The sequence below is a fragment of the Corvus brachyrhynchos genome, unplaced genomic scaffold (assembly GCF_000691975.1).
Source record: "Corvus brachyrhynchos isolate BGI_N302 unplaced genomic scaffold, ASM69197v1 scaffold249, whole genome shotgun sequence".
NCBI lineage: Eukaryota > Metazoa > Chordata > Aves > Passeriformes > Corvidae > Corvus > Corvus brachyrhynchos.
This window is the reverse complement of record NW_008240226.1, coordinates 126,456-192,366: the sequence shown is the minus strand read 5'-3', so window position 1 is coordinate 192,366 and position 65,911 is coordinate 126,456. Positions and strand designations below refer to the sequence as shown.

The 65,911-nt window shown below is 37.6% G+C and overlaps 1 protein-coding gene across 3 annotated transcripts; it reads right to left on the bottom strand.

Moving 5' to 3' along the window:
• Window positions 1-14,967: 14,967 nt before the first annotated feature.
• Window positions 14,968-64,755, bottom strand: GLRB (glycine receptor beta). Of its 3 annotated transcripts, none has more exons than XM_008641913.2 (9): window positions 64,583-64,755; window positions 53,072-53,178; window positions 50,452-50,519; window positions 43,709-43,938; window positions 40,136-40,218; window positions 37,358-37,498; window positions 33,937-34,089; window positions 29,528-29,820; window positions 19,271-19,946 (listed from the first exon to the last, which is right to left on the bottom strand). In XM_008641913.2, exons 1-9 carry the CDS (start codon window positions 64,702-64,704, stop codon window positions 19,650-19,652), a joined length of 1,494 nt encoding a protein of 497 aa, XP_008640135.1. In that variant the 5' UTR covers window positions 64,705-64,755; the 3' UTR covers window positions 19,271-19,649. The 3 variants fall into 3 exon arrangements, with proteins under 3 accessions (XP_017600621.1, XP_008640135.1, XP_017600622.1); XM_017745133.1 differs by lacking the exon at window positions 19,271-19,946 and adding an exon at window positions 26,873-27,008; XM_017745132.1 differs by lacking the exon at window positions 33,937-34,089 and having other exon boundaries at window positions 14,968-19,946.
• Between the last annotated feature and the right edge of the window lie 1,156 nt (window positions 64,756-65,911).

Genomic DNA, 65,911 nt, shown 5'->3' with positions numbered 1-65,911 from the left:
CCAGCACCGCGGACAGCGGCCTCACTTTTGGGAGATTATTTATTTATTTATTTATTTATTTATTTATTTATTTATTTATTTATTTATTTATTTCACCCGCCTCCCCCAGGACGGAGCCACCTCAGAAATACACCTGAAAAGCAAATTCCTATTTTTTTTGTTTTAGCTGCTGTACCCAAACCGTAGAAGTTAATGTGCAGGAAGAGTTAAAGCTATTCTGATATTTCATTTTCATGCATAATGGGGATTTTTTTTTTTCTTTCCAAGATGGGTTCCAGCTGTATTAGCTAGACATGCTATTTACTGCAAGCTAAATTTAACATTTCTCAGTTTGGCACAAAGTCTGTTGCTGTGCACCACACACACACACACACACACAATTTATAGAAGAAAAGGCAATGTGGCATTATATTTTTTTGGCATATTGTTTTATTAATTTATATTTAGTTAATGATGGGAAATATCCACATAGGAAAGGATACTGATCCTGCGTTGCATTTCCTTTTCCCCCTTTTTTATTTTTTTATTATTATTAAATTGTTTTCATTCTCCTTTCCCAGAGGAGGGGATTGAAGCTTCAGGTATTCAGACATCAATATGAGTACATATCCTACATAGGAAGTAGGCAATCTGAAGCCCTTTACTCATCACTAATTCATGATGAGTTTTGTTTCATTTGAGTCATTTCGCCAGGAAATTCTGTACAAGCTTCTGTCTGTACTTATCTCATCTTCTCTCTCTCACCCACAAAATGGGATGAGCCTGAAAAAGAGAGCAAGCTTTAACATCCTGAGCATAAAGCCCCTGTGGGCTTATCTGGGTGGAATGGCAGAGTTTCTACAGCCCTTCCTCACTCTCTCCCCCAGCCTGGTCTCTCCCAGAAGCCACGTTTTGCACTGCATGGTAAAACCTACTGCTGAATTCTGTGAGAGGGGCAGGCAGCGTCACTGTGACAATCAACAGATTAAGCTGTCAGGGGAAAGCTTGTGTTCAGGCAGTCCCCACTGCATCCTGGACAATGAGATATACAGACATTTACTTCTAATAAATATTTCAGTGTAAAACTGCCAATCTTTAAGAGAAGTGTAGATAAATTGTATGCTTCTTTTTTTCACCAAAATCTAAAGCATCCCCTTTATGTATAACAAATGAGACTAAAATGAAGCAAAGACCTCAGTTTGAAGATTACACTTTAATATGTTATAATAAAACAAAAAATCGTATTTGCCAATATACATTATAGCTGCATAATGAACTAACATATAAAAAGGATTTGGGTGATGTAAAGCATAAAAATAAAATCTAGAAGAATCCTACTTTTTGAATTAGCTGTATTTGCATTTATGGAAAGGATTTAAATCTTTAAACTGTTATTTGAGGCATTGGGGTTTTTATTTATTGGTTTGGGTGTTTGGGTTTTTTTGCGTTATAGAGAACAGTGCTATTCCACATAAGCATCAAGACCTTTGTTGGACACAGTAAAAATAATTCATGGTGATGCATGTTTTAGCTGCTTAGACAACAAAATATTATTTATTGTTTATACTAAAGCATGGGTAAATGCTATACTAAGTTTTGATCCCACTGTAGTGGGCACTGCAAAATGAGCAACCTTACCTGAGTCAAATAGTTTATAGATGAAGGTCCTGAGCCCAGTCTCTGTCATGAATTGGCCTTGCTATGTCTTCCAAGATAAAGACCTACAGAATATAGCATAGCAGGTAGGTAAAATAAAAATGATCTGAGTAAAGAAGTTAATTACCAATTACAGCTGGGGGTTCTGTACAGACTATTTGTGATGAGTTAGTAACAGCTGCCACGGCAATCCCAGCTGATACCGCCCTGGCTGTTGACTTTCTAATGCGTATTTTTCCATTTCAGAATTGTGAGCCTGTATGGGTATACGTCATGTTCAATGTGTGCATGTGTATGTATGTGCATGTACTACTCCAAATTTGTACTGTCATGTCAGAACATGTAGGAAAAAAAAGTCAAACTATGTGGTCATATTCCACTGTTGGTGTGCCAGGGACAAATAAAAGATTTCAACTCATACGAGTAAGTACAAAAGGACAGCATGGGCTAGCCAATCAGCAAGGAAACAGTTTAATCAGAATTTAGTAATAGTGAAAAATGTCAATAATTTTTTTTAAAGGGCTTCTTCTACTCTCTATTTTTTATAACCATCGAATAGAAAAGATGCAAGTGGGCAAAGGAGAAAAAAGGAATTTATAGGTGATAGTAATTTATGATCATGTACTAAAAATAGACATACTCATTAACACTGTGCGTGAGAAAATCAGACTGCATTGCTGGGAATCACATTCAATACTTTTTACTCCAGGGAAAAGAATCTTGCAAGAGGTAAGTAAGGATTGTATTCTCAAAAACAGAAGATTATATTCTTATATGCATTCTTCTAAATCCATTAAAGGAGATCATATAAAAATGCATTAGTTCAGAATGTGAACAAAGCATCAACAGGGAGACTGTTAATAATAAGCATCAATCACTTGTTGAAAGGAACATAGCAGTGCAATAATAATGAAAACAATGGCAGATGACAGAAGACCAGATATGGAATAAAAAGATGTCAGACTCCTGAAAACCCCAAGTGCCTAATCCTGATTCCATAGTACTCCAGGAGAGGTTTGCTACTTACTGCAAAGAATCATGACTATACTTGATTTAACAATTTAATATTGTCTAATGGATATTCTGAACGTAAGGCAGAAGTTGGTGAGGAAGTTAAAAAGAGCTGATATATGTGCTAATCAGAAGTAAAATTTATCAGGAATACATTTCCTCTGCAATTCATCCTGGCACAATCCTGGTTGAGACAGTGGCTGCAGTTCAACTAAATGTTCATATGTTTCACCAGCTGAATACGAGATGCAGAAAGAAACTTGGAAAAGACTGAAGAACTGGAAATTTTTGCCTCGTGCTCAGAAACATTTAGCGATCACTCCATATACTTATCAAAAACATAGTTCAGGAATGGCTTGATGACATGGAGCACATGCTACAGGAAACTAACTTAGACAATATAAAACATTTGAGGAGAAGGATGGAGTAAAAAACTCAGTTGTTGAATGCTGATAATCATCACATTCAGATTAGAAACTAAGTTTCTCTTTTGTTTTGTTGTTTTAGTAATGTGTCATTGACCATGCAGTCATATACTGAGCAGTGTAATGAATTCCTCAGCCCTGCAAAATGCTCAGTTAAAACCAGACTCTTTTCTACATATCCTAGTTGAAAAAAGTAAAATTCTGAGAAGGCCCTTGGCAAGAGCTCAGACTAAATGGTTATAGTGGGCCTTCTGGTCTTTTATTTTATCAATTCTTGGGATTTCTATTCAGAATTATTTTCAGTATCTTCTTCATTATAAAAAAACCTTAAAGTGTGCAGATTTAATAGGATGCAAAAATGCTGTACCAATGTATGAATCCTTTGCTTCCATGGCTGATCAAGAAATACTTCCCTTCAATAAAGATTATTGTCTTTGGATTTTTGTAATCTGCAGAACTTTTTCAAATACCAGTAAATGTAAATAAAGAGGAAATACAAATGAAGGTTCCAAGTTCCAAATCTTTTTTGAAGTGTGTAGTCCCATATGTTCACTCTGGATCTCAAGAGTCTTTTTAAAAATAAAAAGTACGTCCTGATCTTCCATGCTCATTCTGCTTCCTGTTCTGATTAGCAAACACGTACTGTTCCCATTAACAGCACACACACCCAGGGAGGACACGCTCTAAGGAACAGCTTTGGCTGCCTTCTATTTCGTGATTTTGGTGATGGAAAAAGCAACATCATGACCCTTCTGGTATAACTGATGTAAAATAATTAGTAATAATCATACAGCTTTTGCTTCCCTTTGCTGGGTAGTAGCTGTGACAGTGCAGTTTGTTACCAGCTTAGCTAACTGTTATGAGAAATTTATAGCAATTTGGGATTTACCATTTTTATTTGAGCTACTTGTGTTCTATTTGCAAGAAACTTTATATTTATTTTGCCAATAAAATCACTTAAGTATATGCTAAATAAACCATGTGTGTGGAAAATCTACTATGGATTACTTCAATTTTTTCTACTGAGATTATAGCAAATTACATTATTAAGCCCCTGGAAAAATATAAAAGAAACACTTTCAGATTAGACAGTGCATGCTAAATCCCTGATTCTTGTCTGGCAATATCTTTCTTTTTCTTTCAGTGGTATAAAAAACTTCCATTGCTTTGTCTCAGACCCAAGGGATACATTTCTTATTCCTGTTCTAATTCTTCCCCTGCCTACCTGCTACTTCTCTTCTTCTTTGCTTTCTCCTTTCTTGACTGATTTCCATCTGGTTTTCCAACGCGTTGCCATCAGAATCTCCTTTTCTATATGGTTATTTTGATTTCACCCTCATATTTTACTCCTCATTCCCTCTGTGGAGCACAGCTAATTCAAATGCGTTGGATTGTTGCTTTAGACTATAATAGCCAGCCTTGATCCTCTCTCTTTTCATTTACCACCTCTTCCATCTGTTCCATGAGCAATGCCAGCCTTGACTTCAGTGTCACTTTTTATTCTCATCATGTTCTTATTCCTTTTTTCATGCCAGTGTCTATATTTGAAGTATCAACTCTACACCCATTTTTCAGGTCAGTTCTTAATCACTGAAATTCCTCTCTAGCCTTGCACCTTTTCTGTCGCCTGTGAGAAATGTTTTACTCGTTATGCAGAATGAAAAGCCCTTTGGAGATGATGAAGACATCAGATTTCATATACTGGTGGACTGTTCCCTGCTGAGGTATGGTACTTGTCAAATCCCCAGTACTTGTCAAATCACCTCTCCACCTCACTTACCTGCATTCATAAACAACATGCTAAAATGTTAAAAGGCAAATACTAGCTAACAAGAATGTTATAGTCTGCTCTCTATTGACATATCTGGGGTACACTTTAAGTGTTACTCTCTAATTTCTACTCACTTATGACTCGGACCTTTTTTCTATTAAAAATAGGTGTTTTTCCCTCAGCAATCACAGCACCATGTGGTAATCCCACATGTTCAGAATCCCAAGCAATAATACTGAGAAGCAGCTCTGGATCTGCAAATCACAGACATTGAAACCCAAGGCTAACATGCACCAGTGATAGTAAAACCTCTGTATATGCTTGGTCAATTCCTCTACAGTTAAATTTATGAGTATTGTAGGAATTTGATTCTGTCATTGCAGTGAGTAGGCAGAAGTAGTATTTCAAACAAGGACACTGGACAAATACCAGCCCATGGGAAATGGACTGAGTAATCATCATTCTCAGCATGGAGAAGACACGTTCTCAGTTTAATATTTCATCCATACATAAAACTATTCCTAACATATATGCTTAATCCATTTACCTTAGAACCCTGGAGAAATCAGCTGATCTTTTTCAAATTTGAACCTGTTGCAAAGCTGATGAGCATCAGAGACTTGACTTCCTTTTATATCCCAACAGATAAAATCAGTTCATGAACACTGAACTCTAGCAGAGAATGGAAATTCTCACAGTGGTTTTCCATGCTAATCAACACTATAATTTGCTTTATGACCTCGCACAGGATTCAGGACAGTGTTCACATAAGCTTTGCAAAGATGCCTTCCACCACAGCAGAACTAACAGCTAAACTCCTTAATCCAGGGATGACAGCTTCTCGTAACATTCCACATTGCAAGACTGAATCTCTCCTTCTTGTCTGGAATAGTTTCTGTATGATCTCGTTCACATCCTTTGCACAAGGCTTCGAGGCCAAGAGCTTTTTGAACAAGCAGGAAAGCTGCAATGACAATGCCAGTGCTAATCCTGCTTTTGGGCTGGGGACCAAGGCGGTCAGGGCCAAAGCAGGGGAGGGGAAGAGGCAGTGTATTTCCTCCTTCCACCCCTTGGAGCTGGGGAGCCCCGTGCCAGGCTGCTCGGTGGAGCAATTTGGCCAGCTGTCAGCGTGGGGAGGTGGATGATGGCAACAGGCTGCTTTGCTGCTCCCTCCTCAGTAAAGCAGAACAAAAACCACTACAGTCACCAAGTAAATGAAAGTATGAAAGCTCCATCTTTCTTCTTCCATAGGGGTGCTTCCCTTTGGAGCCGTACAGCAGTATCAGAAGGCACACAGGCATCAGGTTCCACTTGTGCCAACACCACTGGTCACAGTCACTGCTGTACACTAAACTGGCAGTGTAACAGGTTTTAGTGTGTCCACACGTAACTGAGAATTAGGGCATAGGTTCATTTATAAGCACATTGTTCTAAGCTGCACAGTGTGAAGTTTTTATTCTTTTTTTTTAAAGTTTGCCTTTAAAAGTGAAAAAACCTTCTTAATCTTATCAAAAGAAAGACATTCATGATAGGGATTTAGTTTAAAAAATGGTTATGTTATTGCAGTGCATTTTATTTAGATCACTTTAATAGTTTTATAATTTTGTCAGGGCTTCTGTCACTGGGAAAATCAAGTAAAATTTAAGTTATAGTGAGTAAGAGTTTAAACGCCTATCAGTCAAACAGTCCTATTATATTTTTCATTTAAGAAAAATAAAAAGTATATAAATCACACAAAAAGCATCAAGCAAATGTTAAAATAATTTATTTTATGGCACAAATAAGTACGAGAAAAATTGTTGCAGAAATTATAGTATGGATTTCAAGCCCTTACCAACATTAAAAATAAATTAAGTTGTAGGAATAGATAGAATTGCATGAGACAAGATAATAATTCCTTTCTTCAAGTATCCAAAATGTAGAAAGTTTTTGTTTTGTCCAATTACCCATTGCAGACATTTTACACTGTACTTTTAAAAACCACATCAAAAATAGGACATAAGATTAAAAGGACTTCTATGATTTGAAACATCAGCTCTCCTACTCTTATTATTATGATCTTTCCATAACAGAAATCTTTTTGGGTTCACCATTTACCTGTTTGACATAAATAATTTTTATTTTAAAATTTTTTTCCGTCAAGAGACAGCTTGCTCGTTAGCATGGAAATGTACAGAGTTCTGCTCAACAGAAGTTTATTTTTAGTTCTGAAAAACCGCTTCAGTTGTTCAGTCCCAGAACTAGTTCACAGCACAGATATTTTTACTTTCACCTCTGCATTGGCATATCTTCCCAGAGATTAGTTGTGATAGTGTGCTGTTAATGGCAAGATTTTACAATGGGGAAAAAAAGCAAACCAGAAACGTAAGAGAAAACCAAAAAATTCTTATGAGACACTTAATTTCATACTTTGGACTAGCAATACATCTATTTCATAGTAAGTGGGCAGAAAATAGCATTCTTCTAACTGCACAATTGCATTAAATATCGGGTTTAATGGATGAGCTTATCAGAGAAAAGATTCTGCTTATAGAATTTGTGGCATTAAAGACAACTTAAATGATGCTTGCTTGTCTTTACCGAAACTTCATTTGTGTTGCTATAGATAATTATACATATTAACTGCTAGTCATTATTGTGGTCTGTGGAGCTGCCATTTAACCTAAGAGTGACCTTGGTCCTTGCTAATTGCATTGTATGCACGGAAGTGATGTGCACATGTAGCTGGGTTCTGAACAATTCTAAATTTCTGGCTTCCTTTCACTACAGGGACGCATACACAGCACAATGAATGAAGGAATGAATGCATGAAGGGCTCCAAAAGAAAGAGGTGAGTTGGTGGGACCTCAAGGGCAGTTCAAAAATGGCAGTTATCAATAAAAACCTAACCTTGACCTTGGAAACGTCACTGTCATAAGTCTAAAAAAGCTACAAAGGAAAACACGGACAGAGAGATGATTTACACCTAGAGACGATTTACAGCTAGGACTATATGGGGCAATGACAGGGATACATTCTCTCTCCCAAATTCTGGCTGCACCCAACCTGTCAGTACCAGCTGTAGCTGCTGTGAAAATAGCATTAATGCTTTTCTGTTAAATTAAGCAGATCTTCTGATGTGATCTAATGAATTCACTTTCTATAACTAAAACTATAAAAATGCCTTTGCTGATGGTATCTGACGTAAATAAGTGCACTGAAAGGCATTTTCTGCAGGAGAACCCTCAACAACATTTGCCTTAATTCTGCTGGGCTCCCTGTGGTTTTAGTGGAACTAACAAAATAGGACCTTAATTTTAGAGGTTGGTCAGCTGTAGCAAATAAACGTCAAAGGCAAGGAAATGAGCTTATACAAAAAACACAGGCTTTCTTTAGAAAAAGCTAGGGAAACATAAGGAGATCAGAAACTTCTCTCCTCAAATGTGTATCCAGAATCATCCAGTTCTTACTGATGTTTTCATACTATAAAGGCAGCAATAGTTCAGATTTTCTTCACAGCAAGAAGCGCTCAGTTATTTGAGGCAGTTAAGAAAAATCGCAGATCACACCAGCACTCCAAGCACTACTGCTGAACAAGAGAGCAGACCGTAATATTGCTTCTTTGCTTTCTTCTTGCAGCACTGCACATTAAAAAATCTGTAGAAATGTTATGCTTCAGAATGGAATTTTCTCCATTCATCATCTGATTATTTTATAATTTTATTAATTATAGCTCATCTCAATTCAGTGCCTCATTAGATGAACAGACAATTTGGTGTTATTGACAAACGATTGTGTGATACATATGAATAATCAATTACAGTAATATCCCATGAAATGACAGTGAAGTTAAATGAATTGAAAATACCACCCTCCACGGGCTCCTGCAATCTTTTCCTTTTGAATGTCAACTATGAAAGACAACCCAGCAGCAAGCAATCCATGAGTCAGACAGACGTGTGGCACACACTTTTATCTTCCTGTGTATAAACCAGTCCTCAGGTGATTCTATCTATACTGCCTTTGGATTACGTCCTTTAAATGACATAGTATTGCCTGACAGGAACTTCCCATCTCAAGGATTTAGCTAACAAACCCCGAGAAATAGATCCATATTTTACTGTATCCCTTTTATTAATTCATTTACTAGTAATTCACTTAACATACCTATTAATTACCCTTGATCATTACTAACATTGGTGAGCTAATAAAATACTGGATATCAACTAATCATTGTACATTCTATGTGACAACATTTGCTTTGAATTTGTAATTGAAGGAGCTACTCCAGTATGTGACTTCATACAGGTAAAATCCCAGAAAAGATTATTTTGGGAAGTATTGAAAAACAGCTGTAGTACAAGGCAGTCATTGGTCACAGCCAGAACAGCTTCATGATGGGGAAGTCTTGCTTGTCAAACCTGATTTCCTTCTACAACAGGGTAACCCACCTGATGGGTGGGAAGCCTTCCCTGATGAAGGGAAGCCTATTGATGTAATCTTTTTGGACTTCCACAAAGGTTTTGATACTGTCTCTCACAGGATCCTTCTGGACAAAATATCCAGTACTCAGCTGGATAAACACATCATGTGATGGGTGAGCGACTGGCTCATGGGTCAGGCACAAATGGGTACAGTGAATGGGTGACATCAGGCTGGCAACCTGTCTCTAGTGGGGTTCTGCAGGGCTCCATCCTAAGCTCAGTTCTCTTGAACATCTTAATTAAGAACTTGGATACAGGACTCAAAGAAATACTAAGTTTGTTGAGGACACTAAACTGGGAGGAGGTATTAACTCCCTTGAGGACAGAGAGGCCCTGCAAAGAGACCCTGAAAAATTAGAGAGATGGACAATCACCAACTGTATGAAGTTTAACAAGGGCAAGTGCCAGATTCTGCACCTGGGATGGGGCATCCCTGGTTATGTGTGCAGACTGGGGAACAAGGAGATAGAGACCAGTACCATGGAAAGGGACCTGAGGGTCCTGGTCCATGGCAAGTTGAACAGGAGTCATTGTGCCCCGGCAACTGGGAGGGCCAAACTTGTCCTGGGGTGCATCAGGCACAGCATCGCCAGCCGGACAAGGGAGGGCATCATCCTGCCCTGCTCTGCGCTGTGGTGGCCTCACCTCAAGTGCTGGGGGCAACTTTGGGGCACCACAATATAAAAAAGACATTATTATGGAGTGTCCAAAGAGGATGGTGAAGGCTGTAGAGGGGAAGCTGTATGAGGAGTGGCTGAGGTCACCAGGTGTGTTCAACCTGGAGGAGACTGAGGAGAGACCTCATTGCAGTTACAACTTCCTCATGAGGGGAAGAGGAGGGGCAGCCACTGATCTCCTCTTTCTGGTGACCAGACTGGTCACTCAGGGAATGGCTTGAAGTTGTGTCAGGAGAGGTTTAGGCTGGATAACAAGAAAAGTTTCTTCACCCAGAGGGTGGTTGGGCTTTGGAACAGCTCCCCAGGGAAGTGGTCACAGCACCAGCCTGACAGAGTTCAAGAAGCATTTGGACAATGCTCTCAGGCTCATGGTGTTATTCTTGGGGTGTCCTGTGCAGGGGCAGGAGTTGGACGCCATGATCCGGATGGGTCCCTTACAACTCAGAATATTCTATAATTCTGTCATGATTGAACATCCCATGGCACTCATAGCTCACTCTGTGCCATGGCAGGGGATGATTTATTTTACAGGGAACTGGAAAAATACATGGCTTGGTAGGCATGCACTTTGCAAATACTTGTCAAACAAAACAATATTAATAATGGAAGGAGAAAATACTGGTAATTTATTAAATCCTGACGCACCATTTTCAAGAAGGCTTAGTCCTAGGGATGCCATTATATCAAAAATAGATATTGATGCATATGCATATTAAATTATAAATGGATAAATGTATCATTTTAAAAGCTACATCTTCTTCCTTTGTTTCTCTGCAGAGTCTTCTGAGGAATTTGGATCCAAGTAAGGAACTGTGAGGTTATTTTAATCTTTTTTAGATATAAGAAATCAGAAATATTAAAGGAAAGAATGCATGCATGTGTGCAGTAGATTTGATTCTCCTCTGACAATAAATCAGAAAGAACTACAGTGGAAAGCCAATGTAGATGAGAGGGAAGATCAGGCACTTGAAATCAGTCAGACAACTTCCAGAAATGTTAAGACTGGGAGAAGACAAATAGAGATATCACTATTTTATGCCACTGAATCTATGATTAATAATGACTGAAATATTTTTTATTGCTATTTGTGTGCATTACAGTAGTGCCTTAAGGCACTGTACAACATATAGTAAGATAATATTTTTTGCCCCAGCCACATCCAATCTAAACAAAAGGCCCTTGGCACAACAGAAAGCCACCTTATTGTCCTCTGTCACTTGGTGCAGAGGAATGCACCAAGAAATAATCTGCCAAACTTGCACTGGAGACCGGGGAAAGGGACACTTGGCTGTGCTTACTGGGTACGGTGTTTAGCTACAGAGCGTCACTTACATGCGATGTTCAGAATTGGGCTGTGCACAGAGCTGTCCCCCAGCTGGGGCCCGTGTGCTCTCAGCCAACAGCAGCCAACTACTGCTTGGTCAGAGAAGAAATAATCCCATTGATTGAATTCTAGCAGCAGGAACTGGCAGAAAGACCATATTAAAGAAGAGCATGACGGCCTTGTGCAGATATGAGGTCAATACGGACAAGACCACCTGGTCTATTTTATAAAGCTTTGGTTTTTATTTTCATCTGAGAAATGAAAACTGTTGAAAGATTCAATGTTTAAGGCTGGAATCTCCTTTCAGACAAAATAATTTATTCCAATTGTCAAAGCTCATCAGACTCTCAGCATGAGTCTTGCATAAATGGGTTTATTCCTGGCTGTTTCATTTGCACACTCCATGAAATTTTTTTCCACCTATTTAATTTCATCAAAAATTTCTTCACAGACACTAGCAAACTTGCTGCAAGAGCACTGTAATGCAAAACACACTATCTCTTCCTCATGTTCTTGTGGGAAAAAAATAGGGTAAACCACAATATATTTTAATAATTAGCATGCTTAGAAAAATACCCATTTTAAAATGCTGTTCCTGAAATAGGAAGAATATGGAAGCATATGACAAATAAAGCAATAAAGCCGTGCTTATGGGTAACAGATAATAAAGTGCTGCCAGTTTGGATATGCACTTGCTGTTTAAAATCTCCCATGATAAAATTTGTAACATTCGGTATTCTACAGTAGCGGTGTACAACACTCCCATGAATTTGCAGTGTCTGGGAATATTACTGTGGCATCAGTGTTGCTATTTTTCTCAAGAAAGTGCCTCTCTGTTGCAAGAAAACTCATCAAGTGTTGAATGGGATGAACACATTATTGCAACGGCCCAGGGTTTGGGAAACGTAGCTGTGTTTTCCCCTGGCCGGTTTGCTTTGAATGCAATTGTACAGGGCAGGTCCTATGCAGGGAGGGGTCTTGTCCTGATCCAGCCTTCTGTGGGGCAGCCAAAATGACTTCAGCTGCAGCACATCTTCTGAAACTTCCTTGGCTTAAAGACCACAGCAAGGTGAGAGCTTTAAGTCCAGAGAAAACAAACAAAGCTGCTGTAATCCTCTCCTGCCATCATGCACATTTGGTTTTATTCATGTAAGAATTATGTATTTAAGAAGCTTTCACCTTGGGGAAGCAACTAGAAAATATGAAGAATGATTAAATAAAGCCTAAAGTTTAATGTCACAAAGTAGATGATATCTCATGGTGGATGCTGTATATCATTGGAATTTGCTTGAAAAAAGATTGCTTCTGTAATAGCCTGGTCCTGAAGCACATGCAGAAGGGAAATGGAAGCAGGGTTGTCTCAGAAGCTGACACAATCAGACAAATATTTTAAAAAGCCTACAAAGATTTTACCCCCTCCAGTAGGCTGAGGCTAAACAGGATCTGTCAGAAGCGGGAGCAGGTATCAAGACAGGCTTTGTCAAAAGCAGAAGCTGATGCTGGAGTGGTACTGGTCAGAATCATTACTCTTTACAGTCAGTTCCTGTCAGTATTATGCCTTTGAAATAGCCAGTCTCCAAATTAATGTTTTCCACTGAGCTGGCCTTTGAGAGTCAAAGAAACAAATTAATCTGGAAGAGTGAGCCTGCCTGAGACACTGATAAATCTGTTATGACAATGTAAGGCTTATTAAACACTGAGAAACATTATTTCCCTAGCCTCTGGGTCAGATGAAAGTTTTAAGGTTAATAGAGGAAATCAACATTTTAAAAAATGTCACATTGACTACTTTCTTTTTGTATTCTGCTTTTCACAGGAAATTCATACACTTAAAAATATAATGCATGCAGTGGAATTTTATCTAAATATCAGAATACTTTGAGGTATAGGGACAGAACTGAAATGGCTTAACACATATAACGTTAAAATTAAAGAAAAAAGAAGGTCTCAGGTCTCATATATTACCATTCATGCGTTCTTCAACATCACCACTGGCTTGCCCTTGTGAACTCTATGATAGAGTCCCACACACAGTCTTTGCTCTGACTGGATGGAGATGAAAGGTAGGATATCTAAAGTGTATTGCCAAGGAAATAGCTCAGGCTTGATAAAAGGAGTGCTTTGCAGAACAGAAAAGCTAAACAGTACTATTGATTATCATGATGTATTCTACAGCAAAAGAAGGTGGAAGCACAGGAGCTGCCTACACACAGAGTTTCCTCTCAGAAGCAGCCACAGTTTCAGCAGAGGTTTTTCTTGCAGTTTATGTTGCTAGAGAAGATTTCCCCTGAGCTGAAAGGTTTTTGCAGGGGGCAAACATACAACAACTTGACCTGCTTTACTCACAAGGGTTCCTTGGCCCAAAAACCTCTTGAGTTTGCTTCTTCAAGTGAAAAAATGACTCCCACTGTGAATATTCATAGAAAGAAACAGGCTGACACAGATATATATGAAAAACCCTACACTTCCCACTGCCACAGCCCAAAGAACTCATCAGGTAGAAAAGAGTTATACAATACCTTATCTTTTGTACTCCACAATCCTCATATTTCTTCCTGTCAAAGCACATTATGTGGCCTACGTAACTGCCTGATGGGACAGAAATCCTTAGTAACCCACGTTGTCTCTTTGGTTGGTCTCCGTCACAGTAAACCACATTTTCCCGCAATAAGATGAAAGGCCATTAATATTCTTGTACTAAAAGACGTGTGCTTAACGTACCTGCTGCCTTTGTGTGACAGCTAATGGTGCCAGGCAGCTTTAGATTTATCTCAATACTCAAAAGATGAGTTGACTAACAAACTTAAAGGCCCTTCAAATACCTCCCCTGCTAGGAGGGAGTCAGTGGATGCTGTTCTCCAGAACCTGACAGGCACTGACATGTTGAAAAACCCCATGGCGAAAAGCAATCAGTGTCCCTCAAAATTAGGGATGACCTCTATGGACAACCTGGAAGCCAAAAAGACTTTTACAGTCTCATTCTTGTTAGTCTCACCAGTTTCTTTAGTCTCATTATTCATTCAAAAGATTGTGATCTAATATCCACTCCTAGAGGTAGGGACTTTAAACAAAAGGGCTCATAAGAAGGATAATCTTATGACCTAGACTCAGGAGGAAACCTCGTTCATGCTCAGGTGGGCGAATCCAACTCATTCATTTACATGTGCATTGGTCCAGGAAAAAAGCAAACTGGCACTTTTTTGTCACTGCCACTGAATTCTCTTGTCAGTGCACAAAATTAAATATGTCAGAAATCCCGTAGGTGATCAAAAGCTGTGGAGAGAATGTTTTACAGTGCCATCTTTCACATCAGCCGTAGGAAGGATCGCTCCGTGCTGGCACACCGTGCGTCACCCAGCATACACCTACAGTTCACAGGCACGGGCTGCTGAACACCCACACGAGCTAACTTTAAACCAACCGCTCGAGCACAGCAGCCAAGGCAGCACAAAGCTTTATGGGGCTGAACTCCAAGCATATTTTTTCTTGCCCTAGCCAGCAGGTAGGCTTCCCAGCCACAGCTCACCATCACCATGGTGATGTTTCCAGCCCTCCCCAAAACAGCCAGTTTAAGGTTAATTTGGATAAGCCTGCACTAGCTGCAGACATTTCAGTGACTGCAGCATAGACATACCGTAGCAATGAAGGGCTTTCAGAAGCATTTCAAAATAGCCAGGTAATCTTTATTTTAAATGTCTGCTGACACCATTCCCACTGATGGAAGAAGGATAGGTGCAGGGGGAGTACAGGGGTGGGCAACTTTCTTGAGTAAGGCAAAATGCAAGGGAGTGCTGCAAGCAGCCCAGATTGCTTGTGACTGATTTGATACAGTGGCATAGACAAAACCACTATGATGAGGAATTTATGTCCTCAAATTTTTCTTTACATTCCACTGTTTACTTAGGTGTAGAGCTTCATGTGAAAAGAATTAATTTCCTTATCTTTTGGGAACCACAGATGAGCTTAATTTTCCTGTTTTTTTTTAAATTTCCTTATAGTAATATAAAAAGAAGGTAACTCATTTATATACAAAGCAAATTTCTAGACAAAAATTAAATTGTTGACACAAACAAAATTATTATTCAATTGATCTGTATCTGAATTTCTTTCCACATTACCTTCTCTAATCCCGGAATTAGTACACGAAAGCATCAAGTAAGAATGTCCTCTCATTTCCTTATCTGCTACACACCCCATTTGTACTCATTGCAGCACTACGATATCTCAATAGCCTGAAAAATCACTTGACACTGCATATATTTAGGCTGCAAATAAATAATTCAATGCTACCTATTCTATAAATAGCCCCATTGCAATCCCCCAGTAACCATAAGGATAAGCTGCTTTAATTGAAGCAGAGACCATGGTCTATATTATAACTGTATTACAACATCTCTTAAGAGATTCCCTTAACAGCTATAACAGACTGCTTAAGTAAGGTACTGTCTCTCTTCAGGGTAAAATATTTTTAAATAAAGATTACTTGCAAGTGCATTTCCTTTAAAAGATTATACAGACAGATCAATCACTGTGGTCATGCCCATTGACACTAGCCCAGAAGGAAGTGTTGCTGCTTTCTCTTTAATGGCAAATAGGGCACTAAAGACATCTTCCTTTACCCTGTTAACAAGTCCAAATTAATCTGAAGACTTTGAAGAATGAAAGCTGCTTGGCAGTGTTTCCATGTGGTCAATCTTCTGTACAGTGCACTTACAAAAATAAACTCCTTTCCTCAAAAGACCAACTGCTCACTTACACCATCTCAGCTAGAATTAAGTGAAGAAAAGAGGAGATGCCATTACACGCTGAAGAGCTGCTCCTAAAACTGGGTGTCAAACATGAGCTGTGTACTACAAGGAATTAATGCATAGCAGCTGATACACTTTTCAAATTACATCCTTACTTATTGCCTACCTTAAATTTGTAGATGCAGTTGAGAAATGAATTAACGAATCTCCATGGAAATTCCTGATGCAATGTTTGAATGTGTTCTAAAATCCTGAAAAATGTCAAAAGATATCTAAAGGGTGATGATACTATAAAAGAACATAATTAATACTAATTAGTATTTGAATACTACACCTCAATGCTTAAGAACCAAGAAAATACCAAGGTTTACCTTAAGGGTAGAACAAAAATTTGTAACTCTCCTTACCAGTTAAGCAGAACTTGAAGTAAATGTCAGCTGAAACACAGATGGGCTCTCCCTCAAAAACAGATTTTGCTGTCATGTGGCTTGTTCAGACATCATGACTAGTTAATTGGGTTACTAAGCTGCACTTCACGAACCTCACCTTTGCTACTACTTGAATGTCTTCATTTTTATACTTTCAAATTGTAACTGCAGGGAAAATTTCTATAGCTGTACATTGATTTTGTGCCCATTTATTTTTAATTTAATAATATTTTTTTCTTTCACATTATCACGATCAATTAGGATCCTATATTTCGTATACAGTTTTTATATTTGCACCTTATTCTGGAAATCAGTCATTAGGCTGAATTTTACAACTAGAGGGTGCTGGTGGACCATAACGTGAGATGGTATGCAAAACTCTTGATGACCTTTAGTGGAAAGAAGAAAAATAAAATAAATCAATTATTACTGCTCAGCAGGACAAGCGAATGTATTCCAAGATAATACAAATACTGCAATATTATCTAGTGTAAGTAAAAAGAAAATTAATACTTTATAGCTGATACTGGGTTCATTTTAAATTTACTTTCAAATTTGCTGTTAAACTTCGCTTCTGGCCTTAGTTTTTGTGCTGTAATGAACAAAAAAACCCTTTATCTGAACAATATACATTCCTTTTGCTTCCCTTTGTGTGAGTTGGAAAGCAATTACAGTGTATTATTGATTAAGTGTTTTATGATAAAACACAAAAGCCGTCAAGTAAGCAGGAAAGCAAGAAGGAACAAAGATTAATTTAACAATAAAATCTATAATTGAGATTTTACAGATAGAATGTGGACACTAATTACAGATAAATCATTTAATAAGAGTTCTAACAAGAAAATTATCTTCCAAAATTCATATATTTTCCAACACAAGGTAATTATTTTTTTGCCTTCCAGTACTGTAAGAAAAAATACAAGTATGAGAATAAATAATGTCTATAAATATACCATTCTGTATGTATAAAAGTTCCCCCTCCCTTTCTTCCTCTCTTTCACTTATCCTTATTGCTTATTAAGAGTCTCTGACAATTCTGCAATTACCTCCAACTAACAGAAATATTCAAACTTTGAACTAGACCTTAAAGATACCATTTCCCTCAGCCCCCGCTGAACACAGCTCAATAACATCTGGGATTTGCCTTCAATTTCTTTGGATCAGAAAGAAATCCAAAGGACAAACTGTGGCCACCTGGTAGCGTGGCTGCCTGAAACCTCCATGAGACAGTGGCCAGGAAGCTGGTGGAGTGCATGTGACCATACTGTGAAGAGCAGATCTCTTCAACCCAAACACAAGTTGTTGCAGCCAGCCTGTTGATCACAAAGTGGCAGTGGTTTGAAAAAGCCCTGGGCATGCAGCTCCACCAGATGTGCAGTGAAGCCAGCATGGCATGCCATTCCTCTTCTTACATTCCCACTTTTGACCTTTTGGTTGTGCAGGATTGCTGTATGTGGACAACATTCTCATTGTGGGCAACTCCCAAGTGATCCAACAGTCCACCTGTGGCCTGCATTAGCTCAGCACATCCTGGACATGCCAGAAATGTAGCACAACAAGTGGGATTGTTTGTTTCCACACTATGGAAGGTTTCATGTATTTAAACCAGTCTCTTCCTAGCCTGTGAGGGGCCAATAGTCCAGATTTCTTTTTATGAATCGCAAAGTTAGTGAGAACTGCCTTATTTTCATATTGTAATTAGCTGTGGTGCCCCAGCTTTACAAGCAGAGATGTATTTCTGTATGGCATGCTCTCACGAGCGGAGGCCAAGTCCCCGTTCTCTCTCACATGCCTACCTACATGCAGCTTTCTTTTGGCTGCATTTCTTCTCATGACTTGCCCTTATGAAGGGATGAACCCTGGCATCCACAGGAGACCACAGCTCCCGCACTATGCACACCAAGGAGCTCATGTTTAGGTAGTCTCCATGCCATAGGGTTTTCTCTGGAAAATGGAAAGCAGTCTCCTATCAGAACTGTTTCATGCACAGGACCTTATTCTCCAAAATGTAGAAGCCAAATCAATGAGCTGCTGGCAGCCATTAATTAACACATAGGCACACTGGGGCTCATGACAGTCTCAGCCCCTTAGACCTTTGGACATGTTTTCACTCCTACTGGTGGCTACGTGCTAGCTAGAACACAAACAGAAAAGGTGTAATTTTAGTGGGGAAAATGGGATTTCGTCTTGAAAACTGGTTTGTTTAAAATTAAAGATTTCAAGGGGATACACAAAACAAACCAAATAATAAGTGTCCAATGCAACAACAAAAAAATCGTGACTTACATACTGCAGGCTTGCCAGCTGCTACAGAAGCTGAGCCAGAGGACAAAGTAATGTAAAAATGTATAACAAACCTGATACTGAGCTGCATCTTGTGATGCCTCTCCAAAACTCCTGATACCTTTAGTCTAGAAAGTGGCCCGTTTGTTTTTTATGTACTGTATCTAGTTTGTGCCTAAGGAAACAGCAGTTAAAATTTGGCCCAATGTTTTATTGCCAGCATATTCTAAAATACTTAAGTGTGCCTGCTTCATGGACACAATTGTTGAGGATTTTTTCCTAAATGAGCTGATTTTACAAATTTAGTACTTCTCTGATCTTTATTTTTCCACATAGACAAGATCTGCTTATTTGATGCTGCCTCCACTTACAAAGTCTAAGTAATAATAATTACACCTTAGCTTTTTCTTCAACAGTGCCAGCTGAAATTATATAAGAATGAGATGTTTGGTGGGTGTTTCTTTTTCCTCTGGAAGTCAGCAGAAAAGCTGTTAAATACTACATATACTAGAATACTGATTTTAATAATACTCAACGTGCACATCCATTTCATTGTCAGAAACACTTGAAATTTCTGTATGTTACTAATATCTGAAGAGCGTTAATCAGCTTTATAATGTAGTAGGCATTGTCCTTCATATATATTCCTAAAGCAGGATGTATGCTGTACATTTATATACACAGTTGGTCAGAGCACAGACATTGCAGTGTCATGCTTTCATTCAAATTTCAGATGCCATATGTTCAGTACAATCGCACGGCATCAAGATGCAACATATTGCTTTGCAAATGCAAATAATTTCACACAGTGGCCTTCATGACTGGGAAGGGATAATGAAATGGGCTATATTTTACACATATGAAAAAAATAAATAAAAGATTTATCATAAATATATGGACCAGTATATGACGTTGAAGAACAAGAAGCAAAAAGGAAACAGTGCTCTTGCATAAAGATCAATTCTCTTTGCTGCTGATGGAATGACAGGCTTGGGAGGAGGAGGCTTCTTGTTGTTCTTGGCTTGAGATTTCCCGAGCCCATTGTTGACTTCAATGGGCTTCCCATAACAGTCATAATTTGATAATTCAAAATCCCTTGGCAAGCTTCCAACAATGCTGAAATCATTGGATCTCAGATCAGATTTCGAAGTGCAAACTTTTTTGCATCTGGTCTCACCAACCTATGAAATAAAGAGTGAGGGGAATCATGATCTACTCGCCACAACTCATTAGCAAACTTCATGCATCTGCTAAAGAACACTAAACAAACATATAGGAAATTACTTGTTGATAGGGATACATTACATCAGACTAATTTGTGGAATGGTTATGTTATAAAGTACTTAAGGATGATCAGTCAATCATATAAACTAATCCAAACATTCATAATTGTGTAATTTTTCATGCACAAGGTGCCTCATGCTCTGCAATCTGCTATAGTTAGACTCCTTCATTTTAAGATGATAGAAGGGGAGAGAACATTTTCATGGGGAGTATTTTTGGATATTTGTTCTGTGCTGATGAACCTGCAGGCTTGATACTATTCAATACTTGCATTTTTCTGAGCTCTGAAAGCCATAGTCAGAATTAACCCTAAAATTCAATGTTTGATGCAATTAATTTTAGTTTGTTCTGGTTCTAAAGAGTTGCCAGGGCAGTATCCTATCCCTCACCCTAGGGCGACCACCTTGCATGGTGAGAAGCACTTTCTTTGTACCTGCGGAGCTTGGTGCCTCTCTAAAGACAAGTAACACAGATGTAACTTTGATTGAGGCTTTTACTCCCATTATTGGCAAAGTTGATTCTTGTGCAAGGTGGAAGAGAAGCATGGCACTACTCCTTCTGCAAACAGTGGATACACCTTCCCAAATTTGCCAGAGTTATATTTCTCATGAAAGCAGTAAATTTTGAAAACGATGCACTAAAACAGAGGTGCAGGTTTGTCCTGGCTCCAGGACAGGGCTAATTTTTGCAGTAGCCAGGAGGGAGCATGGCCAGGGCACAGAGGTTATTCTATACCACCTCATGTCACTGGCAGGGCTGGAGAAAGGGATTCTCTTCTGGGGTGAGGGGGTTCCTTCTGGTCAAACAAACGTGGTGGAGGGAGCCATCCAGTATTGTCTATTGTCAGGGAATTTTTCTGTGTGAATAATTTATTTTATTATACCTTTTTTATTAATATTATTGCTGTCAACTGCTCATTTTCTTATCTCATTGCTGTTTTCAGTAAATTTTTCTTATCTCAAACCATGGTCTTTACCTTTTATGCCTCCCCTTGGAGTGAGGAGACAGAACAGCACCTGGTTTTAGTGGGAGTACTACACTGGAGAATACCATTCCTAAGCCACCACAAAATCAAGATTCCAGGGTATAAAAAAGAAAAATAGGATAGGTGTTCCCTGACAGTAGGACAAAAACTACACAAACAAATTTCTTGCAACTGTCTTCCAGTCCTCAAAGACCTGACAGCCTAACAGTGCTCATTACTGGAGTAGCAGGGGCAAACTGTCTAGCAAGGCAGTGACTAAGACACAGATAAACATGATTATGTGACCCTAGGTGACAGGATGCTGTTATTCACTGATCTGAGACATTCCTTCCAATCAGATCAGACCCAATGACATAGGTAATAAAGATATAAAGCAGACCCTTGTGCAATGAAAAGTGAACTTGCAGGACAGGGGTGTATGTTAACTGAAGAGTCACAGGAATATTACATTTTTTTCTATGTTTAAAGCTAGTAAGATTTAGTAAAGGAAGAAATAGAATCATGTATGAAATTATAAGCCTCTTTTTGGATTTTCCAAATGCCTCATACTACCAGCAATACATTGTAAAACTCAGTGACACTAACTGGAGCCTAAGTTCTCTCATTCACAGCACAGAATATTCCTGTTCCAACTGCAGTATCTAGAGTGTTCCCCTAAAGGCTGTTACAAGTCGGTTCTCATTCCCATTCAGGACTGGGAGTGGATTCTACGTCACCTCTGCCTTGTAAGCAGAGAACTGTTCACAGCATGTTCACGCAGAGCTCTGCTTAGTTCAGTGTCAGCTGGAGTACTGATTTATCAGGATGACACAATTTTCCTTGTATGAGCAACCTGGCCCAAATTTTTCTTTAATAAGTATATGTTACTTTTGAAAACAATTTCATCCATTTCCTTGCCTTTACAAATCTGACATTCTTCTATTTACTATAGTCAGCTGCTGCCTAAACATACTTTTAAATTTCTTCTCATACATCTCTTCAGCTCTCAAATGTTTTTGTTGTTTTAACCTAAATTCACTTCAGTTGCCCTACAGCTTTCCTAAACTATTTGAGATAATACAAAGTATATATAATATATATATAATTATCTGCTTTTTATTAATTTGTCTTGGTTTGTGCTACGACCCTAACAATAATCCTAACCATGCCTCTGCTCCTCCTCATTTTCCACATTTACTGCACAAAAAACTTACCAAAGGCTACAGGAACCTTTTTTGTAAAAAAAGATATTGCAAGACTTGATTTTAGAGTACTACACTGAAGATGTGTAAACAAAAGTAAAATGTTGTTAAATGTTATATCCTTTTAACTTCATCCTGGCACAAAAAATATTTTATATCATTCATCTTATCCTGCTCCAGCATCATGACTTGTGGGCCAGACTCAACCCACAGCATGCTTCCACCAGATTTATGGCTTTTCCCCAGCAGGGGATGGGGAGCAGCTGTTTGGGAAGGGAAGGCTTCTGGGATAATGTAGGGCCACCCCACACTCCCGAGGGAGCTGGGCAGCCACTCCTTGTCCCTCTGGCATGGAGGTGGGAGGGGCCAAGGAGAGCACAGTAAGGTGACAGCTCTTGGGGCTTGGCCCAAAGCACAGACCTAGTTCCCTGTTTCTTCCAGGACTGGACCATTTTGTCTAGGTTTGGTAGGATGGAAAGAACACCTGTCTTTTCATGAACAGCTCAGAAGTACCTAAGAATGTCTCCTAGAATCCAGAAGGCCCCTTGTGATGATCCTTTCTCACCTTTTACAAAATTCAGACTGACTGGTGCTCGCTGCCAAGCTCAGCACCTGCTGCTGCTCCAGAGCTGCAGCACGTGTGCCTCTGCAGAAAGCCTTTGGTTACAGAATTAGGGAAGTAATGTGAGAAGAAAATGGGGAATGAGATGAAAGAATAAGTGCTGCCTGTGCAGGCAGACTGGCAGGGAGGAGCAACTCACTCCCCATCTCTGCCACTGCTGCTTCTGGTGCTCCTCCTCTCTTTCCACGTTTACTGCCCAAACTAGTTACACTAGATTTTCCTTTAAAAACATCCAGGATGGAGAATTTTTTCCATGACCTTGTTCCCCACAAACATATGTACCTTATTTCAAACCTGAATTTATTCGGCTTCAATATTCAGACACGAGTCACGACTATAGTTAGTCTGATTAACTGCTGATACTTAGAGATGGTAACAAATCTAACCTTGATTTTGCATAATTCAGATGATGTAACCAGGCTGACATATGAAGCCAAGAAAAATGTTCTTAAGAGTTTCTTACCTTTGCATCATTACTTCTGTCAACCTAACTGATAATACTTAAAAAAGTTATATTCAGTTTGATTAAATCAATAAACTCACAGCTCAACTTTAATTTCACTGACCCATTCATTAGATAACATGGGACTGAATTATGAGCAAAATTAAAGATAATTAATACTTACAAACAATAACTATTAGTCAGCACCCTGTAAGCTGTGCAGTATTCTCCACTGATTGATGTCAGGCTCATAATTATTCCTGTTACACCACTTAGCTTTTAAAAGTACTGGCACAAAGTTAGCTTCTTGCTGTATTTTGGAACCCTCCCAGATGTAAAGGATTTATTAAAAAATCAACATTAATGTTCCGCAGCACTCAGAGACCAGCTCTGTAAAAAATTCTAGATGCAACTTAAGCTGAAATCTTGATTGTAAAATGTCTACCTTTAATAGTTACTGTTTAACATTCTCATTAGCTATTGTGAATGAGAGCTATTTCATCCTCAGATTTAATATATCTGGCTTTTCCCCAAACACAGAGCAGAATATTTGTTCAACACTTTTCCTGTTTCAGCTAATTCTTGATACTTACAGCACCTCTGCCTAATATAGTACCATTACTCTTCTTACAAGGTTTTCTATTCTTGCTGTATAGGCAAAGTAACTTCCTATTGCCCTCAGTTATGCTAAGCATCTATCTCCTTACTTACACCTATTATCTACAATTATTTTCTTGATTTCAGCTTATATTAATTGCTATCACCTCCCATTTGCCAGTGAGAAGAAAAGAGAAATGCTTGAAGCTCAGATAGTTTTAAATATTTGGGAAGTTTGTTTTCAATTGTTCTGTTTGTTAGGTTTTGGGGTTTTTCTTAAATTAGAATAGCTTTACTTCTGGTCTGTAACTATTTCAACATTATTAGCTCACCAGCACCATTCATAATTTTTGTTTAAATTCTTCTATCCAGATTAGACAGTTCTCAAATTTATGAAATCTGACCTTTCACAACACCAAAAATATCAGGACTTGACTCAATTTGTTTTGTGCAAATAGAATAAAGATCCTTGTCAATTGACTGTTCATCCTGTGATCAAGTCCTCTTTATCCATCAGGACAAAGTGCAGTATAAAAGTCATCATATTTGAGAGCAGAAATGTATTGTCCATAACCTCTAGCAGGGCTTCAAATGTGCTATAGCACTGGCAGCCTCTCAAACTCTGCACGTGTCCCTCAGGCTGAAGAGCTTCTCCACTGTAATGCTGCGCTCCCTGCCCTACACAGCACATCCTCCTTGCCACAAAACCATCTCTGCTGCTGTGCACCCAACCTCCTTTTGGCATGCAGATCTGTCACTAATGCTGCCAGTTCTATAAGGGGCTTCCATACAAGACAAAGGAGGAGTTTTCTAACAAGCTGTTATTAATCTCTCTTGCACTTGTTCTGTGCTCTTCTCTTGCTCTTGCCGTGATAGATGTAGATCATCAATAAAGTAATGTTTTTTAGCATTAGTCTGTACTCAGACTGAGTATATTTTCCGGTGCAGCTCAGGAGGAATATGCTACCACACTCCAAATATTCCTTGTAAAGTACAGGACAAAAAATATTAATACATAAAATATCACAATATCATGGCACAGCTGAGGTTGGCAGGGACCTCTGGAGATCATCTAGTCCAACCCCCTGCTCAAAGCAGACTGCTTGGGGCCTTTTTACAGTCATGTTTTGAATTATCTCCAAGGATGAATACAGGAGTCACTGGAGCAGAAAGTACCTACTCTGTACCTGAAATGCTGTCAGGAACTATTAAAATAGGCTGCAGCCTGTGGTTTTGTGTGTAAGGTAAAATGTCAGCTGGGTTTTTGATGGTTCTGCAATAAAAATTTTAGTCTGGAGTTCCACTTGAGGGGAAAAAACCTGGGAAGACCAGGTTACAACAGGTCACCACCAGTGGTCAAGTATATTATAACTCAGTAGAGGTGAACATAACTCATCTCAGATTTCAGAGCCTAGATGTGGCTCTGACAAGATAAAGCAAGCAACAGCACCACTTCTTTTTAAAAATAACTGGCATTAGAGCTATTACCACCACTTGCATAGTGCTATTCATCATCTGCCAGAACCATTCTTTTAGCAAATGTTCTCTCCAGTCATTAGCACATTATCTGTGGGGGACAGCTTCTATTAATGGGCTTGATGAAAATGTGACTTTTCAAGTGAAGGGGTGTTGTTATAGTTAACAGTGCAATCTCTCACTGTAATCACGTCAGCAATGAAAGCAAAAAAAAATGATTCATCTTCAAAACATTTCCCTTTTTGCTTGTTTTTCTCACTGTATGGTGTTTCATTGCTAGGAAACACATGCAAACTCCTACTGAGGATTCCCAATAAAAAACCAGTGCAAGCAGTTATCACCAGGTTGCATAATTTTCTCCTCTGCTTAGAACAGCATCTACTTGCAGCCGCTATGAGCTAAGGGAGCCAAGCTGTATTTTCTCATGGCTTTTTGCCTGTAAGTGCATAGCCACTGCTTCTCCTAGAAAAACACATCAGAAGTACTTATTTTCTCTTTTCTTCCCCACAGATTCAGGGTGATCTTGACAGACAGACCACTTGACTTTAATCAGACAGTCGTATTGATAAACCTCTGGGTTTAAAATGGCACTGACATTTCAAGGGTTTTTGTTGGAGGGAGCATGACTCATAAAGCTTGGACTTGAGGGGTTGGCATATGCCAGCAACATGCAGCTTTTACAGCAGCCAGTTCCCAGGATCTGGTGAAGTAGCTACACATGCATGGAAGTCTTTCTCCATCTTTGGGTGATTGGCAAACTGTGAGCACTCTTTTCACCCTGCCATCTTCACTGTCACTGTTGGTGACTATCGGTCGTGATTACTGACTATTGACACAGTGACAAAAGCGCTTTCTGCTGAAAACTTTCAGCAGACCCTTGCAGATTCTGTTACAGGGGAACTCTTCTCCTAGCCTGCAATTACAAATTACATTAAACTTCTAATGTTTAGGATACACTGAAAAGCTTATCCTTTTACTCCATAAAAATGGAACAATAGCTGCTTGTATTTTTAGGAATTATCATGTGGTTTTGTTACAGTTGTTTTTTATTTAAATCAAATACGCCAGGTCTCCAAACCAGATGCCATTTTAACTTTCACAAATGGAGCAAGCACATGACAACAAGTTGTTCCACAAAGACTGGAACCAGGGATGCTTGATTGCCCCACTTGCTTCCCTCTGATCCTCCCCACAGCAAGGACCTTCTCAACCCAGCAGCTCTCTTGTACCTTCCACGCAGGCCCTTTGCCCAAATCTCCTGCAGAAACATCATTGCTGCAACACTGCAAAAGCAGCAAGTGCACAGCTTGCTGTTCAGGGAATGCAAACTGCCATGGCATCAGGATCCAGGGCATTTTGAAGTGAAATAAAGTAACTTCTCTTTTTAAATTTGATTACCCTTTAATAACTTACAGATATATATCAGCACCATTCAGTTAATATTTCATAATATTTAATAGCTTAATTTAAACAGGAGAAACACTTACAAATGGAATTATTCATGCTCTCTGTTTTTCCCCACTTGGAGTTAACTGCTTCCATGTCTTTTCTGTTGGCTTTACCTTCAAGTCTCATCTGGTCTATCCACTGTTTCAAGCCTAGCTATGCTGACATTTCCAGCTACACCCTCAGTCACTTTTGCCTGAGTATCACCTCCTAGTGGAAAAAGAACATCCATGAACATTTCTACAGGACATATACTTATATCAGGGGTGCAGTTATAAGTTGTCCTTTTCTCCTAAAGTTATACACTGGGTCACCTAAGTCTTTCCAGACATTTAGCAAAGTATTTGCTCTTGCCTCCCACACAATCCTACATGACCCTGATGAGAAACAGCTCCTGAAGTTCTGGGACAGCACTCTGGCCTCCTTTTGTTTTGTATTCTTTATGCTTTTCAACATACAGGTTTTTTTCCATTACCTGCTTCGTTAATGTTTCTCTCCCTTGCATATTTTCCGTATGACAAATGCATTCTCTACTTGATCATAACTAGGTCTGTATGGGAGCAATCCAAATTTTGTGGGGCAAGCCTAGTTTTGGATTAGGAGTCAGAGCTACCAAAAGATTTACACCTGTTCTGATTTAGGACTTTAGTACAGGCTTTTCCAGGGCTGAGAACTTTCAAAGTACTCCTACGCGGTAGCGGGTTCAGAGAGGGAGTTTGCAGCTAGGCAGATTTATAGCTTTCAAATATATAAAATCTAGCACCACTGTCCTACCACATCCTGATGTCAGATGATTCATTGGTCTGGGAGCTTTTTCTATCTCAGCCTGGTCATCTTCCCAGAAATTACCAGGATACCTTTCCTCTGGTAGGTTGTGTTTCAAAGCAGGTGGATTAATTCAAGCTGGATCCTTACCCATGAGCCACTCAGACACATGAATAGCTTTTACAGCAATGAATACCTATTTCCACTGTGTCTTGGTAAATAATGGGTTTTTTTGATCTCTGTATAAAGATCATGAGAAGCTACTGGAATGTTAAAGGTCTCTCATAACAAACTGAGAAGACCCTGAAAAGTGCAGGTCAAACATGAGAAGCTGAGGCTGACATTTCAAGATTGTGGAGGGGAGATGCTACAAGAGGAAGGCAGACTGAATTCTGAATTCTAAAAACCGTCAGCCTACTGCTAGACATCATTCATGGGGAACGTTCCTGAACTTCTGTGGATAATGGTTCCTCTTCTTCTAAGTCATAAAACACACTGAACACCAGTGCCTTCTTGAAAAAAAATTAAAATATGAAAGCACAACATAGGTAGTAATAGATAATTTTGTCTTCCACATGGATATGACAATGGCATGTACCTGAGAGGGTGTGTATACCAAGGAGAATCAGTAATTCAGCAATTGGTTTTGTTCACACTACTTTTTTTTGCTAAACTTGTCATTGATCAAGCTGAACACTTAACACTTTTTAAGTACTGGAAATAGGAAAAATATATTTGATGCTGATCTGCTGGATTTTTGCAACTATTCTGTCAGAAGAAACAGCTGAATTTGGGACCTGCAGATTGCTGAACACAAAATTATCACATTCAATTCAGGGACAGCAGAGCCATTTTCTTCTACTCAGTCCTCATGTTGCCTAGGCTTGGGGAATTACTCATGACACAAGTCAAAGAAATCATGGGGTTACTCTAAGCTGAGAGTAGCTGCCTACCAAAACATTTCCCAAAGATTCTTCTACCAGATGAAACTTATGGTAGTTAAGTGCACTGTTCTGCAACGCCTGCAGCTCTTCTGGGCTGGGGGCAATCAGTTATGGCGTAAACCCAACTTGATACTACGACAGGGTTTCTGCCACTCTGGCATAAACTACTCCTTCCCTAAACAAACACTGAAGTCACAGTGTACCAATATTACCACTTGGATCTGGCCTAATAGCTTTATTTTATACAACAGAATTGCTAAGTCATTGAAAAGGACAAGCCAAATTCATATTAGACACGTAGAAAAAAGTATTTTCTTCTGCAGAATAAATGTCAAATATCACTTAGGACTGAAGGCATGGGATATCTGGTAACTCTTGGAGCACAAACAGGGGCTTCTAAAATGTCAGGAATTCAGTAACATGATGGAAAACTTAGCCCTGAGTGAAGATGTACATGTCATCTTTATCCATAAAATGAAATCTGACTGATTTACACATAAACTCTATCTAGCAACACAATAAATGCAGGAACTGTTTGACACAAACAGACCTGTCTTTTGTTTACAAATGCCAAGACTTCTGGATTCCTGGCTTCATCAGCATGCAATTCAGTGCAGCTGTGGCCATCCCGAGGGAGCAACGAGCTGGGTGTTATTTGAGTATGTTCTCAGCAAATACTGTCTGAGAGTTCTGTCCTCTGAATAATTACAGTTTGACAGCTGCTATTTATTATGAGAAAAATAGCAACTGTAAAGCTGCTTGCTACTTTATTTACCTGAAGCTAAGCAGCAGCCATGGTGCTACAATATTAAAAGACAAATTTTTCACTTAGAACTTCTGACCCCAAATCACTAAGGACCAATTGTTCAGATTGCTAGCCATTAGTTACCAGCATGTTTCTCATGTCTTGGCCACTTCCAAGATTAAGCACTATTCAAAAATATTAGAAACAGTATATTCCTGGAACTGGGTTAATAGACAATAATGCTGATTTTGCATAAAAAGCTTTGCAGCTCCTACCTGTAAAGTGCTGATGTGAACAGGAGTCCCTGTGCCATTCACAGTGTTCTTCTTGGCAGCATTTCCTCCCTTCCCTTCTGCTTGCTCTGCCTTGGCAATCTTTGCTTTTTCAGCTTCGATTCTCTTTGGATTGTTTAGCATTACCTGAACCACAGCATACTCCACCAGAGATGCAAACCCAAAGAGAAGGCAAACAATCAGCCACACGTCTAAGGCCTTCACGTAAGACACTTTGGGAAGTTCAGCGGCAAGAGTGGTACATTCAGATGCCAAGCTGAGCACTGAGAAAATACCTAAAAAAAGAGAAAACAATATATTGAATAAGAAAACTTCCCTTTAATGGCCTTGGCTGTGCTCTCCTCTGAAACAGACAATAGTGAATGATGTTTTGTAACAGTGAATGGGACTTCACGATGTGGTCGGTGCAGCAGATGTACAAAGTGCACATGCCTTCAGCTAATGAACAAGTTAAACACTTAGGTAGGATAGTGCAGTTAATGATGAATTATTAATAATGCAGGACCTTCATTTTATAAACAGAGAAACAAATAAATGAGGCTAAACTGGTTGTTATGGTTTCCCTGTCCCATCACACATCACACAGTTGGGAAATGGGCTTTCCAAAGACTTATCTTACAATGTGCATCTAATTCTGGGAAGGTAGAAGAGAAATATGTGATACTTAAACCTAAAAACTCCAAGTCCTTTAAATTAGACTGGCATTGTCTAATTTATATACATATATATATATATATATCACAGAAATCTAAACTGTGCTATAGCAGGAACAATTCTCTGAATGACCTGTTCACAAGTGTGATATTCAGACCTCAGGTGAAAGAGAAGTTTTTGCTGAAGGGCAAAGTTGCACAAGCAAATCAAAAAGCCTGTGCTCCTGATTCATCGAGAAGATGAAACCGTGGAGGTGACTGAGGGTCTAAATCATTCCCCATTTGAGTTTCGAGGATCTAGAGGAAGCTTTCTAGATAAAGAGCATTTGACAAAGCCCTTATGATGAAAAAAGCCCATGTGTGCAAAGGCTCTGTTGAAAGGTCACACTCATCATGGATTTCACCAAGCATTTCCCCTAATAAGGCTTCCAAATGTCACCATCAACACAGGATTTCTATCACAAGAGACAAAATACAAGCTTGACCCCAAAGAAAGATTTCTAACAGGCTCCTGTGAAAATAGTAGCATGAACAGCTACATTTGGAAAAAGCTAACTTTAGAAATAGCTGTCATGTGGGGAAAACTTAGTTCGATCTCCAAGTTCAGAATGTCCCATTTTGGTTTTGTGAATGCTAATGATAAAAATCTTTATTTATGAGTGGGCAGCTAAATGAAATAGAATTGATGTCTATAGAAAATGTTGGCCAAAAGGAGATATTTAGTTAGTCTCAACTATGTTTCTTATATTGCATGAAAAATTTTGTTATTCATAGAGAGATGATTTCCTTCAGATCCATTTTAAATAACTCGGGATGTGAAAATGTAAATTAAAATGAAACTATCTGTATTGGCCTATGAAAATACTCATTTCTACTTGATCACGAACAACACATTCTTTAGCTACTGCTCCTATTTGAATTTTGATAAGATTGATATGACACTTTATTTGGCATTAATCTCTAATGGACAATTTACTACCTCCTAAAACACTAAAGTGTAAAGAAATGTTTACAGTCATGCAATCTTAAACCACAAAATTTTATGATGTTTGACTTAGAAATGTGTAGTATCAATGTATCACTGCAAAGCTGGTTTGTTTTTTTTTTTGTCCATAGGGATAAAAAAGAACAACCAGATGTGTTATCTCAGAACAGAATGATATAGCAAATACTGAACAAAGTCCTCAGTGTACGCTCTGGCTTATTTTCCATCTACTGTAACTGAAGCATTTAAGTACAAATGTTCCCATAAAGATAGAAAGTGAGCATAGAATACTTCTCTTTAAAAAAAAATTATTTTCACTTACCAGCACCTGCAGACTGGGGATGAACACTAATTATGGATCACAAGGAACTGCATTAACAAGTACAAAAAAGGCTATACTGCCTCATTTGCCTGTGCCCAGCATGCTGTTCATTCTCTAACAGTGTACTGTACCAAGTACTATGCATGCCTATGCTTGACTTCTGAAGGGCAGCCTCTCTCCTTCTCCTGAATAACCAAACCAGCTAATGACATGGACCAGCTCAACATCTTGGATATAGTATTTTTGTTCCTACTGACTTTAAAAGTGTTTAATATTTTAATACGTGATAATTAATATCATACCTGGTGCCAAAAACATTTGTACACCCCCTTTTTAGACCTTAAAGTATTATACCTTACAATCTTGGATTGAATTCTACAGAAATAACTTATAAATTCTAGCTGAAAAGATTTTTGTGGAGTTTTCATTAACATGTTCAGTAGAGCAATTGAGATCATGGTGACCAGCAGCTAATTTCCATTTTTCTGAATTCCTACAATGAAAGGTTCACTATAAGAGACTAAGAAATGTCTAGGTTTTCAGGTAACAATAAAGTGAGACAGAAGCACAGAAATATTCTATTCAGCAACCATTTGCTGCCTGATGAATATTGGCATGGCCTTGGAGACCCTAGTACCAGAATTGTAAGTCGCACTTTTAGCAGCAGCTGCACTAGGTGCCTACTTACCACAATCCAAAGCTTAAGGCTCAAATGTGAGTGAGGAGCATGAACAAATAAACTGAAAGATCTGAAGTAGCTTCTCATTTAGTAAGATCTGTAAGTAGCCACTGGTACACTTTCTTGGGGCTAGATATCATTTACTTGACACACAAATGTTAATCTTGTTGTATTTCAAGGTCAAGGATCTCAAGGATGTCGCTAGAAGAGTTAGTTCGTTGCTCTCCCAAAACTGGAGAAACACAAATCTTACCCCAGTGACAGTGTTAATGACTGTCACACTAAACACTGACTCAGCTAAGGGATGGTCAGATTTAGAGGTTTTTTGCTTTTCTGGCAATTAAGGAAAAGTCACATAGCCAGGTCAATGGCTAGTATCTTTGAAAATGCATTATTTCAGAAATGCTAATACATAATAGAAGCCAATAAACACAATGAACGAAAAAAATAAACAACAAATAAGCATGCATATTTAGTTACAAAGACAATGTTACTTAAATCTAAGACACTTATAAATCTAATATATCATTAATAAGCCCATCTGGTTCACTATTTGAAGCATGGGATTATAAATTTGGCAGTACAGCTTGATTTCAATTCTAGTTTTCCAGTTCCTCTTTCATTCTTTTTAATTTAATGCCTGTTATATTTTCCCCACCCTTTTTGTCTTCAAATGTTCTCTTAATGATTTGCATTATGTAATGCAACCTTGCAACTTTTCAAGGTGAAAGATTATATTTGTTACTTGCCATGAAACTAATAAAGCTTGAGACTCCTTCCCAAGTAACTACTTTTAAAGATCAAAAGAAAAAAAAAAAGAAAAAAAGTCTGCACAGGAGTCATATCCTGTGGAGATGTGGAGTTCCAGTGTGGGTAAGAGATTTTTGAGGAAGGCAGGCAGCAGGAGGGATTCTGCAACTGCACCACTTGGGTATTGGAAACAGGTGCACTAAACCTCCTGGGACATGGCAAAGATTTGGAAAGTATGGGCTTGGAGAGGAGGGAGTGCTAGGGAAAATGGGAGCCTTGGGAGGCCAGAACATGGGAAATGGAATCCAAATAGGAGAAGTGTCAGGATGGAAGAGCCTGTCTCTGCATGTCACTGAGCTCTTGGGGTCAGCAGGTTTGGCCACACCAGAGCTGTAGTGCTGTGTACAACCCAAGTAGTCAGGACAGTATTGTTTCTACTAACCCTGTGTCCTGCTATTTCATTGAAATGATGCTATTTCATAATAAATGAAGGGCCTGCCTACTATGTTGTGCTGAGCAACATCACTGCATGAGCTTGAAGCACTCTCATGAACTGAGTCTCTAATGAAATAAAGCCAGTCAGGTAACAGGAATGCTCTTTTCCAAACATCATTGTTTCTATTAATCTTCAGAAAGACTGCTCCAATAGGTACCTATTATCATCCTGCTTTCTTACTGATTATTCAAATGTTGAAATTCCTGTAAACTGCATATTGCCACAGTGTTTGCAGCATCACCTGTGCATAGATGGATCAGATTTGTCCAGGTTGAGAAGAGCAGAGACAGTGTGTTTGTCACACAAATGCTGGAACTACTATGAAGTGAAGTCTTAATGCCAAGGTGGAGTTTACAGGACTAGGAATGAGCAGATTTCAGTGAAAATGATGAGCAGACAATGGAAGTGGAGCTGCTTTCAGGGTCCAGTGTCATTTAGCCAAAGCAACTGAGAATGGCTCAATGGTGTTACAGTGGATTGTGACAGTACGTGAAAACGCAGGTTACCCAGTGGGACTCTTGCAGCACTTGCATCAGGATTGATCCAAAATGACAGCCAGGACAGAACAACAATTAGCAGTGTAGGAGCATAAACACCCATCATGTAAAATCCAACTTGTCTTCTTAAAGTGAAGATCACTTCTACACAAGTGTAATAACCTTTAAAGAAATAAATGCATTAATGTTTAATGTGCTTTGCAGGTGAACCTCTGATCCACATCTTCCAGGTCTTTTTCTGTTTAAGAACAAGTGTTCAATGCTTTGATTTTCTTTATAAAGGTAAAGAATTTAATCTGAAAAAAAAAATTCAAAATACAGATCTACTTAAGCACCAAATGTGGTCAGGCTGCGGTACTCTGTGCTGTGTAAGGAACCCTTCATCTTTTCAAAACACACCAGTAGTAGGAGGCTGAAGTGACTCCCAGCTTGATGCTGGCTTCAAGATGCAGTCCAGATAAAACCAATGGGGTCTAGCAGTCCTACTTGCTTAAGTTCATCTGAAAATCCTACTTAGCATTAATTTGTGCAAAAGATGAAGTAAGAAATACTAGTCTAGAAAGTTTAGAATGGAAAGATGTGATCTGAATGTGACTCTAAGCAGAGATTTCCCCAGTACTGAAAGCTGGTACAGGTGACTTCTAAAATTGGTACAGACATTTCAAAGAAACTGTGAATTTTGCAAACAAGGAATAAAGTATCAAATCTTTTAAAATTAAGATCTAAAGCATACAAACTTTCAGAAGATGTTTAAGATGAATTCAACAAAGAACAAAGTTGAAGTTACTACATTTTTTGCTGGAGGTAACAAATGTATCAAGAAGTCTGACATCCAGAAAATAATTTCTGTCCATATTTTCACTCAATTAGTAAAACTGGAATTTTTATGGTAATAGTAACACAACAGTGTTGTAAAAAACTTGAAAACTTCACAAACTATTCTATCACAAGGAAAAGGCATTCCGACGTTATATTACAACAACTTCAAAATTCAAATCGGACTATTTATCAAACCAGTTGGTGCAAAACTGATTTAGAAGATAGAATGTGTCCAAAAGTTCTCTATTTATCTTCCATATTGTATTAGTTAAGTGCTGTACAATGATAAGTTATCGTAAAAGTGCTGTTTGGGCATACAAACACCAAAACAACAAAACAATAAAACATTAAACATAAACATCCTCGTGTAGAAGACATTCTACTGTGTTTTATAGTTCATTCTATCATCTTCAGTGACCTGTTGGCTGAAATATTTTCCCTCTTAATGAATGGATTCCAGATACTTTTAGGTTTTATTTTCAAATGAGAGATGACCTTCAAAATCATTATTTGTTTGTGTTATGTAGGAAATGCATTCTGCATGCCTTCATTTGAATAATATTTCATAAGAGCATAGTATCTATTGCCCTCACCATTCAGCTTGAAAGGACCTATTTGATCTGTCATAAAACTGATGAACAATAGGAAATTTGCAAATATAAATATTCAACGTCTTGCCACAAAAGCAGCCCAGATTTGCTGACCCTCTTTCACCTGAGGTAGGTATGATAAAACATCAGTTGGCAAAATAGGCAGTAAAGATTAAGTTTTTTTTGCAATTTTCAAGGAACTCCTACAAAAGTTGTAATTTTGAAAATCTGCCCCTTGATGCAAAACTTCTCTTGATTATCTGACAAAATCCTTAGCTGAATTAATTTTAGCTCTGTGTGTGAAATCTGCTTTTAAAAAAACACCTTCAGCATAAGAATTTTCAAGTTAATTAAAAAAACGGAGTATTGAAAACAGCCTTTAAACATACTTCAGAGTACTGAAATATTCCACTCACATTACTGAAACATTAATTCTGGGTTTGATTATGAGAACGAACAGATGTTCTTGGCAGAAAGGATTTGCATTAAAAGAATTGTGAAAACTTTAAAAAATCGTTCTCTCATGTTCTTTGTTTAATGTTTAAAGCACACACACAGAATGTGAACATTTTACTGAGCATTTTGCACAGTGTCATTTGTGGTCACAAGTTGCTGAAACTTGAGAGAACACTGATTTTCTTTGTGCATCATTCTTAAATATTTTTTTTAAGGTTCCAAAAAATATCTCAAATATCTAAAGTTTTTTTGACATTTAATTTCAGATTTAGGGCACACCTCAAAATTATCACGAATAGAACATAAAGTTTACAATTTTCCCATTTGTATGAATTTCATTTGGGAAAATGCAGGATCCATTCCTTTAGTTTTTCACTACTTTATAGACTATTTTTTTTTCAGTAAATTCATTGTTTCATTAAGAACAAAGTATTTTTCCCACTGCTAAGCAAGGTTTTACCATATCCTGAATGCAACCACTGGTAGCTGATGGATATGCTTTCAAAAAAGCAGAATTTACCTGAAGAGAGCTAGTTTCTTATTATTTACAAATTATAAATCACCTGAGAACCTGAATTATGTACTTAGGCTAAGAACTCACTCATTATGCAGTTAAAAAACAAAGCCCACTTTTACTTTCACCACCTTTTCAAGTTAAAAATTTAACTCTGAGATCTGTTAAGGCTCCTTGAGATCTCTCCAGGCTTGGAATGTACCACAGGAGCAACTGCAAGTAACAGAGTCTCCACCTGAATAAGCAACATGAAACTTGCAGAGGGTCCTCAGAAGCTGCAGCACCACGGCCTTCCTAGTTGAGTTTTAATGGGAGATTTATTCCCGTGATGTAAAAGCACTGACTAAAATACAGCTGTTCTTGTAGAAAGTCTTGTGGTTGCCACAGCACGAGTAGTTTGGATATAAGCAGGAATCAATTCCATAGGCAGGAATCAATCATGGTAAAAAAGATAAATCATTAAAAGCCAGCGTACAGAAACCGTTGGAAAAAATTGTGCCCACATTAAAAAAATAATCATAGGAATAAATAAATACAGGGTTGAGGATCACAAGCAGCTTTCAAAAATGACAGAATTTCTGAAACACTTAGAGGAAGGAAGAACCTGCAGGGTGAAGCATTTGGAATTACAGTCTAATACTATCCACTTACGGAACAAAAGCCTAAACAGAAAATCAAAATTTACCCATTTTGCTGCAACTGGCATGATTCGGCATGAACATTATTTCAGAAAAGTTAGATATTTATAAGCATAAACAAGTATCAGGACCATAGAAATAAAATGGTAATAGTAAGATCACGAGATGTATAAGCAAAACCAAGACAAATATTTAATCCCTTCTTCAATTTGGTTATTTCTGTATTTGAATTAGTTTGTAACGATCACATATTAAACTTACCATTATATGAACTACTCATTAGATTAGTTAAAAGTAATCTGTTTTATCCCATGAAATATAAGACATGGACTGGAATATTAACCATTAACTATAAACAGTAACCGAAGGAAGTTTAGAGTTTTTTAACCAAGGAAATAAATTATATTACCTACCTGTGCCTTTGTAATACTTGGTACAGTTACCATATTCAATATCCTCCTTTTTAATATCAAACTGAGGCAGAGCAATTTTCTCTAGCTGTACAGGATCTCCAGACTGCCAGATAAACCGTAAGTCATCAGTTGTGTAACCAACTACAAGAACAAAATAATTGTTTAAAGAACCACCTCAATCACAGTAAACTCTGCAAGAAAACCTAGTATATATGTATTATATATCTTCCATTCTTTTTCATCTCCTCTTCAAATAAATAAATACAAAAATTAAATAATCCACAGCTGCATTTTTATGTAGGCCTAAGTTAGGACTTAGTGGCTGAAACACTACATTATCAGCAATACTAGGATGACTAAGAGGTATTTCTTACAGCGTGTATTTTTCAAACAAAGAAAGCAAAACTGTATTTTCCACAGCTTTCAAGCCTCCATATTCATTCATACTCCAGCAAAATATGAAAAAGCTGAATTTTAATAGCACTTATGAGTCCAAGTAACTTCAAGAGAATTTAGCAACTCAATTACTGTGATGAATCTTGGTGTTAATGTAAGACAACTGCTCTGCTTATTTGTTCAGTCTAAAAGCCCTGATTCATGAAAGCATTGCCATTCAGGAAATACCTGACCAGGAATTAGAGCAGATGTGCAGTCTGACAGAAATCAGCTCAGTGCCTTCGTGACCTCCTGAGTACAGACAGATCTCAGAAACCCCCTGAGTGCCCAAATAATAATATATATACCACCACCAAGTGAGAGGCAGTGCAAGTTAGACTCACAATATTCAAGAATAAAGCAATAATGAATGAATATGCATAATCAGAATCATGATTTTACATGACATTTTCTTGCTACCTTCTGTTCATTAAAGATTGACTTAATTCAAACAGAGATAATGTGTGTTAGATGGGAACAGAGATGAGGAAACATAAAAAAGATGGAGTTGGAATGCATTGTTTTGCAGTTCAAAGCCTGGGAAAAATGTTTAAAAAGCCATTCTTTTTCTGAAGGCATTATTCTTTTTAATTTTTGAAAAACAGCTGTGATTAAGAAAGTGAAGCTGTTCATAAGTGATGTCTCTATGATTCACAACAATTTAATAAAAATCACAATGTTTCAAAGCTCCATAATATAATATACTATTAAAAAAAGTTGTTCTGCTGTTTCATTCATAAAATCGTTTTCACCCTGTTCCAACACACAGCAGATCACAAAACTGCCAAGATCCTTTATGATAACAATAACTGGAGAGTGAAATTTCTGTCTGTAGAGAATAAGTACAACTGGGGATCATAACTGTGGATATAAGAACATCTTGGTAACAACTGGTGGCCTTTTTTGATTTTAAAGTCTAGCAAGTAAAAACAAAATATTGATTTGAAAATAACCTAAGGAGAATAAAACTGCCAATTTCTAACAGGGAAAGAACTGGGAGGACAGATAGGAAGCCATGGGTACCTGTCTTACTTTTGATAACTGAACTAGAAGGTAGAAGAAAGTTTAGTGCAGACTCTTTCAAAAGGAGCAAATTCACTGAATGTGAGTATATCATCTTAGCACAATTGTGTTTTATGAGTAGTTTATCCTTGAATGACTATACCTTGCAACACCTGTGAAGCAACCTGGACTGAGAAATCTTAAGTGAACTTCCATTAGTATTACTAACTAAGTCCAATTTAACCCCAAATTGATTTGGGGTTATCATAAGAGTTTACTTCAGCTGATGTACATATATAGTACTGATGAGCAAAACTGCTATGAACATACTAAAATTCTAAATATAAATGCTGACAACCAAAACCTAAAATAATAATAATAATAACATTAATTATTATTATTGTCATCATCATTATAATTATCATTATTATTACCCTTGTCCCCATTGTGATACCCTGCCCAGCTTTGGTTAACCTTGCTTTTCTTCACTTGTGACTTCCTTTCCCTAATCTCACCTTTCCCACCAGACCTGCTGGACTAAGAGCTGCACAAGCTTTGTGTTACAGCAGGACCAGACCGGAACAAGTCACCTTCCTTCTTTCTGCTTCACGCTCATCCTTATTCAGGAAAACAGAATTACCAAGAAAGCGGGATCACCAGGGATCAAAGTGTTGGAAAAAGCTGTAGTTGAGTAGGAACCTGTGTATGGGCATGGGAAGGAAGACAGATTTCAGAAACATTTTGTCTGCAACTTCCAGCATGGCATGAAGCCCTTCAGAGATGTGACCTGTCTGCCCTGTTGTAAGATTAAATCACCTGGAGACCAGAAATAGATGCCTGACTACATCTAAAACACATCCTGAAACCACTTTCCAAAGGTTTGATACTAAATGATCTCACTCCTTTGACATCAAATACTTTTCCTTTGGTATTGTATCAAAGGAGTTCGAAACAATACCAATAGATCATCAATGCAAGGGGATAAATTGGGCCCCAACAACCTACAAAGCAGCACAGGTTGTGGAAGTTAAAGCTGCCTGGAAAAACCATTCTTTTTTCCAAATGATATGTTTACATTTATCTCAGTTTATTGTAAATGCTTTTATAAAAGTTCTCAGTTATCATCTTGCTTGATAGCAAAAGCTAAAACAAAGAGTGCACAGTGCCATATCAGTAAGAAACATCTTTGATAAGGAAATGTATATGGGTAGGAACCAGTGAATATCAATTTCATGATTCATTAAAAATGTTGACATGAAGTATACAGAATTGATAACTTTTGTTTGATTCTCATGCATGCCTAGAAGAGAACTGTTTTTATGGACAGAGTGATTTACATACAGCTTTCCAATTGCATCTTGCAGCGCTGTGTATCCATAGGAAACAAGGTCAAGTCCAAAGGGCATGACAGCGTAATAGACAATCTGAAAATACAGAAATTATATTTTAAAACAGTGTGAGCTGCCAGGTAGGCAGTAGATGGCCATGAGAAAGAAAAAAATCACAGGTATTTGATTTTCATCTTCTAAAAGAGCACAAACAAAATTTAGAAGTTATAATTAGCAGTTCGAAATGGATATCTCACTAGTATAAAATAAGAGAATAAAATTCTATAGAGGGTTTTAAACACATAGTAGTTTACAAATTAGAGAACTACAAATATAAGACAAAATACATTTAGTTCATAAGCATAACCAAACCAAATGTCCATACAGAACAGAGTCCTGTCTCCAGAATTGGCCAGTGGCAGACTTCTAAAGAAGAATACGACACTACAGCAATCCAGAAATGTTATTTTGCCAGATATCCAGCAGCACCCAAAAGTTGCACCTCAAGGGCTCCCTAAACCAGAAGTTACTCTTCAGTATTTAAGGGACAACAATATATTTTTTAATCTCCAAGAAGATGTTTTGCTTTCAGCTGCTTTCTGGAATTTAGGTGTCCTGGTTTCAGCTGGGACAGTTAATTTTTTTCCTAGTAGCTGGCATAGCGCTGTGTTTTGGATTCAGTATGAGGATAATGTGGATAACACACTGATGTTTCTGGTTGTTGCTCAGTAGTGCTTACTCTAAATCGAGGCCTTTTCAGTTTCCCATACTCTGCCAGTGAGCAGGTGCACAAGGAGATGGGAGGCAGCAGGGAATTCAGCACTTGCCTGTCTTCTAAACATTTGTGCCAACTGCTGTGTTTCAAGTTTCCTTCAAAGTCTCACAGGACCCCATGACCCCATCTGGGTCATTGATGATTCTTTATTTGTAACTGTAGTTACAAAAATTGCAGTCTCATATACCAAATGTTTGGTAGTGAGCAATTCTATTTTGCATCACTTGTTTCTCTTGGGTTCTATGTCACTCTCCCCCTGTGCTTTTTATTACAATTAGTATTAGCATTAATACTTCTATTTTGTTTTGCTTGGCTGCAATTTTTAAGCTGTTCTAGACCCACAACTTCTATGGGCTTTATTTTCCTGCTTCTCCTCCCCATCCCACTGGGGCCAGGAGGAAGTGAGCAAGGGGTACTTAGTTGCCAGTTGGGGTTAAACCGCGACACCACATAAACTTTAACACGAACAGCATCTTGCAGGAAAGAATGCCATAGCTAAGCTGCACACACTCTAATCACACCTTTTTATCTATCTTCAGTCTGTCTCAAAGGTCTTTTACTGTAAAAGAAGGCAAAAAAATCAATGTCCATCCATTCTCTCTGTGCCATTTGTGATTTAGAGACCTCTATGCCACCACCTCAATCATTTTGCTTTTTCCAGTGTGAAAAGTTCAGCCTTGCTCAGCTGTTCCATACCTTTGACCATCCCTGCCTCCCTTCCTACAGCTGGAAGACCAAAATTACATTCAAGATGCAAGCATAGTATACATTTATGCAGTGGCATAACATTCTCTTTAATGCCCTAGTACTTCCAAGAATTCAATTCACTTTCTCAAACAGCACTGAGCTACTAGCTGACATTTTCAGAGAACTAGCCATGACTAGTCAAAACTTATTTTTTTGGTTGGTAATAACCACCTCAAAATCAATCAGGTTTTATGTGAAGCTAAAATAATTTTTTCCCCTCATGCATCATTTCCAGTTGTTGACATTGAATTTCATCCCATACTTTGTTGCCTAGTCATTAAATTGTGGTTCTCACTGTTGTCTCTTTACCAGTCTACATATTTTGGTATCATCAAATGCACTTGCAAATCCAGTTTTTCAGTTGACTTATGTTGAACACAGAACACAGAAGAGAGTTTTTTTGTGGGAGTCTACTGTTTACTTCCCCTGATGTGAGCAGTAGCTGTTTATTCCTGCATTCAGTTTCCTAATTCTCAACTATTTGTGCAAGAGCTTTCCCTCATACACATTTTTTGATGCAAGTATTTTGATAACTGGAGAATCTTTCATTTATATGTCATAATATCTCTGTAAACTAAAACCACAAGACATAGAAATTATGTATTTTAAAAATGTCACCAAATCACAGTCCCTCAAAAAATTGATCTTACCTGCATACGTATAATGTAAGAACATAGTGTGCCATTAAAATAAACCAAATATTTTTAGAGGATGACAATAATTTCTAACTTTATTGAACCTGGTCTTCTTATTTGCAAGTTTTCAGAGAGTAATATTTCCATCAGAAACACTTCTATTAGTATTCACTCAATATTCACTAACCATTAACCATACCTATTGAGCTCATTTATAAATAGCTGCAACCCAGCAAAAATATTTGAGAAATGTTTCAAGGTTTCATTTAACATTCATTCTTTCAGATGGGAAACTTCTTTCATAGCTGGAAGTTATTTTCTACTTAGAAATATTAATTTCTACACACCCCAAACCTCCTACAGAAGCATGTAATCAAAACCAAGACCTTCAGAGCAAGCCAAATGAAATGCTTTGGTTGCCCAATGTATTTTCTTTTCTGATCACTGCCAGCAATAGTCTTGAGACTGACTTTTCTCATCCTGTTTGGAAATGGGCAAAAAAACCCCCGCCTCTTTCATATTGTTTCTTCTTTCTTCTATCCATTTCTACTGCAGGAAGAAATAGTTCACATGACCCTAGCTTCTGAAGGGGTTCCCTCTTAAAGGTAATGTTGCAGTATATTCAGATAATCATTTTTACATCTATCAGGGCAATATGTTACAGCTCATACCAGAAGAAAATTCACTTCCTGTTAGGAAATTGAGCCCAATCTCTACAAACTATAAACTCTCCAGATCTGTAATTCACTATGACCTCCTTTTTAATCAACTAATTTGCTGGTTTCAGTGGATGACTATTTTTGTGGCATCATGTATACCTTTGATAAACCAAGTCAAACCACCAAAAAAAAAAAGTTAATTGCAATTAAATTGAACAACAATTTATGGACTTCTGAAAAAAAGTAACATCCAGTAAGGCATAGAATTTAATCAGGATTATTTCACAGTACTTTTACAAAACATACATATTCACAAATTTTGTAATTTCTGTGTTTCCCTATATCTTTATCAAGTAATCATCATTTACTTTAGTTGCTGTAGAAATTCAAGTAGGGTGCAACATATACTCTTTTACTGAAGGCTTCATTTCAGATTACTATCCACTCCAGTATGCTTCTAGGAACCTAAGCAACTAGTGGAAGAGTTTAAATTTAGTTTCCAATCATACAAGTTCAGTGTGTCAGCTTAACATGACATACAAATGTATATACACTTCAAATTTCTCACAGCTGCAGTTTTATCAGCTGACATGCTTTAAAACACCTTCATCTGATTCCTTCACACATAATTAATTGCAGCATTGTTTACAAACTGTCATATAAATTTAAATATTAGTCATAACTTGCATTACATTACTAAGGCTAATAGAGCATATATATTTCACATAAAGTCACTTTAAAAAAATAGTGGAAATATATAAACAAAATACCTCATACTGACTAGGACATCTCCATCTCGAAATATAAAAAGGAGGATATTTTCTTGTGTGACATCATGGAAGTTAGCATTTTTTTCATTTGCAAAGAATAAGTCTGGCTTCCAAAGACACTTAAACATAGTTGGGTCCACTGTCAGTGTATCTGAACCTCTCCAGTCATTGGGCAGTTTGAGTCTGGGGTCATTCCACTTCTGTCTTAGAAAGATGTTGACTCTATAATCCTGATGGGAAGAATAAACAAGTATTAGACTAGCCAAAAGTCTAGCAAAAACCCCACAGAGAAATAAAACCACTCTATCAGACTCAGAAGAGAAAAAAAATTATTCTCTGATTTTTCTATCACACAGTAATCACTACTCAAATTACATTACGAAGTGTTATGTTTAACAGACTTTACTACAGTTAGATTACATCTCACTCACGTTTTGAAGATAGCAACTTTCCTTAAACAAATGACCAAATTGCCGCTCCAGAATCATTTTTTGCATCCCCTCAGTAGCAGTCCCCTGTTACCAGGCTTAGAGAAAAGCATGCAGCAGGGCAGAGAGAGGCCATAGCTTGACTACACTAAATGGCTGCAGGCAGCAGGCATGATATCACTTTTATCAGGATATCCTGTGAGTGCCCATTCCAGTTTACTCTCCATTTGGTTACGTGGCACACTGATGGCAAAATATCACACTATAAAAGCAGTAAACAGACCAGGTAGATAATGGATTTTATATTACACACCCAGAATACAGCCTCAGACCTTCTGACCGTGATCTGGAACTATTTTGGTAACAGGAAAACTGATGCCAGCTTGCAACATAAGTACTGAGGTAGCATGTATGAAAGGAGAAACAGAATTGGTCTCAAAGAGACAAAATCAAGGCTTTACAGAAGAAATCTCCTTCTGGATTCAGAAGGACTCTGGCTGAAGGACGGACAGTAGTAGAGCCATGCTCAATGAGAACCTAATTTCGCTTTTGGGAATTGGAGTAGCATGTGTCTCAGGGCAAAATGATACCCTGCACGTGTTCTGTCCTTAGTGAAAGCTGTGTGCATCTGAAGGAAAAATTTGACCTAGAATATCAGCTATGATTTTTCAGTCTTATCTCGTAAGTCTTTTTGTTTTTTACATTTACATTTATGCCAGTGCCTCTTTTCGATGTATATGTAAACTAGGCAGATCACATACAGAAAAAGAACAAAGTTATCGCTGAAGTAAAGTTAAACATAAAAAAATGAGCCAAAATTCTGTATGTAAGATAATTTCTATCTCCAGTCTTCCTAGTTGCCTTCTATAGCATGCTTTGTTTTTTCATAATTGTCTATTAGGTACAAAGCCTCCTGAGATAAGGGCTGTGTCTTTCAAAGCAGTGGAAACACTGCCACTTCTCTACAACTATAGCAAAATGCTAGAAATCTGTGAGTGAAGGTTCTCGACATATTTTTGGTTTGTCAATGGATTCTGGTTTATAAAGTTTTTTATTCTACATGTCAATGACTCTTAAACATTTTTTTGTTGATACAGCTGAATTATCTTCTGTTGTACTTACTACATTTACAGTCCAAAGCAGGTGCCATGTTGAGACAGTCATGCTAACTTCAACCAGAAGGAGTTCACTTGGCTAAAACATCATGGATAGTAATTTGTTCTGTTGATTTGCTCTGTAAATTTAAGTACAGTGCCCACTTTCCCATGTCCATTCCACCAGTAAAATTAGTCCATGTATTTCTTTATTACACTATACTTTGTAATATTTCTCCTTACTGCATTGTAAGGAAAAGCAAAGCAAAACTAAGTACTTGTTACTTGTTGGTAGTTGGTTTTTGGAAAAAATATACATAGTCTGACTCATATTCATACAAAGACCAATAATGTCTTGCCAAAGTAAAGAAGAAGCAAAAAATAATGGTTAATATGAAGTGAATTTGTACTGGAAGGCTCTCACAGAGAAGCTTCATAATTGGAGGGAATTCAGGTCATTATCTCAGAAAGCATCTTTTCAATTATATGTAGATAATTGAAAATTTCCTTTACTTGCTTCTTGCTGAAAGTTCCCATTCCATATGCACTTCTTGTCTCAGTGAAAAAAATTACTCTAAACCATATGAGATAAATACTGCATACCATTCATGCTCACAAGCATTACACTATTTGTTAAACTGAATTCAATTTCCCCATAAACAAGTGCATTACCCTAATTTTATACAAAATCAGATGCCTTCTCAAAGCCATAGGCAAAGGATAAGCACTGTCCAACACTTGCCTTCAGCTTACCCATTCAGTAGAAGGAGATGCTTACATCACTGAAAAGCAGAATGCACTGGCAAAATAAGAATTGGAAGTAAGATCAGGTGGATGCTATTTTATTTCCTGCCTTGCTCTATTACAAATGAATTTAAACACCAAACAATCAGATGTTTCGACATTTTAAGAACTTGAGTCTGTTCCCATTTAACCCACAGGGAAGAAAAACCCCATTAATCTAAAATGGGGAGGTTCAGGCCTAAAGTAGAGACCTTGATGGGGCACTTGGAGAGGAAGGCCACCATATACTCTAGGCAATAAAGAAAATGTAGAAGGAAGCAAAGCGATGTCACAATACAAAACTGTGGCTAGCCAGACAACAATGTACAAAAGGGCTGCTTCTTAGAAGAGTATGATCCTTATAGCATCTGGCAGCAGTAAAGTCAATGATCTGGTATAAATCTGTCTTGAAAAGGGTCTGTAACCAGTCCTCTCAAATTTGCACAGTAAATTTTAAGATTTAGTAAGTGCACTACAATTAGGTTGAACAGGGGCTGAAGAAGCAGTCTGCATGGAGCACATGGTATTCCTACTGTACATTTTACAAATTTTTTTTGAATATTGCAAAGCGACTGGCATTTTATAGTAACGGAGAGTCAAAGAGCAACTAAAAAGCCTGAAACTAGGGGAAGAGGATGGAAGAGATGTTCATGAGCATTAGAGCTAGGAGGACCTGTCAGGTAGAAAGAAACATGGAAGTATTCTAGAGGGCTTTGTTTTCCCATGCAACTCCAACAGAAGGCAAGTTGTTTTCAGAGAAGCTGGGAGGCATTCTAGGAAATATTTCAAAAGTCTACTAAACAGTGGGCATGTGGCCAGAAAACCACCTCAGGCCAGAAAGCAAGCATAGCCTATACATCTCTCTGCAAAATGGAGCACATAGATCATGAAAGACTAACTACATAAACTGCACTCATACAAAGAAAGGCAACATAATAATGCTTCCTTTTAATGAAGTAGAAAATGTCATTTTTAAGATTAAAATAAGGAAAGTGAATTTTTGTTTATATTCATGAATATTAAAAAGACGTTTCAGAAAGGTTTTAAAGTAAAGGAGAAGGAAGAAGTGGTGTTTTGTCATTTGAGTCAGTGAAGAAAGGTCACACTGCAAGCAAAAACTTTGAATATAGATTCTGTAGACAGAGAGTCGGATCATCATCATAGAAAAAAAAATAGCCCTATGGGTATTTATACCAGAAACTCTCTATCCCTAGGAATCCTTGGCTGGTCATCCAGTTTAAAACAGTTTCTAAATATGATATAAACACCATAATATACCACAAATCTGCAGTTTGAAAAAACGTGCGCAACTCAGAAGCAGAGTTAACATGGGATCCTAGACAAGCGGTCTAACGATACAGAAGGAAACAAATTACAGGATTCAAGATAAAGGGAGCTTACTGGAAGGTAGCAGCTCCAGTGTAAGCTCTTTTCCTTTCTATCTGTACAAATTCTGATTCTCTCTGTAGTTCACTAGTTCTTTTGCTTATTTTTTTCCAGGTGACCTGCTTGATAAGTGTGTGGAAACACTACAATGCTCTTCAGTATTAAACAACACAACATGAACACTATCATTTCTAGACACAGAGCAAACATTTGCCCTTCAGATTCTTCACAAGGGCTTGATTAAAGCCATACAGGATTCTGGGCATAGGACCCACAAAATGGGTACTATTTTGTAAACAATGTAGCTCCAAACATGTTGATGCTTTTCCATAAAGAAATTCCCTCCTTTCTTAAATCTAAGTGGACTCTAACTCAGAGGGAGGTAACTTCAACTCTTCATTGAGGATAAGACAACTGCATAGCTAAGAATATAATTATCTCAGGACCAGAAGGACAGCAAGCAAGGCCTTTTCTCACTGGCACTCTACACATTTGCTTGTTGGGCCTTCTACCGTGACCTCACTTCCAGTCATCTGGCCCCCACTGTTTTTTTTTCCCACACTTCCATTACACAAAAGAAGGAATCATTGCTTTGGCATGGCCTTACCCCAACATAGATTTGGCAGAAATGTAGGAGTTCAATTATTACAGCCAGCAGTGGCTTAAGAGCAAAGTATCATCACAATAATTCGTTGACTGAAAGACTTAGAAATATATACTTTCACAAATTTTGGTATCATTCCAACCAGTTTAGTAGCTTCTGGTAGAGACAGTGTATTAATCAATACTCCTCATTATTCTCATCGGTACCAGAGACAGCAGAGATGTAGCCAGCCACTCTCTTCTCTAACACCAAGGAACATTTTCAGCAGTTCTGGTACTTCTGCAAATGTCTCCTTTTCAGAACACAAGAGACCCCTCTGATCCTTTACAGACTTGGTGCCTCACCTCCAGGAAATATTTTTCCTGTGACTCTGGAGGTACAAGTCTTTTCCTAGTCTAAGGGATCTTTCTACTGTCTGATGTATTACCCAGACCATTTGAAGACTAGTACAAACCTATCCTCAAGAGAGCAGTGATTCCTGAATGTGCACTGCCCACTGCAGCAGGAAGACTTTTCCAAGTAATACACGGAAGAACAGATTGACTGTTTATTTTGTTGGTGCTTCCTGTGTTACATTAAGGCAATCAAGAAGTAATCCAAATTCCACATAAACATTCCACATGCTTAGCTATCACGGTGATCAGCTAGACACAGAAATCTAAATAAAAGCATAAACTAAAGTAAGGATGGTGTCTGAAGTTCTGAGTTATGGAGGAGTGCATGACTTACAGAACATACTCGTAAATTTGTGAGTGACCATAACAGGAAGGCATAGACAGACATACATACATGGCTGCAGAGAACATGCTACTTTTTTTTGGAGGAGGTGGGGGGAAGCACATCCCTCACATTCATGTTTTGCTACTATTTGAATCTGGGTGAATTGTAAAAAAGCCTCTTTAAAATTCACTTTTTAAAGCATGCAATTCATTTCAGAAACTTGAAAGGGCCGGCTGGCCTAACATACTTGACATTTTAAGACACTTATCTCACTCATACTTTCCTGCTCTTCCTCCCTGCCCTCCTTTAAACTAAAGTCCTCTTTTTCTTTTCAGAAATAAATCTCGTGGCCTTTTGGGCAAACTTACATTTTTTTTTTTGTTTTAATACTACTTCCCACTAATGCCATTAGTTCACTTACGATCATTTGCAGTCAAACACAAGTCTTTATTCACTGCCAGCTAAAGAAACAGAAATTTCTGGCCAAGCTGTTCAAAACTGTTCCAGCCACCAAGTATGTTCAACTTGGAGTGGCTCTGCAGTCCTATTGAAGTGTCTTTAGGGTAACATGTAAACTGGTTCTGAATTTTAAGTGGGCACTTACTTCCAACAACAAAAAATGTGTTTTATTGCTTATTAGTGCTATTGTAGTTTATTACTTCTCTGCCATTTTGAGTCAGAATGCTGACTTAGTCACAGCATTAAAAAAGCAACTTGATTTTGTGAACTGCCTTAATGCTTTAGATGGAGCAGGTCACCAAAGCAATAGGGGAATGCCTCAGAACTCCCACTCAGTGCATGTCTTGGCTGTGGTTTTCCATGTACTGGCACAACATGGTGCACTCCCCTCTTTTTTATGCAAAAGAAAAACCTGATCAGGTCAGAACATCTCCAATAACTAAATCAATTTTTTGGCAATATTTTTGATAGTATTTATTGGAAATACAATTACAAAAAAAGATCTGCAAGTCCCAAAATATCAGAAAGAGCTTTGATGAAGCAACTCATATTTTGAAATTGATTTTATTTCCCAAAGAAACAAAAGAAGTCAAAATTGCAATGAGGATTAATTCATCCTGTTATTGACATGCTTTTTTTGATAATTTTCTGGCTAAACTGGAAACACATTTTTGGAAACTTCACTCCCTAGTTTATCTTTCTCATGCAGTAAATAAACAGGAGTCAGGCTATGGTTATTGATAGTCCATTAATTTACTACTCCTCCTTCTATCCTCCATTATTTACTTACATCTTCAGATCCACATAAAACAAAGAACCTATATGTTTCATCCTTATGCATGTCTGTTCTTTTTCTCTCATATACAGTCCTAGTAGTTTGGCGTTTTTTGAATAACACACCAAGAAACCTACGTAATAACTCTCAGGGAGATTCTTTAATTCATACTATCAAATGGGTTCTTCCAATGCACTTAAAAATTTATGGAAATTAGTCTCTCTCTTGCATCTTAGAAACCATGGATTTCCTTTCATGTAAATCAGATTTAAAAAGCTACAATAATCTGTGGACACATATAGAGTGAAATAGATGATTAGGCTTAGGTTTATGGCATAAAGCACAGCCAGTCAATCACTACTTCCATTATCTTAAGTCTCAGTGTCCGCAACCACAACAATTATTTCTGTTTTATAGTTCATAATCCTCAGTCTGGAATTTAATTTAATAAGAACATTTCCATGTGTACTACAAGAATTTAATTTCACTCTTACCATAGTTGTCTCTTGAATTGACCCAAAGCTGTTAATGAAGATGTTGACTGCAACATCGACTGGAATTCCTTTAAAAAAATAATTCTAGTGAGCTGCGCAATCCAGTAAAGGTACATTATCCTTCATTTAAAGCTCCTTTATACCATTATCACAATGTCACAATGTAAAATGTTTTTTTTATATGGTCATACAACTTTATCTTTTTAAGTTAGCATATATACAGTTTTCAAAGTCAAGAGAAATCACTAAACTTCTTTATAACTTAGTGATAAGACAACAGAAAAGATAAAAATCCCTATTCCAGAGAGCTAATCTTAAAGAATTCTGCTGACCATATATCTAAATGAATAATTTTTGAATTCCATGATTTTCTGTTATCACAGAATGAACAAGCCAGTATTACTTTTGCACACAGTGCAACAGATAGAGGCAATTCACATTTCCAGCAGCAGACACTTTTAACTGTCGAGGTCATAATGACAATTTATCATCCCAAATTACCTGTTTATGATTTATGATATTTCCTTATATTTTAAGAGGATACCTCTTTGTGCAAGTCAAGTACATAACCGTAAAGTATGCAGGCAGGTAAAGATAAGTGCATGCATCTTTCATGGCTATCTAGCCTCGGTATGAAAGAGTTGGAAAGCTGTTCCATTTTACAATGGTTACCAATTTGTCAAGAAAAAATTTCTAGAAGTCAGCAGCTGTGAAGATATTAAGATGGCCTGGATTTTTTCTCTTTTCCACAGCCAGGATTCCTGTAGTTGAAGAGGGATGGTATGACAGCTGCTACATCTGCCCTCTGTCACCCTGCGGGAATTGATTGGCAGTCATTTAATCTGGTGTTAACAGAGAGTTATCACAGAGCAAGGAGAAGTGGCCCGATAGCTGAGAGAACTAATTATGGGCCACTAGTTTTATTTAGTATCTCTATGGTGTGAGTGTCAGAATGTCCACTAGATACAGGTATCTGATCTCATTTACACTGTTACAAATATTCAGTGGGTTTCTTCCTACTTTCAGCAACAAAAGAGATAGAAGAATATATGAAGACTGTTCTGACAGACTAAGTAAATACAGTACAAAGTAATATATGACTCTTCTAATAGCGTGTTTGTCTGCATAAAATCCTTTTATATACATTTAAGACATAAATTCAAACTCATTCTCTTGGTCACCAGAAATTTATGAAGATAAAATTTCACTTTTTTCAGGTAAACCAATTTGTTTGGTTTGGTTTAGTTTGGTTTTGGGGTTTTTAAATCAGACTACTTATGTGTGATGCTTTTGATTATGCAACAAGCATAATACCTCTTCTAATGCCTGTGACAGAGCACCCATCACATCACTAGTAGCCAAGAGTGAACTCTCTCTTCCAGATTCGAATAGGAAGTGCTGTCCAAGAAAATCACTCATGCGTGAGGAACATTTTAACATGGGCAAACCACTTGTCAGAAAATGTTCTTTTTCTTCCACCTCCCTCTGAGCTAACATTACGTCCTCCCTTTCCCTTCCGTCTTGATTCTTACCAGGCTGCCAGAAGGGTTATCAAAAATATAAAGAAATCTGCAACATGCCTTGTGATTACAAGCTGATTATGCTGAAGAACAGGTAGAGAAGAGGCTGGACATTTATTCTTTGTGACAAGGCTTAGTGCTGAAAACATATAAATATGGTTCTACAGAGAATAAGAAAGAAGTAGTACACTTGCTGAGAACTCAGTTTAATATGTTTATAAAACAGTTAAACAGAACATCTGAAAACAGCCTCTTCAAAAGCACAATAAAAGATTTCCAAATTTTTCATACTCATGATATTCATGTTAAAATATCTCAATGCACATTATATGGGAGTTCTAAAATGAAAGAGCTGTTTTACCTAAATGGCACAGCCTACATATAATAAAATTGTCTATGTCTTTTTTCAGAAGGTAAATAATCGAATTCCTGGAAAGCCTAATTTACAGCCTAATTTGTGTGAGTTCTTAGAGGTTTTGCAGAGAATATATATTCCATGTTTTTCTGCACATATAAGGAGTCACACTTGCCTACACAGAAGAATCCTGCAACATCTGACTACAGGGAGATGTTTTAAAGGCAGAAAATGTGTTTAAATGCATTACCTATTTGAATTCCCAAAGTGTGTAAGCTTTCTAACCAAAATATCTTTAAAGGATTGAATAACTGTATGGTTTCCTAATAGTGATACTGCTGACCCCAACTTTTTATAGTCATCTTAAAGGATGTCTATAGAGAAATCTGGTGTTTTAAGATACTGTAAAGCAGAGTCTAACTAAAATGTAGGGATAAAAAGATATTTTAAAAACTTATTCTATAAATTATATTTCTACTTTTAAACAGTCTTTTATAAAATATGACCAATAGTAATAAAGCATCACATACTATTATGACAATGAAATCCTAGCATATTATCTTCCAGCTCAAAAGGACAAGTATCTTCTGTAGTTTCACACTATCTAGGGAAATTTCCATTAAAAAAAACCAACAACCCAACAACAGAAATTTAGCTTTTGAATATTATCTCTATATAAATTTTCTCTATGTGAAAAGAGTAAAAGTTAAAATCCAAAGGTTAAAAAAAAAGGGCTTTGACAAACCTTTGAAATTAGGCCTTATCCTGGGATCATAGCTGAGCAATAGCCTATTCAAGATATTGCTGGTGGAATTAGCAGGTACTCTTGCAAGGTCTTCAGCTGATTGCTGCCTGTAAAAAATGTTCATTAGTTACTATCAAGACAGAAACAAATGTGTGCTTAAACTGAAGTAATTTTAAAGTAATGCCATAAATGCCATTTTACAAGCAAAATGTGTTCATTATTTTCAGGCACCATAATGTATAGTCTTCCTTTCCTGGAGAAGTTTCAGTATTTTTCAAGAAACTATTTGTGTAATAAACAAAAATGCTCTCTGACATACTCTCAACTGTAAACTTGGAAGCAACTAAACTGCAATTCACTAATTGTTCCCTTCCTTCCTAACATAAATATCCAGAGGGACATGATTTCTTCATCAGTAGAAAGCAGCCACCTGAACTATTTTTAGTGACTGTCAGATTAGGAACCTTAGTAAATTGACAGCCACTTTGTAGGTGCCAAAGCATGCAGAGGCTTTTGGCAGTCTCCTGCTCTCGCATGCCTGTGCCAGCTATTCTACCCAGAGCTGGAGGATTGCATAATCTCATTGTCAAGTGCTAATAAAAGCTTTGCTACAGAAAACAAGGCCTTGGACTCTCCTCTGGTTTTGCAGGGGGAATTTAAACATCTTCATTACCTTGCCATTATTGTGCTGGGTGTTAAATGAAAACCATTGCTACAATCAAAAAGAACCTGTGACAGGTAAATGTAGCTACAAGAGTACATGAAATTGAGTGTAATAAAAAGCAATACGGGTGAGTCAGTCCCCTCCCCAGGTAATTTAAACACCAAGCAGGCTCATAATGTTATGTAAATTAATTTGTATGTTTCCAGAACCTGTTCAGTGACTGTTTCCAGTTTTGAATTCCACCTCATAATCACTTTTCCATCCCTTTTATGACTACTCAGCTTTCTGTCATTATAGTTCAGTAACCAGGATGCCATGCAAAAATAAGACAAACACCCTACAGAGGTATAAGTCATGTGCATCAACACTATCATCTTTTGCAAACAACTGTATGTGTTTTAAAAAATGATCAAGTTTATTTCCTAAATTTTTTCCATAATCAGCATCAGATGCTGTTGCTTTCTTCACCCTGTAATTTCTTTTTTTCATTATTCTCTCCCATACCAATGTCAGTTTGACAGCCCTACAGGTTATTCTTTGTAACATTTCAGTTCATTGCTTTTGTTCTTCTCATCCTTCAGTTTCCTTCATGTCCTCTGGGATTTCTGCCTTATTCAAACATTTGTTGAAGGAAACACTAACTCTACAGAAGGCTTTTGGCCAGTTAGAAAAAAAAAGGAAATCATGAATGTAATTAGATCTCCTGTTTTAAAATGTCCCATTATAGTAGCTCCTGTTCAGCATTTTCCTTACTGATTGCTGGGAAATTAATTAATTAATAAATAACTGCCAGCATAGCATGACATCACTATTTGTTCAAAAAACTGGAGATGAGACCAGATCCTAGCCCTTGAAGAGCTTTTATGAATAAACTCACCTTTAAAAACAACTGGTTTAACTAAAACCATAAGGGAAACAGGGGGAATCAGATCTGCTGACTTGGTAGCACTCACTACGTCTTCCCAATGAGATTTAATCTCCTCGGTTAACATGTAACAGCTAAAACATTTATAAATAAAACTAGGAAGGAGTTCCCTATTATTAAAAACATGTCAACCACTTATGACAACATAACTGCATTTTATTATACCATAATCTCCTTGATACCCTTTGAGCATTTTATTCTCCAAGAAAAAAAAACAGATTCCTGTTTTCTCTGTTGTGTTCAGGATGTTTCGGAAACCTAAAGCTGCATATCTGGTTAGCTATTTTCTTGTATTTGCTTGATGTTATAAATGAGGAAAAAATTATGGCAACAATATGGCACTAAATCCTCCTTGAAATTTTGGACTACTCAACAGTCATTAGCAAGATAAATATGCATTCCAAAGACTAAACAGAGATGTACCTATCAAGACGTATGTATCCAAGAGGATAGCTTAAACTGTAACATACAGGAAGAGAAAATAATTGTGGAGCAGCATTAAGTGGCTGCAGTATGATTCCCCACCCATCTCTTGCACTAATCACACTAAAACCTCTGTGATCTGTAGCAGCCACATAGGTGAACTAATTGTTCCAGCAGAACTTACCCAGAGATAACTGGTTTTCCAGTAAAACAAGGAAGTATATAGAACTGTATGTTCTGCATACAATAAGCCTCTGCTAATTTAATATTAGAGCAATTAAAAAGCAGTATGTGTTCTAACGCCTTTGAATAATTGACAAATTCACTTTCAAACAATCCTCCCAGGGCCGAGTTTGTAAGTTTTTATATTTGACTTAGAATTGGATCATTATGCAACAGAATTGGTTTATTTCCTCATTTGGTCTGGACTAGATGATCACTGTAGGTCCCTTCCGGCTGAAATTCTATTCTATTCTATTCTATTCTATTCTATTCTATTCTATTCTATTCTATTCTATTCTATTCCAATACAGTACTATTCTGTAACCTTGAGATGTGTTCAGTTTTTAGTGATGACCTTTACCAATAAAGAGGTTGCCACAGAAATACCATAAACCAGCTCTGTATGCTTTTTTTTGCAGTTACCACTAGTTGGACAAAAGGGAAACATAAGGTTAAGATTATTTTCCACTTTCCAGAAAGAGCAATTCAGAAAAGAATGTTCATTTAGCTATTAAAAAGGCAGCAAACACTATGTACGCTGCATTTTATCTGATACAGAAAGGTTCATGGCACTGCTTCCTTGCAAGTCACACGTTAAGATAGAAAACATCTACATCAGATGTCTACTGAAAATACATTTATAAAAGAATCTCCTTAATACCAACAATAAGATTTCTTTCTAAATTATGTATGTCCAGTACAATGAAATATGAAAACAAATCCAAGCAACAACTAATGAACAAACTTAAATACTTTTTTTTATTTTTGTTGTGGGTTATACAAAGAAGTTCATTAAATAGTGAAAACAGTAATCTGAACCACACAGGATAACATGGACACATAAATGAAATACACATGCTCATAAAAAGCAATGAGGAAAAGAGGAAAAAGTTTGAGAACTTTTTTGCTGTTTGTTTGAGCAACAAACAGCAAAACAAAGCCAAGTACACCTGACAAGTTTATCTGTCTCTTCAAGTAAGAGAAAGAAAATGGTAGTTTTGTGAGACCTGAGCTGCACTGCAGAAGTATATTAATACAAATGTCTGTTCAGGCTGTTTGTTCAAGAGCCATCCAAAAACTGGGCAAAGGAGATTTATTGCATTGCGAAGACAGTGATGGAAAAAACAATGGGAGAATAGCTTGCTGGTAAAGAACAACCCAATCACATCTGCCACAAGTTGTTGGGCTGTGTTTTGAACTTAGAGAAGTGTGTAAGTGCATCTGTCCTTGCTTATCTAAGAACCAAATGAAATACAATGGCATTGGCTGTTTTGAGTTAGGAGCAGAAGCATTGAGATTCAGTAATTGCTACTTTTAAAGGTCACTTTGAATGAAGTGGTTTAAATAGCTACTGGGAAAAAAAAGCTCTGCTGAGCATCAGTCATATTTTCACTGCGGTTCTTTTACTGCATGCTGTCATTAAACTACCATCATTCAATAGCACACACAGAAACTTCATCACAATGACTGGATTTCCTTCTGAGAGCATTGCTGACCAAAATGCCTAAACTTCACCTGCAACTTAATACATCAGATGTGTTCCTTGGGGTGAGTTAAGAAGTTAAGGACACTTTCAAAGTGACAGATGAGCAAAAAGATTTAATGAGACAGTATATGGTATGTGTTAGGTGCTTGGATAAAGAGGGTGGGACTATTAAGGGAAGATATTTTTCTAGAGCCACAACCACCCCTGCTTAATTGGCCATTATGGAATGAATTAATTATAGGCATATTTGTATATTACATAAACGAAAAAGGATTTGAGCTGAGATCTGCCTTCCTAGAAGAATCATTACTTCAGTGTGCTGAAGGCTGAGTCCCATATAACAACATTCACACCAAGAAGTTACTTACCACTTTTTCTAATTCAAACTACAATTTCCCACTTGTAAAAAGCTGGTAACTTAGATTTTCACCAGTTGCAGCACACATTTTAATTTTAATGCATTTATTTCAACCTGAGTTGACTGCATGCAGAGCTGATGGAAAGCATTAAGAAATGGGAATGCAGCACTCTTTACAGTAATTGCTGAGTTCTAAGCAAGGTACAGTACATACCAAAGGATAAGGCAACAGAAGCCTCCAGTTGCTATGGAGGAAATTTAAAAGCAAGTAATTGTAAAGCTAGAATTTGCCCTACGAAAAATTTTACCTAAGTAACAATTAAAAAACCCCCACACAACCAACATACAAAATATCCAAGCCCAAAGTATCATTTTTCTTTCTCTGAACAAATAAAAGGAAAAACAAGCACTATTCTTGTATACACGAAAGTATCCACACTTCTACAGTGTCCTCACAATCCAGAGAGAAAACAAAGTACAGTCAGTCTTTTGCTGTAACATCTCTGTGTGAAATGCCTGGTCTTTCAGAGGTTACATCTGGTATCACTGATGAATCAAAGAATTACTCTACAAACTGTATTTCACAGGATATGCAATAAGGTGTCCATCTCCTCTTCCACCTCAGCTCTACACATTTTATCACTGCCTTTGAAGATCATGACCAACATTTTCAGTTGATGGCAACAGGTAATTATTTTCATAATTCACTAATCAAAATCCAGAAGTTTAGATAAGCAGATATGCAGGAGAAAAGGAAGCATGTATTACACTTTGTTTGAAATTTATATAGCTTTACATTTGTGTTAGGCAAATGTGTCAGAAGACATTATGTCTCTATAGGTCATCATGACATTTATTCTCTCAGAGCTCACTGAAGTTACAAGGAGTCCTTACCACATGCAGTGCTACAGGAGGAAAGAATATAAAAAATATTCTACACAAACGGGAAGAGAACTTTTCCACAGTTCTAGATTACTGACAGATAAAAATATGTATCTCCATATTAATGGTACTCTCCAGTAAAATTTCCCATATGATGCTGAAACAACAGATTTCAGTGCAGTTTATTTAATCTACATGATGGAAATCGACATTTTAGTCATATAACATGGCTATGTACATGGGAGAAAGGTAAAAATAAGTTTTGGGAAACATAATATCTATTATCCCAGCATATATTTTAAGTACAATTTTCCTGGCATAAACTATCAGTGTTCTGATTGGCAGGCATTTGATTTTCTGAGTGCAATAACTGTAAGGATAAAAACAGGTTAATACATATCAATGACATACAATATAACTCTTCTGAGTGATCTCTCTGATGTTTAGTATGTTTAATAGCTACATTTTCAAACTGTGCGAGGTGACATGTCTATTCCTAGAAGATTAATTACAATTACTTCAATGGAAAGTGGTATCACTAATTACACCAAAACTATGGAACTCTGAGTCATTGTTTACACGTCTTTACGAAAGCAGCTGACAGCTAAACACCTAAAATTAGATATGTAGCTTCAGTACCTAAATTTGGAGGTAATGCAGTGTGGTGAACAAAGAGAAAGGCTCCTTCATAGCTAATTTTGAAATGGAAACCCAGAGTAGGCACCCTGAATTGTGACCTATGAGTTGAGGGGGTGAAACAGCTTGTCTTTCATCTCATGCTGTGTTGCGGTGAGCCATGCTGTAGATACACCAAAGACAACAGTCTCCTAATGTGGACATGTAGACAACCTTCCTGCAGTTAGGTAGTGTCAATACCTGCTAGTGGCACTACTTCACTCCTTGTCTAGCAGAAACCTCTTAAATCCAGCTTTGGTTTCACATTCAACATTACCAGGGTTAGACACCTTAAGGAGTGTTTATATCGTAATCTGAAGTGCCTTATTAGTCACTAAACTTGGGAAAAGCAAGCTGGTTCATCTGCCTGCCATAGAGCCGACAGCCCCCAAACCAGGAGAAACAGGTTAGCATGGTATTTCACCCAGCCTGAACTAGCACTGCTCACAGCAATGTTTCTGTTTCTTAAAATTAGCTTGCTGGCACCTAGCTTAGGCATCTCTGCATCCCACTGAAGTCACCACCTGTAGCCGTTGTGCATAATGAGTGTCCTGCTGTGTCTTGATACAGCACACAGATATAAAATATGACCAGCATCCAAATGTTTAAGCAAAACTACAAACATTTTAAAATTTAATTAATTAATTAATTTTATCCACATCAGTTCCTTGTCCCAGTATTTTTTTTTTTCCAAATGCTGTAAGTATGGAGACAATAGAAGGACCTCGGTAAAATCTAACCAACTGCATGGTGGTATAAGTGGCACTGTAAGAGGAAAGCATAAGCTGAGATACATTCTATATAATTTGTCTTGACAACAGAATTTAGACCTATGGTTGTCCTTGGGCTTACGGAAAGGTGGTGCAATTTAACCCACAGATCCCAGTTTTTTCTCAGTCAGAAGGTTGTATATGAAATACAAAGCCTGTAAGTTTTCCACACAATTACAGTGTCTCATCACGGTGGTGTTGAGAATGGAGGAAACGCTGCTCACTGAGAGGGAAAGTTACTGAACGAGAACCAGTCTATTGTGGTTAATTACTGTTTTACAAGACAGCTTAGGTTTTGCTTATATAGCTTTATCTTTTACTGCCTACCACATTTAACCACTTTGAAAACAAATTCGCAAACCTTCTGGAATGTGGCCCTATCTGTCTGGGATCACAGCTTTCCATGAGAGTTACGTGATACAGAATAATAAAAGCATCGACCAACTGCTGTTACTACAGGGCAGAAGAATTTTTATAGGAACAAGACCTAGGATCTGCAAAGTACTTATCACTGGAATGACTGTCAGATGTATCTTCCTCCACAACCAAATTCAGGCTTTCCTTTCAACTTCATTCCACCTCCTCCCACAAACTGTATCAACCCTTCCACTGCACCTACAAATGAAAATGCTCACAGACTATCAACAGCGTCTTCTAGATAGTGGGAATGAAGAGAGACATGATTCCACTTTCCCACCATTTACATTTTGATCACAAAAATGGGCTTGATCACATACTACGGATAGAGAGGCGATGTATACCCAAAAAGTCAATTAAAAAAATCTAGTCCTTGAAGAAATGGAGAGGACCCAAGGTATAAAATAAGTTCTGAACTTTTACTTTAGTCTTCATAGGAAGAGCATGTCAGAAACTTAAAGTAAACTAAAGGAAATTTTAGGACAGAGTTTCACACAGCTCTATGCTTTAAACACATCAAAGGCTTTCTTCCCAAGTTCCACTGTCTTTTGTTGTTGTTTTTTAAAAGAAGCTGTTTATTGAACCTTTGCATCTATGGCCTTTCTAAGCTTCTGCCCTGGCAGATGGCACAAGCCATGTTTTCTGGAGGGCTTAGAGGGCCATTTCACAGTTTCTGAAGTAGCTGATATGCTTTATTGAATACAAGCCAAATATGATTTGTAGTCCTGCTTTGTGGGTAAAAAAGGTCTCTATAGATATTACACAGTATTTAGTTAATCATCTACATGAATATAAATCTCCATGTGGACAAATGCATAAAGGTGAAGAGGGATGCTGTTTCAAAAGTACAGTCTTGCTATCCAGACAAAAAGATGAGATTTAGTGACTGAGGTTATGCTCTCAGCATTGCCATGGCATTAGGGACACCGACGGATCTTCAGAAGTGAACACTGTGCAAGTGAACAGCTGAGTCATCCTAAAACCAAAATTAACAGGGATAGCTGTGATGATGATCATAGTCATTACTGGTTTTGTTAGCTGCTATGTGACACTCTTACTTCTCTGTGCCTTCTCTAACACTAATAACCAAACTTCCCTTTCCTTATAATTTCATTTGTCTAGAGATCTTCCAAGCAGTTTTGAGTAGAGACCTCCTAGGCTACTAAGGACTGTGGGGATGACAGCAGCAGCTCAAACATCATAAAATAACTGAAGTATTTATTATAGTGTAACAAAAGGAAAAATGTTTTTCAGCAGTGCTCTAAGTCACAGCTAACTGTCCCACATGTTTAAGAGAAGCAGGTATTATAAGGAATTATGAAGAAGTTAATAAGAACTAAGTAACAAAGGTCATGCAAGTATGGGCAGTCTGTGAGCAGGAAAGAGATCAAGTGACTAAATCCACCTGTAGCTGTATCAAAATCATCTGTATTAAGTATATGAAATTTCAAAATAAGCATTGTAAACAGAAGAATGTAATATAAATTTTTTTTTCTCTTGAAGGGGTGGGCCTGATTTTTTTTTTTTTTTAAGATTTTCCATGGGAAAAAAAAAAGGCAAAAGTTTGTTACTACATCTTTGTACTTCATCGTACTATGCATCTGTGGAAGCCAGTTTCTCAGATTTATGGTGCAAAACTATCACATTTTAGGCCCAATATGTCAATTTCTTTGTTAATCAACAGAGATTCAGGAATCAGACAGAAGTATAATTACTCTATGTTTCATTAGGAAAGCCTGAGGTAAGAAGGAAAATGATCTAAATGTAAGATGTGAAATCTTACATCTGTTCTGAGCAAGCATTAAATCAAAGTAAGAACCAAATGATTAAGAATCAGCTTCAAGAAACCCTTCAATAAAAAAGCAGGGAAAAACAGTTTCAGGAATAAACGAAAATAAGATGGCAAATCAAGACACTATTACACAATGCACTGAGAAGTACAGCATCATGAATAATCACAAGTAAAAGGGTTTGTTCTAAGATACAAAATAGAATTTTCCTAATTTAAGGAAGCAAATATCTGTTTATGAGACAATAATGAACTTTTTATGGGGCTTCTAATCAACTTGTTTTCATCTTATCCTAGTAGTAGTTAATTTCATGCCAGAGGGGCACATTTGGCGAAAGGCTTGTATTCTGGAGAGCCATAAAAGTAAAAGTTCAAGTATCCTTAGTTTTTATATAAACAAATTCATGCTAAAGTCCCAAACCACTCTTTTAGCCATCCATTTCTTAACATCAAATTAAGGAACTCGGGCAGCAATATCAGGTTCTGTATAAATTTTTCCTGGATAATGATTTGTATAGATTTGAATTTCATTACAAAGTTTGCAAGAGAAGACTGTTTTGTATACAACTACTAATGCAGTTTTTGTTCTTTTGAAGAAGTAAAATTTAGCTTTTCACATGTTGCAAGGAAATAAAAGGCAATAATTTGTTACAATTAAGGTTTAAATTTTACTGCACCAGTAACTTCAAATTAAAAGTGGATTAAGAGTTTAACTTATAAATGTACCTTTTCATTAGGAATCTGTACCATTCAATTTTATAAATTACGAAAAATCCTATTTTTTTTGGTGTGAAAAAATAAAATGCATTCTTCTAAAATATTTCTCTTATGCTTCACTAGGAAATCTTTTATTTAGACACTTCCTTGAGTAGTTTTAGTCAACCCTTATAGTGTTACTTAATTCCCACTCCATCATATTCTGGTTTGATTGTGAGGAAAGATTTTTTTGCTTTTTCCACAAAGGAAAAATTATTACTAGTAGGCAACCTCTTTTATAACACAAAGTGTCACCAAATCAAGAAGTTTTGTGAAAGATCATTGAAAAAAATGCTGATGATTAGAAGTTTGCCAACAGAAGCCTGAGTTAAGAGAGCATTAGGCAATTTCTCTGCCAGACAGAGCCGTCTTTCACTGCTCATTCACATCAGAGGCCTCCTAGATGCCAGCCACAGAAATAGCAAACCCACTACTACAAGTGGTTGTCTCTCAAGCTGTGAACTTCAGCCAAATAAGGTATGGGTAACTTGGTCATTATTCAGGAAATCGAACAGGACTCATTGCTACGGCAACTCTAGCCAGCAGCACTGCACAGTGGAACATCAGACAAGTACTGGATTCCCCCAGTATTGCTGCAGACAGCTTCAATGACAGCATGTATTCAATGTTTTTTCAAGTGTATTGGTGACAAATGACATCGTATTTAATGGTACCAAGAAATATAGGGCTTAAAATAGAACCAAACAAGAAAAATCCACTCACTTACTAAGATAAAATGACATTGCTGTTTTGAATTCTACTAAGACTAAGTCAAGAACAGGGGGAAATGCTGGCTATTTGAACAAGACCACGGAATACCTGGATTCAGTTCCCAGCTGCCTAACTCACTTTGCAAGGGCTTCTGTTCTGATGCCTGTCCTGGGAACCCTGACATTTCTCTCCTTGTTATAAACTCTCACAGTAGCTGAGACCAAAAGCCTCATTCAGAACTCAACTTTTAAAAGGGGAAAAAATGGGTAGGGGCATTTCAGATGAGTCAGGATCACATTTGAGACATATCTTAATGTATTCTAAGGACAGATATAATTTTTTAGGTTTGATATAAAAAAAAAGAAGGAAAACATGCACTACATGTAGAAACATTCTAAAATCTGGGATTACAAACAAACATCACTGTCAACATTTGAAAAGAGTGGTAACTTTAAAAAATATTACTTGAACAGTGATTCTGTCTGATTATTCCACTTTTTGTTTTGCTTTGTTTTTTCTTTGGAAAAAGTTGATTAATGTTAAATAGACAGTCTAACATTCTGTACCTCTTCTTTTATGGTCAAAGAAGAAATATGTTGTAAATTTGTCTAAACAATTTTATTATTTCAGTCATAGTGATTTTCTGCACTTACTGGCAACTTATCATAGTCCATCAATCTTTCCCTCAGATATTTACAATGTAACACTAAAAAATGAGTAAGACTGGCCAAGAAAACGATAAAAACAGCATCCACAAATAAAACTTTCGCATTTTCACATGGATCACAACCTAAAATGTGGTAAGCATTAGGAAGAGGGAGTATTTTTAACATCAAATAATCATAGGAGTCCAGAACACATTGTCTATTCAACTGGGCAATCATGGATTTTAATTTCTGTATTTTTATAGGGAGACTATTCCACAAGGGCATACCTTATAGCAACAATCAATCAATCCACCTCCATAAAAGTTATAGAACTGTAAATGATTGATGAAAGATGCTGAAGACCTTAGTTCTATTCAACATGCAATAAGAACATGTGTAGAACAAGCCTTCTCTTACAGAACTAGCTAACCAGAAGCTGAATTTCAGCCCAACAGTTTCGCACCCTCCTTGCTTTCCTCAATACACCTGCAACATGGGACCATGCTACTGTGTCCCCATAAATAGCAAGGCACTGGGTTGAAATCCACAAGAAGAGGAATGATTACTATTGATTAGATCTTCCCTTTCACTAAAACAGAGGACTTGCTGCAGAAGGAACACATTGACAGCTCTTAGCTATGATGCTGGTCAAACCCATTCCCACCACAGACCCCATCCTTTCAGCAGAAAGCACCACCTTCTACTTCAATTGCCACATAATTTCCACTGTTAAAAATAGGGCAGGATCACCATCATACAAAAGCATAAAAGAAAGCAGGAACATACGATGGACACAGATATTGCTTCTTTTTCCCCTTTCCTTTCTTTGAAGACTTCTCTTTGGAATAGACTTCTTCAACCCATAAGGAGAATGAGATGAAAAGTAAAATTGCTAGTAAGAACTTCATCTTGAAGATTGTGCTTCAGAGAAATCTTCACTCTGTAGCAATAGAAAAGAAAGAGGTTTATGTTAGTAGGGCTGGAAATGGCAAAAGGAAACACATACCTGCAAAAAGTAAACAAATTTTTCATGGGGAATGGGCTTTTTGTTGTTCTTTGTTGTCCTGGTAGAAAGAATTTGTTCAGGTGTATCCCTGACATGGAACTGACTTAGGCAATGTCCAGAGAGTCAAGTAGCTTCCCAAAGTTAAGACTGACAGTGAGGAACAGATTTAAATGCAAGTTTGCTCCAGTGCGTTTAAGAAATGCGCTGTCCTTCAAAGATTGCCTAACCCAAAATACTCAGAAGCTTGGAAACAGGATTCCTCACCAGAAATGTCATACATCAACTGCATTAAATACAAAGTCAACCAGTCATGAAGCACGGTGAAGAACTGCAAGCTCTCTATGACCTTGCACATATGAACCAGCAACCATTTCAATGCTGGTTATGAGAAGGAGTATAAACATAATTTTATGTACAGAATTTAAACACAACTGTTTTGCATGAAGCATTTCCACTGCAGAGCCAGCACCGAAAGGGCCTTGCAAAGATGACTAAACACAACCTGCAATACTATGCTTTATTGCATTGTGCTCAGTTTAATATTTAAACTTCTGTGGGGCAAAAGCATGTACCCCAAAGGCCAGGAGCTGAGTTTGTGTTTAGCCAGAGCCAGCCCCACCTGCCCCTGGCCACAGCACTGCGGCACCCCAGGCATTTTCCATTTGTTTGCCATCCCACAGATAATTCCCAAGCATTTCCTTGGGCTAACGGAAATCTCGCAGATGCCTCAGAACCTGCTGCGTTTTTCACTTTTATTTATTTGGATTTTTTCCCCCCATTGTTTTTAAGGAGTTTGTGTTTAGCCAGAGCCAGCCCCACCTGCCCCTGGCCACAGCACTGCGGCACCCCAGGCATTTTCCATTTGTTTGCCATCCCACAGATAATTCCCAAGCATTTCCTTGGGCTAACGGAAATCTCGCAGATGCCTCAGAACCTGCTGCGTTTTTCACTTTTATTTATTTGGATTTTTTCCCCCCATTGTTTTTAAGGAGCTGTGCCTCTCTCTCTCTTCCCCCACCTGCGGGAGGCACCGGGATTCTTCAGCTCTCCCTTCCCCGGGAGCCGCAGCATCGCCACCCTCCCCCGGCCCGGCCGCTAAAGGCCGCCGC

Coding starts and splice junctions, on each gene's coding strand:
- GLRB (XM_008641913.2), bottom strand. CDS start 64,704: ATGAAGTTCTTACTAGCAATTTTACTTTTCATCTCATTCTCCTTATGG. Junction 50,520..53,071: donor GATAAGGCCTAATTTCAAAG/GTTTGTCAAAGC, acceptor ATTTTTTTAAAG/GAATTCCAGTCGATGTTGCA. Junction 43,939..50,451: donor CAATTCAAGAGACAACTATG/GTAAGAGTGAAA, acceptor TCTTCCCATCAG/GATTATAGAGTCAACATCTT.